The sequence below is a fragment of the Gigantopelta aegis genome, chromosome 7 (assembly GCF_016097555.1).
Source record: "Gigantopelta aegis isolate Gae_Host chromosome 7, Gae_host_genome, whole genome shotgun sequence".
NCBI classification, from domain to species: Eukaryota; Metazoa; Mollusca; class Gastropoda; order Neomphalida; family Peltospiridae; genus Gigantopelta; species Gigantopelta aegis.
Window position 1 is genome coordinate 39,758,539 of NC_054705.1, and position 56,416 is coordinate 39,814,954.

The 56,416-nt window shown below is 36.3% G+C and overlaps 2 protein-coding genes across 3 annotated transcripts in view; one reads left to right on the forward strand and one right to left on the reverse strand.

Annotated features, from left to right (window-relative positions):
- The first annotated feature begins 1,312 nt into the window (after positions 1-1,312).
- LOC121377489 (methenyltetrahydrofolate synthase domain-containing protein-like) lies at positions 1,313-26,624 on the forward strand. Its single transcript, XM_041505499.1, has 9 exons — positions 1,313-1,463; positions 6,193-6,447; positions 9,650-9,753; positions 10,867-10,980; positions 12,138-12,251; positions 12,978-13,068; positions 16,330-16,655; positions 18,670-18,829; positions 23,072-26,624. The coding sequence occupies exons 2-9, from the start codon at positions 6,225-6,227 to the stop codon at positions 23,521-23,523; spliced, it is 1,584 nt and encodes a 527-aa protein (XP_041361433.1). The 5' UTR covers positions 1,313-1,463; positions 6,193-6,224; the 3' UTR covers positions 23,524-26,624.
- A 12,425-nt stretch (positions 26,625-39,049) lies between these two features.
- Positions 39,050-56,416, reverse strand: part of LOC121377787 (rho GTPase-activating protein 18-like) — a 67,702-nt gene continuing 50,335 nt past the window's right edge. The window contains exons 12-18 of one of the 2 annotated variants that reach the window (XM_041505877.1): positions 55,162-55,374; positions 53,828-53,902; positions 53,419-53,478; positions 51,745-51,893; positions 48,962-48,982; positions 43,246-43,388; positions 39,050-40,892 (exon numbers count right to left, since the gene is read on the reverse strand). In XM_041505877.1, coding sequence (XP_041361811.1) covers positions 40,801-40,892; positions 43,246-43,388; positions 48,962-48,982; positions 51,745-51,893; positions 53,419-53,478; positions 53,828-53,902; positions 55,162-55,374 — 753 coding nt within the window. In that variant the 3' untranslated portion in view covers positions 39,050-40,800. The remainder of the gene's footprint in view (positions 40,893-43,245; positions 43,389-48,961; positions 48,983-51,744; positions 51,894-53,418; positions 53,479-53,827; positions 53,903-55,161; positions 55,375-56,416) is intronic. The other variant, XM_041505878.1, reaches the window with a different exon arrangement.

Below are 56,416 nucleotides of genomic sequence, written 5' to 3' on the forward strand. Positions count from 1 at the left end.
GATGCTGCTGATGATGCTGATGCTGATGATGATGATTAAGAAGACGAAGGAGGAAAAAGAAGAAGAAAGAGCATACAACTTGTATAGACCTCTGTTAGCTTATTCTACTGACACTCGAAAGCCAGGACCATATGCTACGAAGATTTATAAAGCATAAAGCAAATTTTATGATAAAATACTTAGCCTAATGCCAGTCACGGACTACTAGTAATATACAGCGTATATAGCGTAGGCGGGCGTAGCGCGTACTTTGACAGCATGTGTGTATTTAGATTGAATATGCTTCTATCGTAGTTATATAGGCTTACGGTTAACAATATGCATAGGCCTACCGTGAGCGTCAATATAATACAAGAGAGACAGAGAGAGAGAGAGAGAGAGAGAGAGAGAGAGAGAGAGAGAGAGAGAGAGAGAGAGAGAGAGAGAGAGAGAGAGAGAGAGAATATATATGCTAAGTTGGCTAATGTCCATATACAGTCTCCGGCATAACAATTAATTTTCTTGAAGTGGCCTTGTCCCCTGACTAATTCCAAAATAAAACTTATGATCATTTGTAAGCAGGCGCGGATGCAGGATTTCTGAAGGGGGGGGGGCAAATGTGATGACTGATCTCTCCTTTTACACAGAACAGTTAATATAATCACGTTTCCCCTTAAAGGTTATGGTCGGTTTTTAAAAAGGGGGGGGGGCGTCCGGACCCCTGGACATCCCCCCGGATCCGCTACTGAGTAAGTGACCTAGATCTAAAACGTTTTACGAACAAACCACCAACTTTAAGATTCCAGTTAGTAAAACGTAATGTCTATGTTTGTCAGGGTAGTAACCAGGGCCGTAGCTAGCGGGGGAGGGGGGGGGGGATTATAGAAACTTAAAAAGCAAATTATCTTCTTAACCGTTTAAGGAGTTTTAGACTAGGCCCCTACTAACTACTCAGTCCCCCCCCCCCCCCCACCACCAACAAAAAATCCTTGCTACGGCCCTGACAACTGCGTGCATTATATTTGGTTCTTTTGTAAAACTTCTTTAAAAGTGTTATATTTTATTTACTTTTGAAAATTATGTAACTTTTTGTTGTACCGCCTGTTAAAACAGAAGTTATTTCTATAAACGCATATCCCGTTTATCGTGTCGTGCACTACATAACGTGATGGAGCAGAAGTACATTTTCATCCACACTGAGAACACAAGTTAGAACCAATTTCGTCTACACCATTTATAAAAAAGATAGTTTTGAATAAAAGATTTATGACGTACTTATGATAACTTGGTGCTAGATTTTGTTTCTTGTTCAAAAATAAATTAATTTAGACGCGCTGTGACTTGGTACTAATCTTTTCGAGTCCGCAGAACGGGTCAGTCCGCGAACTTGCAGAGCAGACGATATTCCGTTACGAGTCAATTCTACTTTTCAATTATTTCTTGACGAGTGCGGGATTAGCGCATGGCTGCCTCCGTGAAAAAGGGTTAGTTTCACATCTGCTTACGTGTTATGTGTACCACGTGTAAAATAATGCAGTAGTGTTTTCTTACAATTGCAGTTTTGTTAATTTAGATGTAGAAGTGTTTTTAAAAGTTGTAAATGGGATAGACCGAGTTACATTGGTGCCCGTTTCCGAAAGTTTTATTTTGCTGAAAAAACCCACGCCGGTTGAAGGTTCGGTAATGTATCAGTTTCACCGGTGGTGTCGCTGTGTTGTTTTGTTTGCTTTGAAGAAAGTCGTTTTTATAAGTTTCTGTAATTCTTATTTTACTGTTACCAAATGTTTAGAATATATCTACTAAATAATGGCTGTCTTTATATGCATTTTACAATTGTTCATTTGATTAGAGTTATCATGATTTAAATCACGCCACTTAAAAAAAATTACATGTTTTTGGTTTGCATTTATTTATTTAGACACATGCATTTTGCAAGTTCAGGTGATTTCTAACATGTTTAGTGGGACATGGAATTGTGTAGCCTACTCATGACCAATCTACTCAGCCACATGTCCAAGCATAGGCTATAAGGCTAATGAAATTAATAATTATAACCTTGTTTCTTGTCAGTCATTTTCTGAAATTTGTTGACTTTTCAAGTTTTTGTTATTTAAATATGCTATTTTTTCAATTATTTATTTTTACCATGGAAAAATGTAACCCTTACAACCTATCACAGGCCTGATTGGAATCCTATACAGTAACAAAGTTGGGGCAAAATCTTTAGTAAGCAGGGGTAGAAACTAAGGAAAGAGTTCGACCCGTACCCCTCTATATCAAGTTTCTAAAGACTAATCCTAAAACTAACCTTAATCATTGAAAGGGGGTACGGGTCGAACTCATACCAGAACTAATGCTCGCCGAGGCGAGTAGAATTTAAAACATGCTAGTCCCCCCGGCGAGTAGTTTTGAGTAGATCTGACCCACAAGTACGAAAATTGCCATAACATCCCGATTATTGCAATAGCCAGAGGCATGTTCAGAAGATTCAACGCTCAAATTAACCCAGTCTGCTTTTTTCACAAAGCCTGCTTTCCATTAAAGCGATTCAATTTAGTGCTTGTATACAGAACCATATCCATTTATATGAGTGCATCTGTGCAATAATTATGACTAACTTCTATTACAAGATATACTCAACCATCTTCATGTATTAAAAACAATAAAGAACAATAAAAACAAAACAAAAAACTATAATCCGTGTCACAGGGACGCTTTTTTTTAATGCTATGGAATTTACTACAAGTTATATATTTCTTAGCAGATTGTTTTTTATATTGGACACAAAAATAGTATTTTTTAAATTTTCAAAACACCTTTATTTGTCATCTTCTTAAGTCAAACAAAACTCAAATTATGTGCAAACTGTACCAGTTGTTGGTTTCCTACAACACAATTCCAAGCCTTGTAAAGTTTCTTTTTAGATGTCAGTCTAAGTCGATCTACAGAAACTATATAAAAGTGACATTCAGTGAAAAGGCACATTTTCACTGTATTTTGGTTACAGTGAAAATATAGAAATCATATTTATATTTTTGTTAACATTCATGGTTCAGTTGTCTCCATTGTAAATTATTACATTTTAATTATCGAGGTCTGTGTTGCTTCGTAATTTTTTAGTTTGATTATTATTACCAATGCATACATGTATGTTAAAATTAAATTCTTATTTGAAAAATAATAAAATGTAATTTAGACTATAAAAATGGATGTGAAGTGCAATTACATGTATATAAAGTGAAATATCTGAAACTGATTGACTATGAAGCTAAATAATGGTGACGCAATGTCCTGTCTTTGAGTGTAAATTAAAGTTTAACTTCCAGTTCGATTCATGTTTTCTTCTTTCTTTCTTTTTTAAATGATGGCTCTTGTCGGGTATCCCAGTCGGTGGGCCCACTGAGCTTTTTCTCGTTCTAACCAGGACACCACAACTGGTATACCAAAGACTAGGATGGTGCATATAAAAGATCCCTTGATACTAATGAAAAAATGAATTGGGTTTCTCTCTAAACTATATATATCAAAATTACCAAATGTTTGACATCCAATAGCCGATGATTAATAAATCATTGTGTCGTTAAACACAACAAACGTTTTCTATCAGGTATGTTTGCACAGCAGTATTATTAAATAATTATTAATTTAATAATTAAAGAAAGATAAGTTTTATTCATATCTCTTAAAAAATCCATGATTTAAGTAAATTATCTGGAAAAATTCCATCGGAACAAATATATTTTACAGAAAATGTATCCATTAATTTCCAAGATTTTATGGTACATAATTTGACCTTCATTCATAGTGTTTCTGTCAGCAAGACAATTTTTGGGTATGGTGCTTTGGAATTGAATGCAACCAGTCAACAGGGGATATGGGGAGGCCTCCCCCCCCCCCCCCCCCAAAAAAAATAAAAATAAAAATAAAATGGGTTAAGTTTAGGGTTAGGGTTTTAACAAAAAATCATACAGTAATGATAAGGTTATTAATTTATCAAAATGTTAACATAAAAAAATAAAATCTACAAACAAATTAGCCTCTGGCATAAAACTTTCAAGTTGTAAAAAGTAAGGCAGGCTCAATATTGCCAAGTGGGCTGTTTCACCAACAGCAATTAAATTGTTTAGTATCCTAGCTGTAGTTGGTCGGTTTACTCTGTCGCAAAATTGAATTTGATGGAACACATGTTGCACTGCAGTCGCCAGTCTAGCATTGTTCCCAGCCAGATTTGTGTCAGAGGGTGTGAAAGGTAAAACTGTGCGCTAAAATCTTGGAAACTAATGTATACATACAGATGACAGACAGACAGGCAGACAGGCAGACAGACAGACAGACAGACAGACACACACACACTACATAGATACATACAGGCACACACACTACATAGATACATACACACACACACACATACACACACATTTATAATTTTTTGAAAGATTATACCAGTAGTAAGAGGTCTGGGGCCTAATTCACTAAACTCTCGCAACTTTGCGATCTCGCAGTGCAAACTGCAATGCTAAAAGACTTGCAAAGAGGATGCTCTGTTGTCTAGCAGAGCCTAAGAGACCTTTGTGAATTAGGCCTATGGCGTTTAAAATTTGTTAAAAGCACATTAAATACAGTGTCCAGTTTCAAATGATTTTAACCTCATAACCTGTTCTGTTTTTGTTACATGTATACAGATTATTTTCTGGCAGAAAGCCTGAGAAAACACATGTACTAATTATTACTTTCATTTTAACATAATATTCAAATGTTTTATCTTAAATTTTATTGCCAGTTGTAGTTTTTGATAATGAAATATTACGCAGTGTTTAATTCAGAATCTTTACAAGTGAATGCAGTTCATCATGAAACATTAGGAAATGTACTCCTATTTTTGTTAAATTTCTACTCCTTTCTCCTTTTTCATTTGTAGATTAAGATTTGATTTGTTAAATGTTATATGATACTTTGTATAAAACATAGAAGTTGGCTAATATAGCTAAATATTGGCACGGTATTTCCAGTAGTGACTTTTTAAGAAATATCCTCAAGTTCGTACCAAAACCGGGATCCTAACCAACACCAAAATGCTATGGTTCGCCGTTCGCGATGTTATTGTTAGCAAACGACAAACAAAATTACGTTTTGCGCATTTGTTATTATCCGGTAGCCATCGTTTCTAATGTTTTTAAAATTATTTCCCGGTGAGAGTGTTAAATTGTAGATTTATGTCCAACTAAGTTACGTTTACATTTACAACCCTTTTTGAGAATAAGGTGCTTTTTGCATGTAAACGTAAATCTACGGCAGACGTAAGTGCTAATCGTGGACATAAATTTACACCTTTTTGTGAATATGGGTCCAGGGGCCTGGTTTGGGATTTTCAGGTGGTACGCATACTTTTTCGACGATGGAATAAAACGCTATTGGCGTACACGTATTTACATAATATAATTAGAATTGAATCATACCCGTAACATATTCATTAATATCTATGGTTTTCCATCAAACTCCTGAGGTGCGTATCATGTACTCTTGTTCAAGAAAGTTGGTAGTGAGAGAACTTGTAGTGTCTTAATTTCAAAACTTTTAAAACCCATAACAGAACATTTTGTGTTCAAAATCTTGATTAGCGATATTTGTAATCCATTGATAATAGATTAGCAACTATTGTTCAATGTTATAAAATTGTGTAGCAATCTCAGAAAATTGCGCATTGAATCGTGCCACGATACTGAACAGAATGTTACCCGTATAGCAGTGTAACCACCTAGTTGGGGCTCTTATGGTCTGCTTTATTTTTATTATGTACCCTCAAATTATTTTCTTGTAGAATGCCTGCGCTACAGAAAAAGATTGGGGTTTTTTAAACTGAGAGCCGGTGACAGCAAACTGGACAGATTTGGGAGGTGGGGGATTTAGCCCAGTGATACAGCGCTCGCATGATGCGCTATCGATCTAAGATCAATTCCCCTTGGTGGGTCTATTAGGCTATTTCTCGTTCCAGCCAGTTTTCCACAACTGGTTTGACAAAGGCCATGGTATGTACTATCCTGTCTAGGGTGATGCATATAAAAGATCCCTTGCTGCTAATCGAAAAGAATAGTCCATGAAGTGGCTACAGCGAGTTTGCTCTCAATATCTGTGGTCCTTAACCATATGTCATATAACCATAAGTAAAATGTGTTGAGTGCATCATTAAACAAAAAATGTTCTTCCTTCTTTCAGATTGAGTTTAACTGTTCGTTGTGACATTCATTATGGCTGACACAAACGCCAAGGTCGCCAACAGCTTTGAAGATCAAGAAGAGAGTTACCGTGACGATGAGATGGCAGGGGGAGATACTGAGGAGGGGAAGGATTCCCAGTCGGACCGGAAGGACGGTAGGCGAGGTGGGCGGAGGTTCAACTATCGCCGTCGGCGACGAAGGGCCAGTAATGATGAACCCACAGGACCAGTGGAACCCATTGTTCTGGGTGTTGGTAAGCAGGTTTTCTGTAGTTCAGTTGTTTTGGGGGTTGGTAAGCCAATTTCCAGTGGTGCAAGTGTTTTGGGGGTTGGTAAGCCAGTTTTGGGGGTTGGTAAGCCAATTTCCAGTGGTGCAAGTGTTTTGGGGGTTGGTAAGCCAATTTCCAGTGGTGCAAGTGTTTTGGGAATTGATAGGCCAATTCCAGTGGTGCAAGTGTTTTGGGAATTGATAGGCCAAGTTCCAGTACAAGAATTTTGGGTGTTAGTAATCCAATTTCCAGTGTTAAAATTGTTTTAGACATTGGTAATCCAATTTCCAGTGGTATAAGTGTTTTGGGTGTTATTAGTACTAAGCAAATTTCTAGTGGTAAAATGTTTTTAAGCCAACTTTTCAATGGTACAATTATTTTGGGGTTTGGTAAACAAATTTTTAATGTACAATTGTTTTAGAAGTCAGTAAAAATATCCATATTAAGACAATTGTTTTGAGAGCTGGTAAGGAAATTTCCAATGTTCATTGACAAGTTCACAGACATAACAGCGATAGAAATAACAGAATTTTTCACTTGTCCACCGAAAAAATACATTTACTAATCTACTTGTCTGCCAATATTTTCACTTGTCCAAATAAATGGTTTGTATTATTCAAGTATAAGGACAATGTTTTTGATTGCTCAAAATGAAACTGCATTGGACATTTTTATTTGTCCCTGGGCAACCATTGGGGGTACATTTTGCTTGTGGTAACAGATTTTCACTTGTTAAAATGGATAAGTACCTATCTGAAACACTACATAATTATTTCAGTTTAGTTTGTCAGAAGAAAAAATAATTTGTGACGTTTGAAAATATTGTGTTCAAACCAATAATTTCTTTGAACCGAGGATAGTTTATTCATCGTTTCATGGTGATGTTTTGACAATTAACTTAGAATATATGAAAATTAGTTTACCTGACTTCAAGAACCCAGTATCCCGCTGGGATACCATATGTTGTTTTATAATTTTTATCAGGGCTTCTAGAATTTTTATAAAATCCACTAGCCATAGGATCAGTGATTTTAAAAATTTACAATTTTACTAGCCACAATAAAAATTCACTAGCCCTAGTTTACTTTAAGTTGATACATTTTACTAAATAATAGTAATAATCAGATATATCACCTAAAGAGGGAGATAGAGCTTAAAACACTAACATTGGGGGGTTGGGATAGGGGCAGGATATTCATATTTACAAAATAACACTTAACTGTAACATTTGACAAATGTTTTTCACTAGCCGTCGGGCATGGCAATATTAGTTATTTACTAGCCCAACAATGAATATCACTAGCCATGGGAGTGGGGCTACCATCAATCTGATTAAAATTATCTCTACTGGTCTACCAGTAGATCTAACAGCATTGTGTGGACATTTCATCTATAAATAACAATTTAAATATCGACCAATTACACTTCGCCTTTTACAGCGTTATTCGGGAGCATACAAATTCTAAAAATATCGGGTGAGACTATTTATGCAATAGGCAAACTTGTTGGTCTATTTCAACATTGAAAAAACGGGGGGGAAAGTGCAGTAATAAACTCTGTATTGTATACTAGTATAAACATATTTTATGGCTATACCATTAGTTTTTTTTTTTTTTTTTTTGTCTTGAGAAACTAATTTTATATCAAATTCACCCGAACCATTTCGTAAACTCGAATCTTTTCAAATTCTTTTAAATCACTGGCATCATTTTGCAAGTAAGGTTTTGATTGGTCGAATGAAAGGTCAACTGGACATGAGCTCCAACGGGCTGCTGTTAGAACCACGTGTAATAGTGGAGGTAATTTCAATTAGACCTGTTTTAATTTTTCGCTAAAACAATAAAGTCGTCATTTACAGGCAAAGTTAAGAAACAGTATTTTCAAGCTTGTACCTAATGCTACGCCATAACAATATTTTCTCACTGAAATACAATGAAATGGCAAGTAGCCATTATAAAATGTTTTCAACCAATACAGCCTTTTTCTATTTACTCAAATTAAAATTGGCTTGCTTGATATTTGAATATTAGGTAACCGTATCCTGAAGTGGGATACTAAGTTCTCAGGTGGGATACCAGATTTTAAAATGTTACAGGGCGCAAAGCAGCACTTTATATTTACTCGCCAACTGGCTAGTGAATGAAAAAAAATACTAGCCAACAAGAGATTGTTACTCGCCAGGCAACATATGAAGTACATTTTGTTTTACTTTCCTTTGTAAACCGTTTTTTAATTGGGTTACGCGATTCCGACAAGTATACCGACGGCTACAGTTACCGAAACTAGGACGTATTTTATTTATTTATTTATTTTTGTTCACGATATGCTATCGTTACCAACAACTTTCTCGACCGTTTTTTTAAAAAATTTATTTAGCATATTCCCCGCCATGTAACATTTAGCTTAACTTTAGGTGCAAACAAATTGGCTGCGAAGCAATTGGTCCAATGCTTTGTGAAAACTCATTTACAATCGGAAAACCCTGATGTGTCACGAGGCTTTCCGAACACCACAATCGTCAAGTCGGCCGGAGAGCTCCGAGTGTGATATCCGCAAACAGGGCAAAATGCGGAAGTGCATGTTTACAGTTTCGATCATTAGTATATGTGTCATCTGACTGATTAGTGAAATAAATGTTCCAGTGACAGCTTCATTCTGAAAAAAATAATCTACTTGCCAAAAGGCTAGTGTTTTGCAAATTTAAATCGCCATAACAGAATTTCACTCATATAGGCAAGTGTTTCAGTCGCAGTATTGCACCCTGATGTTTATATCTAAATATGATACTGCACAACATTTTTAATCTCAAACACTGTACTGTTGCAGATCAAGTTTAACTTTCATGGCGATTTACCCATTTTTTACAGTTATGTCCCTTGAATTTAGGGAAAGAAATATTTTAGGAGAGTAAAAAAATATGTTGAGCCTGGTAGTGGACATGAATTGCTTTAGCAGGGCTCACCTGCTTTATTGCCAAAGTAGCCAGTTGCTAATTTTTATACAAAGTGGCTATAACATTTAGTCTTTGGCTAATAAAATATTCCTTAAATTAACCACATATTAATAATTTTAAAGGAAATACACTACATATCTGACAATTGGCTAAATCAAAATCCATTCCAGTGTGAGCCCTGTTTTAGCACTACTCTCAGAATGCTTGTTTTTTAAATGATGTTTCTCGTTTCAGAGGTGACCAAGTGGAGCATTAGGAAAAAAGTCTGGGACTCCATGGAGGATCACAATCTGGTCAACTTCCCACGGCCCTGTCACCACAGAATCCCAAACTTCAAGGTAAATACACTCAAACCGACTTCCCCCAGCCATGTCACAGAATGCAAAACTTTATGGTAAATCAGTCATTGGTTTTTGAAAATTATAGGCGAGTGGAAAATCGCACACCTCAATACGCTAAGGCGAGTGAAAAATCACTCTCCAAAATAAATAAAATAGGAATTCTAGCTCCGATTGGATTTTGACTGGTACGTCTACAAAATTGTCTATTAAACCAGTATTTCCTGATTTATTCAACAAAGAGAAATACCAGTTTAACGACTGCATGGAAGCCACTGCCATGTTTTTAATTTTTATTGTTTTAATAAAAGGACCTTCCTATCAGCTAAATGAGCTATGAAAATAGTGAAAATAAATATACCCATCTATTTTACGTGCGCCACTTATTAAATGTAACGTGCGCTGTTTTTCACGCTCGTCAGATTGAAATTACGAGTGCGATCGCACCCGCGCACCTTAAAAAGCAAGGTCTGTGGTAAATACATACAAAACTTAAGATAAATACACACAAAACTTAAGATAAATACACACAAAAATTACTTCCCCTGGTCCTGTCACCACAGAATCCCAACTTTAAGGTAAATACACGCACAGCTGATCTCTCACGGTCCTGTCACCACGTAGTCCCCAACTTTACGGTATCTACACACAATTCTACTTCCCCCAGCCCTTTTGCAATAGAATCGCAAACTTTATTGCAAATGCACACAAGACCAACTGCCACTGGCCTTGTCATCACAGAATCCCAAACTTTAATAGGTAAATACACACAAAACGTACGGGAAATACACACAAAACCAACTTCCCCCAATCCTGTCTTCACAGAATCCCAACTTTAAGGTAAATCGACACAAATCTGACTTCCCCTGGCCCTGTCACCATATAATCCCCAATTTTAAGGTAAATACACACACAACTGATTTCTCACGGCCCTGTCACCTCATAATCCTCAACTTTAAGAGAACTACACATTAAACTGACTCCCCCTGGCCCTGTCATCACAGAATCCCCAACTTTAAGGTAACTGCACACAAAACAAACTTTCCCGGCCATGTTTCCTGATTACACAATGTCCTGAGATGTTGTTAAACATTCCTTTCTTTTGTGTTCCAGGGTGCTGCTGTAGCTGCTGATAAACTGCCGACGCTGGACGAGTTTAAGGCGGCCAACGTCATCAAAGTGAATCCTGATAAACCACAGGAGCAGGCTAGGTTTCTAACACTTGAGGTAACTATAGTCCGTCCCATCCTCCGACAAATTTTTTTATTATTAATAATTTCAGTTTTGTTTGACATAAGAAGAAAAGTAAAAGTGTTTTGTAAATAACACAAAAATGCTACTTTTGTGTCCAATTTAGGAGAACAAGAATCAACTCAGAAATAAATAACTTATAGTAAATTCCATAGCATGAAAAAAGGTGTTCCCGGTGGGATGAACTATAGATCAAATACTTTTATCACTGTACAAACCACAAGTTTCTAACATTTGAGGTTAGTAAACTGAACATTTAACTAGATAGAATACTTCTGTTGTTGAATATATTTTTATGATAATTAATGGTTAACAAATCAGTTGCTCTAGTGGTGTCGTAAAACATATCATATTTTAACTTTTCACTATGATTGTATAGATAGTAAAAATTATATAATAAGCCTGGAAAGTTATGGAATTTTAAGTTGGGTCATGGAAAATGGAAATTGGCTTCTAAATCTTTTTTTCCAATTTAAAATAACTCAAGATTAAATTTGACACAGATATTCGGTAGTTAAAGTAGTACTAAACCAAAAAATTTACGGCTGGGTCAAAGTTCGAGGTGCACCCAACTTTTGATAGAGAAGTTAACACCACAAGTCCTGTGAATGGTGATAAATGTGAGTGTTGGTTGTACAAAAAAAATAGTTTCATCTGGGCAAAAAATGGATGGAATTTTATTTCAGCTAGTACCACTGTGTCATGGAGCCATGTGCTTGAAATATGTATGGGGTACCTGTGAAACGAAGTACTAAAATTTTGTACAGGACTAGGGTAGTCATAGATGCTACCCGTTATCATAGAAATGAGCAACTTGACCCCCAATTTTTTCTGATTCACTTTAAGGGTGAGGGGTTGTAGTATTTATATCCATTGTGTTTATGTCTATTGATACACTGCAGGTAGAAGTTATAGCTACATAAGTTACTATTGTCTATGGGATTTGATTTGGTAGTATACACTCTATAATTTTACTGTTTTAATACATAATTTTATATTTTTAAGGTAAATAATCATATTCATATACTTACCTTTGTTTGACACCCAATAGCCGAATATTGGGGTGTCGTTAAACATTCATTCATTCATTCCTTCATTCTGTTTTGAAAACATTTATTTGACCATGTTTCTAGGGACAGAAAACCCTGCTGGTTCCGACCCCTCGTCTGAGAACGGGCCTGTTCAACCGGATCACTCCGCCTGAGGACTCCAACAAAGAGATCCTTAGAATCTGTTCTACTTCACAGGTAAACAACTGTTACTGTGACAGTGTTCTAAATAAACACATGTCTGTTTGTCCTGACAAGTGAAAATCTGCACTGACCAGCAATCTGTGTCAAAGTGATTGTCCAGTGGACATTTAGCAAAAACTCAAAGAGCTACGAGGCAATACTGTTTAACTTGAATGGATGTTGTCCTTCCCAAATCCTTTGGTGAGCAATCGGAATGGAGTAGATCGTATAACAGGACAACGTTTGTTTTAGTGATGTGGGATTACGAGCATTGTTTTTTAATTTGGGACAGAAGAGTAGAGTTTTGGTTTCAGTTTGTATCAACATTTTGATAAAATTTGGTCTGGAAATAAGTAATGTTGACACAGTTTTAGTCTTTTTGTATTTATTATTAATAGTAATAAAGTATCTTGTTGACTATTACACTGCTAAAATAATTCTTGCTTTCAAAAACTTAATTAACTGCTAAAATAATTATTTGTTTCAAAAATTTAATTAACTGCTAAATTTTTTATTTCGTTCCAAAACTTACTTGGGCATTGTCACAATAAACAAATTCCTATGAGACCTTTGGACTTATGTTATGTCCTTTGGGAAAACATTTTTCACTGTCACTTGCTAAAGCTCGTGATAACTAAAAATTATTTCACTTGGGACATAAATATGATACGAAATGGAAGCTTGGTTAATATTCTATAAATACGTACATACATGAACCAGAAGATCTTTTGTTTTTTGCAGGGAGTGAGAGAATATAGCACGCCTATTGGACTGGACGACAAGATGAAGATAGACTTAGTCATCACTGGATCTGTGGCCGTGTCCACAAAAGGTAAAACTATCAATATTTGTACAGACAGTGTAATCAGGGCTCTCGCTGTCATTCGCTAATTGCGAAAAAATGTTTGCGAATTTTTGGTTTGGTGAAAATATTTGCGAAATAATTTTTTTTCCCCTTCTCAATTTTTAGAACCAAACATTTTCAAGCAGTTTTGTTCAGTTGATTCGCCTCAAGGTGTGAATAAGAGCTATTTGCATGTCCACGTGGCCAGTCTACTATTCAGTAGTGTACTGCCAGCTGCTTGTCGTAAAGCTAGAAAACACGATTAAACAAAATGAAATACTGTTTAAGACATGTTGCATTTTTTATATTAAATGTTTGATTACTGGCGACAACAAGTTTTACTTTTTATTAGTCATGTTTTGTCGTACCGGTTAATGTTGTAAATCTGGGTCACGTGGTTGAGTTCATTTCCACGAAGTGGATGCATTGATGAGGAATACATATTGTTTCTCACTTATATACAATCATTATTAGTTAAAAGTTTCTACGTTTACAGATTATATTTCAAACATATTAAATGGCGAAATTATAATTCATTTGTGCTACATCTACTAATATAATACTAGCGCCGACATGATACATCCCTCCGCCCCTTCCACAGATATTTTGCTTTATAATAGTGTGAAAGTGTAAATATAAAAGTGTGGCGCTGCCCCCTCCCCCCCAAAACAAAAAATTACTTTTTGGCACCTTCCTACGCTCGTGTATTATTACAGGTAAGTTAGGAGGGTAGTTACAAAACAAGTTACGCACTTAAAAAAAAAAATCTTCATAAAATAAAACGGCCATTCTGGACATATTGTTTCTTAAAAATATGATTTTTCTATTATATATACAATAATACATCTATTTATTACCAAAGAGATTTAAGATACATGCCTATGGGCCTGTGGCATTGGAACAATATCTGGAGGGCTAGCACAGTCTCCAGAGTATGACAAATATTTTGAAAAGTCACTAGCCACAGGGCTAGTGGGTTTGTGAAAACCACTAGCCCACCAAGATAAAGCACTAGCCCAAATTCCTGATCAATTATAACTGGATTTTTATATAATTTTTGTAACATTACACATTTACGAGTATAACAGTAAAATAATTAAATTTAAATGAGGGTACGACAGTGTGACACACAGTAATAGATGGTTCAGTGTATTTGGTAGTTGGTTATATATTTAGGGCCTACTATTTATGTCGCCAGGAATGGTGATGCCAAATACAGGGCATTATTCCGTGTCAGACCGATATCAAAAGAATATAACGGCGACATCTAATCCGTTGTTAATTAATGAACAAAAAAGGTATTATCTTGTATCGGCAGCTGTGACGTATTATCCAAACTGCTACACGTAATAGGCCAAGCCGAGTCATTGCACATGCGGTTACCATTAAAGTAAATTGTTTTCCTGATTGCCGATAACCACATGTTAGCAAAGTGTTAAATTAGAAAACAATAGGTAAATAGAACAAACACTGAAATTCAAAGCATGGCTGGGGTTTACTTGATTGAGATTAACCTGTCGTCGCGATTGGTGATTTCCAAGTTCTTAGCCTAAAACATATGTGCGAGATTAACTACCACGTGACGTGTCTAACCAATCAAAACACGCATGTCATTAGACTTTATTTCCTGTGCCAGAAACTTGAAAGGGAAAGGTAAACAATGCATGCTGTAACTGTGACGATGTAGAGACAGCATGTTACTGCAGTTTGCAGACCTAGCTCAAGTGGATTATTATTATATACTGATTGCGTTGTTGATATTATTCGATGACAAACGTCACAATCAAATTTATTAAACAAAATTTCTGCCGAGAGAAAAAGAAAGAAAGAACAAAAAATCCCACGATCGAGCGATGACGAGAGGAGGGGGGAAACCACTAGCCCGCAGGGGCTAGTGGTTTTGCGTTTCTCACTAGCCCGAACTTAAAAACCACTAGCCACGGGCGTCGGGCTAGCGGATTTGTCGAACTCTGAGTCTCTGGTGGGACTAGAATTTTATCTTTTATATATAAAGCACAAAAGATAATAATAACCAAAATAAGAACAGAAAATCTAATGTTTATACATTTATAATGGTAAAATTAATCATAATGCCAGTGACAGGAAAAGAAGGAAGTGGTTAGGAGACAATTGATCAATAATAATATATAGGGGTGAGTCTTGTCATCATTACTAAACATAATAGAGGCAGGGTTACAAAAAATAAGAGTCGGATCTTATGTTATGTAATTGTTGAACGTCTCCATAATTGGACATCTATAAACTCCTTTTGTCATTTAAAATTTGTTTGATGTCTCATCATATTCTTAAAAAATTGTAATAAAAACAAAAGGGCATTGGGTCCTTATATTTAACACTTTTGGTGCAAAAATATATGTATAGTGTATATCTTAGACCGGTGAATCTTTTGGGGAACATATATATCAAATCAAATTCACTTGCTGCTTTCAAGTTACAGAGAAACATACAATTCATTATCTGATGCATACAATAAGTAAAATTGCCTCTTTTGTGATATATACCACTCGTGGTGCACTGACGTCAATGAACCCATCGACGGGGATCGACCCTAGACCGACTGCACATCATATGAGCGCTTTACCACTGGGCTACAGCCAGCCCTAGACATCAGTACCATTTCATTATTAGATTACAAGACGTAAACCGAATAATAAGTACATTTTAGCATACTATACTATCAAAGAATGAGATTTAAAAAAAATATATATTTTGACTGAAATGCCAATATGTTACTGGCGAATATATATTTAGATTGCGAAAGAAATTGAAGATTGGCAAAATTTTTGGCAAACAAAAATAGCAACTCAGGGCTAGCCCTGGTAATATAACAATTAAAGCTTGGTTTAGCATCCATTTCTGTGTGTATCTCTCTCCCTCTCCCTCTCCCTCTCCATTTCCCTCCCTCTCTCTCTTTCTCTCTCTATTTCTCTCTCTCTCTCTCTCTCTCTCTCTCTCTCTCTCTCTCTCTCTCTCTCTCTCTCTCTCTCTCTCTCTCTCTCTCTATATATATATATATATATATATATATATATATATATATATATATATATCCTGTTCTCTTTCTCTCCCTTACCTCCCCATCTTCCCTCTCTCTTGTCCATGTTCCTCTGTTCACCTTGTAAACAAATGTCAAATTAACCCTTTGTTAGAGTTGCTTCTCAGTGGTAGTTTTGTATACCTTCCACCAGTAAAACACCAATAAAACCAAGTGAGTGTTTGTGTCTCAAGGTTACCGCCTGGGGAAGGGTGAAGGTTTCGCAGACCTTGAGTGGGCGATGATGTACACGATGGGGGCGGTGAACGAGGACACGATCGTTGTGACGACCGTCCACGATCACCAGATCATCAACATCCCCGACCAGCTGATCGAGGACCACGACCTGACCGTCGACTACATTGTCACGCCAACCGAGGTCATCAAGACCAACTGTACCAGATCAAAGATCAAGGGCATCATCTGGTCGAAGCTCGACAAGGAAAGATTGAAGAGGATTCCCGTGCTGAAGAAACTGAGGAAGATGCAGCGGGCCGCTGGGATTGACGTTCTCCTGAGGGTAATGTACCTTTAATTTCTGATCACCTGAGGGTAACGTGCCTTTAATTTTTGATCGACATTCGCTTGAGGGTAGTGTGCCTTTAATTTCTGATCGACTTTCACCTGAGGGTAATGTGCCTTTAATTTCTGATTGACGTTCGCCTGAGGGTAATGTGTCTTTAATTTGTGATCGACGTTCACCTGAGAGTAATGTGCCTTTAATTTCTGATCGACGTGCGCCTGAGGGTAATGTGCCTTTAATTTCTGATCGACGTTCGCCTAAGGGTAATGTGCCTTTAATTTTTGATCGATGTTAGCCTGAGGGTAATGTACCTTTAATTTGTGATTGATATTCATTTGCGGGTAATGTACATTTAATTTCCGATTTATGTTCGCCTGAGGGTAATGTACCTTTAATTTCTGGTTGATGTTCATCTGATGATAATTTGTCTTTACTTTTTTGTTAAATTTCATCAGATGATACTGTTGATACCTTAAATTTCTGATTGATGTTCATCCAATAATAATGTGCCTTTAGTTTCTGTTTAATGTTTGCCTGAGGGTAATGCACCTTTAATTTGTGGTTGAGGTTCACCTGAGGGTAATATACCTGTATTTTGTGGTTGATGTTCACCTGAGGGTAATGTACCTGTAATTTGTGGTTGATGTACGCCTGAGGGTAATGTACCTGTAATTTCTGGTTGTAATGTACCTGTAATTTCTGGTTGATGTTCGCCTGAGGGTACTGTACCTGTAATTTCTGGTTGATGTTCACCTGAGGGTAATGTACCTGTAATTTCTGGTTGATGTACGCCTGAGGGTAATGTACCTGTAATTTGTGGTTGATGTTCACCTGAGGGTAATGTACCTGTAATTTGTGGTTGATGTACGCCTGAGGGTAATGTACCTGTAATTTCTGGTTGTAATGTACCTGTAATTTCTGGTTGATGTTCGCCTGAGGGTACTGTACCTGTAATTTCTGGTTGATGTTCACCTGAGGGTAATGTACCTGTAATTTCTGGTTGTAATGTACCTGTAATTTCTGGTTGATGTTCGCCTGAAGGTAATGTACCTGTAATTTCTGGTTGATGTTCACCTGAGGGTAATGTACCTGTAATTTGTGGTTGATGTTCACCTGAGGGTAATGTACCTGTAATTTCTGGTTGTAATGTACCTGTAATTTGTGGTTGATGTTCACCTGAGGGTAATGTACCTGTAATTTCTGGTTTATGTACGCCTGATGGTAATGTACCTGTAATATCTGGTTGATGTTATACTAAGGGTACTGTACATGTTGAGAATTGCTTCCATTATTTAATTTTTATTTGAGGTGTGTAACAGAGGTAATGAAAGATGTTTAATTTGAATAAGTTATTAAATAAATAAAAAATAGGGCCAGTATGAGGACTTTCTGTAAACCAGTGTAATATTTTCTGTCTGTGTGTTCCCCAGGGCCAGGTTAGGACTTTCTGTAAACCAGTGTAATATTTTCTGCCTGTGTGTTCCCCAGGGCCAGGTTAGGACTTTCTGTAAACCAGTGTAATATTTTCTGTCTGTGTATTCCCCTGGGCCAGGTTAGGACTTTCTTTAAACCAGTGTAATATTTTCTGTCTGTGTGTTCCTCAGGGCCAGGTTAGGACTTTCTTTAAACCAGTGTAGTATTTTCTGTCTGTGTGTTCCTCAGGGCCAGGTTAGGACTTTCTTTAAACCAGTGTAGTATTATCTGTCTGTGTGTTCCTCAGGGCCAGGTTAGGACTTTCTTTAAACCAGTGTAATATTTTGTGTGTGTGTGTGTGTTCCTCAGGGCCAGGTTAGGACTTTCTTTAAACCAGTGTAATATTTTCTGTCTGTGTGTTCCTCAGGGCCAGGTTAGGACTTTCTTTAAACCAGTGTAAAATTTTCTGTCTGTGTGTTCCCCAGGGTCAGGTTAGGACTGTGTAAACCAGTGTACTATTTTATGTCTGTGTGTTCGCCAGGGCCAGGTTAGGACTTTCTGTAAACCATTGTAATATTTTCTTTCTGTGTGTTCCCAGGGCCAGGACGAGGATAACGAGGACGACGATAAGACTGACGAAGAGGAGGAAGTGACGACTGTGAACGGCTACGACCAGCGACAGAGACGACGACGACCCCGGTTCCAGAACTACAACCGACGTGGTCGCGGGCCTCGCAGGAGATCGGGTGATGAGGAAGGTCAGTGGTGTGACAAAACAGTGCGTGTGCGTGCCAGCCAGCCAGTGTGTGTGTGTGTGTGTGTGCGTATGCGAGCCAATGTATTCGCACACTGTGCAGGAGATCAGGCGATGATAAAGGTTGGTGTTGTGACAAAACAGTACATGTATGCGAGCCAGTGCATTCACAGACTGCACAGGAGATCATGTGACAAGGAAGCAGGGCTCGCGCTGTCGTTCACCAAAGTCGCCAATTGCGAAAAAAATATTCTTAGAACCAAACATTTTCAACCAGTTTTCTTCAGTTGATCCACCGGCCTCGGTGGTGTCGTGGCAGGCCATCGGTCTACAGGCTGGTAGGTACTGGGTTCGGATCCCAGTCGAGGCATGGGATTTTTAATCCAGATACCGACTCCAAACCCTGAGTGAGTGCTCCGCAAGGCTCAATGGGTAGGTGTAAACCACTTGCACTGACCAGTGATCCATAACTGGTTCAACAAAGGCCATGGTTTGTGCTATCCTGCCTGTGGGAAGCGCAAATAAAAGATCCCTTGCTGCCTGTCGTAAAAAGAGTAGCCTATGTGGCGACAGCGGGTTTCCTCTAAAAACAGTGTCAAAATGACCATATGTTTGAAGTCCAATAGCCGATGATAAGATAAAAAATCAATGTGCTCTAGTGGCGTCGTTAAATAAAACAAACTTTACTTTTCAGTTGATCCGCCTCACGGTGTGAATAAGCGCTATTTGCATGTCCACGTGGCCAGTCTACTATTCATTAGTGTACTGCCAGCTGCTTGTCGTAAAGCGAGAAAACACAATTAAATAAAATGAAATACTGTTTAAGACATGTAGCATTTTTTATATTAAATGTTTGATTACTGGCGACAACAAGTTTTACTTTGTATTAGTCATGTTTTGTCGTACCGGTTAATATTGTAAATCTGGGTCACGTGGTTGAGTTCATTTCCACGAAGTGGATGCATTGATGAGGAATACATATTGTTTCTCAGTTATATACAATCATTATTAGTTAAAAGTTTCTACATTTACAGATTATATTTCAAACATATTAAATGGCGAAATTATAATTCATTTGTGCTACATCTACTGATATAATACTAGCGCAGACTTGATACATCCCTCCGCCCTTGCACAGAAAAAACAACAACTCGAAATTGGCGTGAAAATGAAAGAGCTTTTTTTACCACTTGTGAAAGACTGTCACCCGCCAGTGTTTTGATAGCAATAACATAAACTTTTCCTTTGTCTTTATTTTGGGTGACTGGCTATAATCTTGAGTTGGACACCATACTAATTATGAACAGTATTCACTTATAAATCATACGCACTGGCGTAGGAAACAGGGGACACTTTTAAGATATTTTGCTTTATAATAGTGTAAATATAAAAGTGTGCCACTGGTGCACACTGCACGTGCTTTCGTGTGCTCGACTTGTTGATCCTTCATTTCGTTGTTTTTGTCAGCGAAATGAAGTTTTCTACTGGGATGTATGCGGTCATTGGAACTGATTGAACGCTGGAACGCTTCTCGTTTCGACAGTCTGCACCACCAGGTTGAATTCTTTTTTAGCGAGATTCCTCGCCTCCACGTCATTTCTCCATCTGACGATGTTGACTTGTTTTTTCGTGACTCGTATGACGGCCATTCTGCAGAACGCTACAGTTGTTCGTGTTTAGTCTCTACATGTCCGAGCCTGTCCTAGCAGCACTGGAAGATTGACCGCCTCACTCTAAGAAGAAATAGGAAGCGGGATCAGCCCCATCTACTCTTTTCTAGACTTTACTTTGCTTTATAGTGATACCATCTTGTATCCTCCAGAGTCGGCCCGTCCGCACCACTATACCAACCCATGACGACTGGACTATACCCTAGTCTGATACTCTCTCTCGTTCAGACGGATCCGGCTTCTCAAGATCTGTATTTCAGCACAGCACTACACCTTCAACGTCTTATCAACTGTCAATCTAGGGGTTTTCTTGACAGGATACAACCCATCTCGTCCCTATAAGCTGTGCACCCAAACAGCCTTAACGAGGCCACTCATGTGGATGTATCGATCAGACTTTAAACTTTATGTCGAAATTACTCTCTTTTTTTTATTATTAAATAGTCCGATCCTCTCTTCTTTCTCTTATTTAATTTTGGACTCCTTCTAAAATGCTCCAAATTATATAAATATTCGGCCGAGCAGTCAATTCTTTTTATTTTTTACTAATTGCTATTTTCAAAATTCTGCCCATTTTCAACTCTACCCCCCTCCATCCCGAGTCTTATTGGAGGTCGGACTCGGGATGGGCGTGTTCGAAACCCTAGTGGTATATGGGCACGTTAAACAAGTTATCATTATCATCATCATCATCTGATCTTACATTATGTAATTGTTGAACGTCTCCATAATTGGACATTTATAAACTCCTTTTGTCATTTAAAAAAAATTTGATGCACTTTTGGTGCAAAAATATATGTATAGTGTATATCTTAGTCCAGTGAATCTTTTACGGTAACATATATATCAAATCAAAATTCACTTGCGTCTTTCAAATTACAGAGAAACATACAATTCATTATCTGATGCATACAATAAGTAAAGTTGCCTCTTTTGTGATATATTTCACTCGTGATGCACTGACGTCAATGAGCCCATCGACAGGAATCGACCTTAAACCGACTGCACATCATATGAGTGCTTTACCACTGGGCTACAGCCAGCCCTAGACATCAGTAGCATTTCATTACAAGACGTAAACTGAATAATAAGTACATTTTAGCATATACTATATTATCATAAAGAACGAGATTAAAAAATAAATTCTTTTGACTGAAATGCCAATATGTTACTGGCGAATATATATTTAGATTGGCGAAATAAATTGGCGATTGGCGAAATAAATTGGCGATTGGCGAACAAAAATAGCAACCCAGGGCTAGCCATGCAAGGAAGGTTAAGTGTTTTGAGAAAAAAGTGTGTGTCGGTGTATTTGCAGAGCGCACAGGAGATCGGGCAATAAGGAAGGTCAATTTTGTGTGAAAACGGTGTCTGTTTGCAGTGTGTGTGTGTGTGTGTGTGTGTGTGTGTGTGTGTGTGTGTGTGTGTGTGTGTGTGTGTGTGTGTGTGTGTGTGTGTGTGTGTGTGTGTCAGTGTCTGTTTGCCAGTGTGTGTGTGTCAGTGTCTGTTTGCCAGTGTGTGTGTGTGTGTCAGTGTCTGTTTGCCAGTGTGTGTGTGTGTGTGTCAGTGTCTGTTTGCCAGTGTGTGTGTGTGTGTGTGTCAGTGTCTGTTTGCCAGTGTGTGTGTGTGTGTGTGTGTGTCAGTGTCTGTTTGCCAGTGAGTGTGTGTGTGTGTGTGTCAATGTCTGTTTGCTTGTGTGTTTGTGTGTGTGTCAGTTCACAAGTGTGTGTGTGTATGTATATCAGTGCCTGTTTGCCAGTTTGTATTTGTGTGCCATTGTGTGTGTATGTGTCTGGATGTGTATTAGCCGACTGCGTGGAAAATTGGGTGATGGATGAAGATCGGTGTTGTGAGAAATTGAGAGGGTACAGTAGCAGTTTGTCAAAAATTATATATATTTCAAAATTTAGCTCAGTGTTACGTTTTTGCTTTTACATGTCCATTTTTCACAGACTATGTCCTAGATCAGTCAAACTTGGTTCCATCTATGAATGTTCATCTCAATGTATACCTTTTTAAAATTTGAAATTTATCAAATTAAAATTTAAACTTAATTGTTTAAAGAGATATCATGTCTTTTATATCAAAGGCTGTGGTATGTGCTATCCTGTCTGTGGGATGGTGCATTTAAAAGATCCATTGCTACTAACAAAAAAATCCCCTGGCTGCTACCAACCCCACCTTGCACCTGCCAAAGCTGATGGTACCCCCACCACAACCACCACAAACCCTTTTCCTGTCCTGGACTGAAGAGCTGGCATGAGCTGACAGCTTGCTTTGAAAGTACACGTTAAGCCCTATGACCTGATCTGACAGAAAATGTAGCAGGTTTCCTCTCTGACACTGCATATTAAAATTACCAAATGTTTCACATCCGATAGCTGATAGTTATTAGATCAATGTGCTCTTGTGGTGTCGTTAAAGAAAACAAATTTTAACTGAAAAGTGTTTATTATATAAATACTTTTTTAACATTAAGATGAACATCTGTGGATTCAAATTAATAAAAAATATCAAGGTTTGTAAATGCACATCATCTTGCTTTGATGTTAAAATGAAATTTCCTGTCGATTCAGGGGCAGGTAACTCTGACTCCGCGGGTGAGCACCAGGAAGACGGTGAAGGTGACGAAGACGGGGACGGCGGTGGGAACAGGAAGCGGAGAGAAAGGAGGCCGCGTGGGGGGCGACGTCCACGCGGGGGACGGTCCCACGACCCGTCCATCTACGTGGGGGGGCTCCCTCGGTCGCTGCGTGTCAGCGAATTCAAGGAGAAGATCCATGACCGTAGCGTCCAGCCATTACGGGTTGTGTGGCATGGGGGCAGCGGCCACGCCTTCCTGCAGTTCCAGAACGCCGATACGGCCGAAGATGCAATCGAAGCCTTAAAGGATTTGGATATCAATGGCCGCCAGCTTAAAGTGGAGCTGGCACGCAGCAACAGGGGAGATAAATCTGGCCAGGAAGACGAGGAAGGAGGGGGAGGGGGAGGAGGAGGTCAGGACGGGGCTAGCGATGGCGGCAATTAAAACAAGTAAACGCAATGATTTTGTTTTGGCTTGTTCTTCAGTTGTGTAACTGTTCATGTTAAAATGATTTCAGTTTTTTCGTTGTTTAATATAGTTGGAATTGTCTTCCAGAAAGTCGGTTGGAAGGTTATTCGTTATTTTTTATTTTAAATATTTTTTTTTTTTTTTTTTTTTTTTTAATTTGGACAAAAGTTGCACCTTGTAGTTTTTGGGTGTGTTGTCTGGTAATTGGCTAGCACAATTATAGTGGACATGTTTTTCTGAGAGATTATGGCCAGATTTTTTCATATTATTTTTCTTATGTGATGCCAGCACTAGTTATTAGATCCATCCTATTGTTAACGGTTTTCTTGTCTTTTATTTATACAAACAGACAACAGATACCTGATTATTGAAATATGCATGTTTTTTTGTTGGGGTGGGAGTGCATGTTTTGAAAAAAGAATATTAAAATAATGAAAGAGGCATGTTTTGTTTTTTTAAAGAAAAATAAACGCTGAATTAATGTTTACTTAATGCATGCTGATTAAAAAAATGCAATGGTCTTTGGTTGAATATAGTATTGCATAACATAGCTATAAAATTGTTATACATTTTTGCAAATGGGTGTACACAAACATAATTTTGTTAACATTTGATTCTGGCATCAATGTGTTTTAAACTGTTTTCTAGTTATTCCCTGATCTTTCAGGTTATTTACAGGGCTTCATGTTTTTTTGTTTTTTGATCAACCAATATATCCATGTATGTTGCCAGAAAATACTGTTTTCACCATCCTAAAATTAGCACCGTTACTTGTCGCTAAGATAAACAGCAGATTAATACAAACCCCAAAACTCGAGCACTTTTCACGTGCTACGTATGAATCGGAAATGGCTGCCTTTTGAATGTGTATGCTTTAAAAATGGTGGTGGCAAATTTGTTCAATAAAAGTTAATCCCCTCTTTACAGTGCTTTGGGCCCGTTTTTCATCAACGTGATTTTGCCCGCGCACATTCAGCCCAGTAAAAAACAGATCGATGACCGATTTTTCTATACGAAAACGCCGATATGGAATAGCATATTTCTGTGCGTGGCAACGCACACGTTAAAATGTGTGTGGAATTGCGTTAATGGTAAGTGGGCTTTAAATGTGTGGGTTTTTTGTGGGTTTTTTTATTTTTTATCAGTGTAGTTGCATGTTCGGTATTAATATGTAGCACAAGTTAGAAAATTTGGCCATTGGTTTGATCCCCACTATAATTGTCAAGCCAGTATGAACATGTTTGATTGTTTTGTTAGCTTTGTTAATATGAATAAATTGGCAAACATGTTTTGCCCATGTCGTGATTACTTTGACAGTTACACAATGAAAGTTACGTCCATTTATGCACAAACGTAGAAACGTTTTGCAGAAAATTTGGAATTTTCTTCCCAATAAAGCTATATTAAGTAGAAAACAAAATATATGCATTTGCATGGTGTTTGGATTTCATTTGTGGCATATCATTTAATCATCCATAATAACTGTCATTTTTCATTCTATTTGCGTTGGAAATATTACACACAAGAAAGGGTGCAATCTTGAATGTTTTGATTTTTCTCTTTAATGATATAATTTTGTAGATGCTTCTGTTCACAGTTTTTTCTTAAATGTTTTGGGGTTTTTTGTTTTTTTTCAATTAAATGTTATATATATTTTTTGCTCATTAAAGTAGTTAAAAACATATTTTTGTATTAACAGAGCATCAACGAATTGTTTGGTAAATATTCTATAAAAAGTACATAACACTAAATGAATGACTATTTTATCTGTACATAGTCGGTGATCTAGAAATACATGTGGACTCAGGAAATTAACTTAGTTATAATGCACCATGTCTCCGCCGATCTATCACCTTGACCGATATACGTTTCCTGTTTCGAACTGTCGTTAAAACGAACCTTCCAGTGGTCAGGATATTGGAAAATGTATAGCCAATTTGGAATATTTTTTTCAGCCAAATTAATTTAATATTTTGAAGGACAGATGGGTAGAAAAAGAAACAAAGAAAGAAAGAAAAAAAGAAGACTTCCTGGGCCCTTCCATGAAGTAATCTTGGCGCTACGATCACCTTGAAAGTGCATACATAAAATGGTTATGTATTTATGGTGATCTTAGTGCTAAGATTGCTTGGTGGAATGTGGCCGTGAAAAGTTTCTAATTGTAGGAACACGACTATTCTTCTCAGTGTAGTGTCAACAATTTGACACCTCGGTGAACATTGCCTTAAATAGATTTAATCGCCTTGAGTTTTGTGAATGACCTAGACTTTGCGACAGTTTGACTCAGAATCGTACAACTTGTGTAAAGGTGTAGATCCATTTAGTGTTTGTGAACAAACTCACAAACATATAATTTAGTTCTTTTGTCTCCTGATTAATTTTACATTTTGATATTGTGTTATTTTTGTTTTCATTTGCACAGAATATTTTGTATCATCATTCATTTATAACAGATATTTGGTTTGCTTTGTTTTTAGTGACAGTACTAAATACAGCAAACTTCATGGTAGCTATTTGATTACTTAGTTGTTGTTTTTATGAACTGTAGTGCTACATTGCAGAAAACTTGAATGGAGCCTAAATGACCATTTGTTTTGGTTCTTTTGAGTTGTTATTCTTTTGAATTGACTACATTATCTACTTATGTTAGAAACCTTTTACATGCATAAGAAGCAGCAAACATATTTGTTGAAACTTTTTACATTGAAAATGAAGGTCATTTGGAGAATTGCTTTATATTTTGGGACGGGTGACCACTCTAACTGATTTAACATGAAATACAATACCAGATCATAATCAATTTAGTCCGATACCAGTGCCCTTTACAAACCAGTCAAAAGTTTGTTCAGCAGCCTTAAACAGGGATTAAATTGAGTTTTCAATCTCAATTTTTTAACCCGTCATAAATATTTAATCTTTTTTCAATGGTGTTCTGGGGAACACAATCAGGGGACACAACTCTGGTGTTGTTTGTTCCTGCTCCAAATGACCCTTTTCGATTATATTATAATTGTATTCTTGATCTGTTTGACACTATTAATATATGATTGAAATACGTAATAAAAATTGTAATATTTTACAGACTTATTTTTTGTTGTTGTGACCTAATTAATTAATTTATATAATTTTATTACACACCAGTGCAAGATATTGCTCATGTCATAACAATCACTCAGTATCTAACTAGTGTAATATTGGCCAGCATGACGTAGATCACTTGCTGACCTAATTCGTAGAAAAAGTAAGTATAGCAGGTCTTGACATATGCTGAAAACTGATTACTTCTGCGTCGTGGCTTGTTTGCAGTTGGTTTGTAGTAAATAAAATATTAAACTAGCATGCCTGTCATACCATTTTTATGCAACTCGTGAAAAGTGTTTGTATCTGACTTGCTTTCCCTCGTCAGATACCAAAACTGTTAATTCAATTCATAAAAATTGTATAACAGGCCAGCTAGTTTAGTATTTTATATATGTGCCACATCTTCATGGGCCGTTTTAACATGGGTTTAATTTTAACCCAGGTCAAATCTGTCGAGTCTTCTCGACATTAAAATAATGTGGCCTATGACGTAACATAATTTTTAGATTGCTTTATGACGTATTATTGTCTAAAATCTAGGCAGTTAATATGTGTGTGTAGATAGGATAGCACATACCACAGCAGTGTTCTCACTGCTCCATTTAAGCGGGGCGGCCCGCCCCGCTATTGCATTTTGCCGCCCTCCTTTCACGTTCTCCGCCCTCCTTTATTTTTCTGCGCCCCTCTTTATTTTCCAGCACCCTACTATATTTTACAGCACCTATATTCCAAATGCACACTTTTTTCCACACAAAAACCCCCACAACAATCAGTCTGCACACTGGACATCAACGGAAGCAAGCCCTGTTGTGTATGAAAAAGCAATTGATGAAACTTTTAAAACAGTTACCGTAATGTACCAGGTAATTTAACAGTATTTTTATCAGCCTCGATTTTGTCCCATGCCTGTATCCATTTGTATGTTTAATACACACATTGACACAATAAAAATTATATTTTATTTAAGCAATGAAAACATTTTAATTTTTTACGGATTCGGCAATCTCCGATTGAAAAAAGCCCCACTTATTTCATGCCAAATGTCAGTTCTGTCATTCTGTTTATTCAGCAGTTCTTTATAAAATATTGTAAACTTTTCTTCTTTTTTTTTTGGGGGGGGGGGGGGGGTATCACCGCTTATAAAAACAACCGAAGTGGTAGTGTTTATCATTACAAACATTTATCGTGGGTGCCAAATAACATATACACCGCCTTTACAAAAACGAAACTACTTGTTTTATGAGCTGGCGATTTTATCACACTGATCGATTCATTCGATGAAATGGAAATAACAAAAATTGTATCCGACATTAGGGGATCACTTTACAAACATCTTTATTGTTTTTCGTATATCTTGAAATCTTTATTAAAATAATATTAAAACTTTGATCGGTTCAGCAAAACCGGAACTGCCCGTGAATGTCAGACTGATAACATCTTCGGTTCAATTAAAAGGCGAGTCTGCTTGTATTTCGTATAAATGTTTTTGCACTTTTTTGTTGGCAAACTAAGGAGTATGTCTTTCCACAAAATCTACCAACACATAACAATATGGTAACCAAGGTCCTCCTTCCCCCCCCTTTTTTTGTGTGTGTGTCTGTTTTAATTTTTTTGAAGTGTGTGATGCCGCATGGCCGCCCTCCTTTAATTTTCACCCAGCGAGAACACTGCACAGCCTTTGATGCACCAGTCGGTGGTGCAATGGCTGGAATGAGAAATAGCCCAACGACCCCACCGACTTGGATCAATCCTAGACCAACCTCACATCAAGCGAGTGATTTACCACTGGGCTACATTCTGCTATTTCATTATTAAGCATGTTTATTAAAATTAACAAAAATACAAAGTGATAGAAAATAGTGTTTATTACATCGATGTGCTTTACAGTCTGTATACAAGTGATGACAACATTTGCGACAGAATGATAAAATAAATGAAATGGAACGAATGACACAGCACATAGTGAAAGAAACAAAAACAGACCGGCCTACATGTTAATTCATAAACCTTTCATAATATTAACAATTTCACAAACAAATCATTTGTACCAATGTACCTCTAAAAGCATACATAAAAAAAAAAGTTCTGTTGATTTTATTTTTTAAGCAATATTGTTTTCCTCATTTTTGTTGTTTGTTTTAAAAGCATATGCTGTCATTCATTCACGCACACGCACGCGCACACTGCTATTCATGCTATGAATTTACATGTACATGAAAAGGATAATATCTGAACAGACTTATAAATAATAATTTTAAAAAATCATTTTTATAGTGAGTTGAATATACATGTAAGTAAATATAAACTTGTACAACAGAGTCTGAAATAAATATTTTATTTATAAGTAGCTGAAAAGTAAAAAAACCTGATTAAATTTTGGTTTATTCTCAATACACATATCTAATTGTAATATATTTGTATATCATTATTATATACTAGTATATATATATTCATATAATCCCAAATTATTAACAAAAGAATTTCATATACATGTATATTGAAGATGTAAATATAACAACTGAATAATTATTAATTATTCTATATTACTTTTTATAAAACTAAACAAAAAACACAGTTTCACATTTTTAATATTCAAAAATATATTTCTCAATAACATTGACAAAGAGTAACTAAGAGATAAATTAAAGCTATGTAACTACCTATAACATAAGATAAAAACTAAAATTACGTAACAAGAAACAATGCACTAATCTATAGATGCATGAAGAAAGAAAGGAAATGTTTAGTTTTATGACGCACTCAGCGCATTGTATTTAGTTATATGGCGTCAAACATATGGTTGAGGACCACACAGATGTATAGAGAGGAAAGCTGCTATCACCACTTCATGGGCTACTCTTTTTTTTCAATTAGCAGCAAGGGATCTTTTTTATATGCACCATCCCACAGACAGGATAGTACATACCACGGCTTTTGTTACATCAGTTGTGGTGTTATAGCTGCATGAGATCAGCTGTTATTAAGGGTTCTTCTAGAACTGATCACGGGCTGGGGCTGGGGCTGGGGGTGGGGGGTGGGGGGGGGGGGGAAGAGATGGAAGGTACCATAATTATTGTTTTATGCCTGTTATTATTTCTCTGTGCATACAAGTATGTGGTAAATAAAACGAATTAAATTGCCAACCATACCATAAATATTTGGTGAATAAATGATGATAATTTGTGATGTAAGATTCAGGTTTAATGTTAAAAAGTTTGTGTTTTGTTTGATGACACCGCTGGAGCATACTGATTTATTTATCATCAGCATATTTTGACAGAGAAAACCCCAATAAATTTTTCCATTAGTAGAAAGGGATCTTTTACATGCATCATCACCCAGACAGAATACATGTAGCTCATAACATGGCCTTTGATATACCTACCGTGCATTTGTTGGAATGAGTAATAGCCCAATGGGTCCACTGACAGGGATCGATCCCAAGCAGACCGTGCATCAAGCGAGCGCTTTACAAGTTAAAGTTTGTTTTGTTTAACGATAACACTAAAGCACATTAATCATTGGCTATCGTATGTCAAACACTTGGTAATTCTGACACGCCAGCAGAGGAAACCCGCCACGTTTTTCCTAATGCAGCAAGGGATCTTTTATATGCAGTTTCCCCACAGACAGGAAAGCACATACCACAGCCTTTGACCAGTTGTGGTGCACTGGTTGGACTTTTCAGTAGAGTGTAATGATGTATATATACAAAATCCAATACAGACAGCAGGCCTGTGAGGATGAAAATGTATGTTTTTGTTTTCTTTACCTACTTCATGTAAATAAAGATAAAACTTTGGCTAATGCTACCCCCCCTCCAAATACATACATAAGAGACTGTGCCTTCTTCACTGGAATTTGTTCCCCCTCCCCTTCTGTAACAAAACAACTAATTATGGGTTGCTGACATCACTATTACGACACAATAAAATGGGAATTTCTCACTTAGATATCCATGCACTTCCCTTAACCCCACATTCGACCGGCCATGGTGGCGTCGTGGCAGGCCATCGGTCTACAGGCTCGTAGGTACTTGGTTCGGATCCCAGTCGAGGCATGGGATTTTTATTCCAGATACCGACTCCAAACCCTGAGTGAGTGCTCCGCAAGGCTCAATGGGTAGGTGTAAACCACTTGCACCGACCAGTGATCCATAACTGGTTCAACAAAGGCCATGGTTTGTGCTATCCTGCCTGTGGGAAGCGCAAATAAAAGATCCCTTGCTGCTAATCGGAAGAGTAGCCCATGTAGTGGCGACAGCGGGTTTCCTCTCAAAATCTGTGTGGTTCTTAACCATATGTCTTGACGCCATATAACCGTAAATAAAATGTGTTGAGTGCATCGTTAAATAAAATATTTCTTTCTTCTTTAACCCCACTTTCCTTAATTTGGTATTTTGGACACAAGTAAAATTACAGAGCACATAGGGCACATTAGGTTTATTAATCATGGATGTCAAACATTTGGTAATTCTGACTGGCAGTGATCAGGGGAAACACACTATGATTTTTTTATGTGCACTTTCCCACAGACGGAGCAGTACATACCACAACCTTTGATATATTAGTCATGGGACACTGGTGGGAACAGAAAAAAACACCAAAAACAAATGGGGAATATCATTAAATATTACAGAAAATAACCTCTATAAACTAAATACCCCTTAAAATAGGATTTTTTTCTTGGTACTATGGATGTCCGTTTTAGAAAGGTTTCACTGTAATTATAGGAGATTAAACGAGCTTTCGTATGATGATTATGTCCCGAGTGGAATAATTTTTAATTGTCACGAGCTTTAGCGAGTTAAAATGAAAATTATTTTACGAGGGACATAAACATGATACAAAATGATAGCGAGTTTAATATCCTATTTATTACCCATAATCAATCTTAATTTACATCACTTGACTTGTTTCATTGACTTTCCTGTACGGTTGTAGTGTACAAATCGATGACATCATCGTGTGACGTCGAATTGTTACGTCCCACTTGTCATTCCAGTGGGACGTATCACTTTTGATGTGTACCAAGATATTTTTAACCATATTATGGGTAATAATTATAGCTTCTAAGTATTAAAATGAGCAACAATACATATTTATATGAGCAGGATTAGTGAGGTTACCTCGTTGATCATCTAGTTTATATCTCTGTTCAAAATCGGTCTGAACTTGCCAATTTTGCATGTGACATTGTTTTTGAAATCATCAGCCTGTACACACTTTTCATGCATAACTAAAACTCTGTAACATCATATACTGATGGAAAGAAATAAGGGAACGCATGGTATTTGAGACCAAATGTAATTCACTACTGGAGTAGTTAAGTCTGTATAAAATACAGAGATATATTGTGAAAAAATGCATGTCAGTGCTGTGGGGTTGACGTCCAGTAACACGGTTAATTTCCTGATACTTGTGGACGAGGAGTTTGGTTGTAGTCAACATTTGATGTTACTACTCGTGTGTTCCTTTATTTCTTTCCATCAGTATATTTTCATATCACGAGAATTTGGCCTGTATAGATGCTTCCCGAGTATAAATAAAATGCTGCAACATTCTACAATGTACATCCATCTGCCTTTAGTTTGTCCTTAATAAGCAATTTAGTTTGTCCTTAATAAGCAATTTAGTTTGTCCTTAATAAGCAATTTAGTTTGTCCTTAATAAGCAATTTAGTTTGTCCTTAATAAGCAATTTAACAGCTAAATATCCTCTAGATATATATATACATTTTAATACATGTACATACACATAATTAAAATTTTACATCACATTTACACACTGACATTTGGCAACGTTCAAAACAGGGATTTATGTTATATGTTATATTATGTTATGTTATAACAAAAACAACACAATGACTTATGCACACCAGTAGTACATGTACATACGTAAATTAATGAATTGTGCCATGCTTCAAAGAAAATAACAAGAAATGAAATGCAATGTAATACAGTAAAATCCTATCAACTCACTGTATTACATATGGGGCTTTTGTCACTCATGATACAAATTATTTTAATTGATTTAATTAAAAAAAAAAATATATATATATATATAACGTGAAAATTCTAAAGATGCCTACAAAAAAGAACATCATCAGAACCAATCACAATGCCACAAACCAAGCTGATATACGTTTTCCCACACCCAAGCTCTAACACAAAGATAATGTTTTCTGAATGTCAGGTGCAAATACAGAGAGACTAATTAGTTAGTGATGTAGGATATCGGCTTTATATCCAGTGACGATAAGAATGGGTAATGTCCCATTCAGCCTAACAGGATAAAGCCGATATCTTACATAATTAACTAGTTATTTTTATCCTGCAGACCATATAAATTAAGGGGGAAGCTGTTATTTCTGTTATTTCACCTACATTGTACGATAACCTAAAGGCCAAATGAGCGATTTTGTAATGTTTTATTTTGAGATATTTTATTGATCAGAAAAAAGTCAAAAGGATTGCACAACAGGCAGATTTTGTAATGTAGTTATGCATGTAATGTCAAAAGTCACAAATCGGCTAGTATACGTTTTTTGGCTTTGTTTCAATTGGTCATCATACCATTAAGCATACTATTACCAATGTAGACTGATTGAAACATGCCATGAAATGTAGAAATGGGTCACAGTTTGTTTGATATATTGCATAGTAATACTACAACACACTTGGCTTATGATCTCATTTCTCCTTCACAAGACCTCACTTCTCCCTAAAGTTCCTCACTTCTTCTCCCTAATGTGTCTACAGGGAGAAGTCACGTCTCCCTATTTTTCTAGCCTACCTTGAACCCTGAGTATAGTATTTTCGGAAACGTATGCCGACATTGGGATTTTGTTTGGTATAGTCCAATCCACAGTGAGATTGATTAACAGGGACTTTCAATCCACAGTGAGATTGATTAACAGGGACTTTCAATCCAAAACACACCAGCATAAAAGTTAAAGTTAAAGTTTGGTTTGTTTAACGACACCACTAGAGCACATTGATTAATTAATCATCGGCTATTGGATGTCAAACATTGTGGTAATTCTAACATAGTCATCAGAGGAAACACGCTACATTTTTCCATTAGCAGCAACAGATCGTTTATATGCATTTTCCCCACAGACAGGACAGCACATACCACAGCCTTTGACCAGCTGTGGTGCACTGATTGGGCCAGGAAAACCCCAGTCAGAGAATGGGTCCACCGAGGTGATTCGATCCTATGATGTCAGCACCTCAGGCGAGCATTCTACAGACTGAGCTAGATTCTGCCACTCTAGCCGTAAAGTTTGTTTTGTTTAACAACACTACTAGAGCACATTGATTGATTAATCATCAGGTATTGGATGTCAAACATTTGGTAGTTCTGACATAGTCCGAGGAAATCCACTACATTTTATCTAATGCAGCAAGGGATCTTTTATATGCACTTTCCCGCAGACAGGACAGCACATACCACAGCCTTTGATATACCAGTCAAGGTGCACTGGCTGGAACGAGAAATAGCTCAATGGGCCCAAGGACGATGGTGGCTGTAAAGAGACGGACTCAAAGTTGCATAATGACCAAAAATATTTATTAATTGTTCTTTTATAATGTTTAGATTATCACATCTCCAAACTGATAAAGAATGAGTGACTGTTTAATAATGGATACACGAAGATTTCTAAAATATATTTTGTATTTTTAGTCAATGAAGATTTTGTACATATTTTATACTACATTTTTTATTTTAGTCTATGAAGATTTTCTATATATTTTATATTATATTAGTCTATGAAGATTTTCTATATATTTTATATTATATTAGTCTATGAAGATTTTCTACATATTTAATATTTTTCATCAATGAAGATTTTTTTTACATATTTTATACTAATTTTTTTAGTCAATGACGATTTTCTATATATTTTATATTATTAGTCTATAAAGATTTTGTACATATTTTATATTGTTAGTTGATGACGATTTTCTATATATTTTATATTATTAGTCTATGAAGATTTTGTACATATTTTATATTGTTAGTTGATGAAGAGTTTCTATATATTTTATATTTTCAGTCCATGAAGATTTTCTATGTATTTAATATTTTTAGTCAAAGATTTATGGGGAAACCAGTTTATGCCGAGTAGCAACACATTACAAAACAAACTACCGTACCACCACAATGGAATGAACTACACAGACTGAGTAATGAAAAAAGACTTTAAAGACTGAGTCATGAGAAAAATACTTCATATTTTCAACAATACAAAAATACATTTGATTAAAATATAAATTGAATAAATTTGCAACAACAGACAATCTGAATCAAATATAAAATATAAATTTTATCAAATTATTGACACTATAGTAAATATCTTTGGCATACATGTATGTTATAATAAAATGAATTTAAATTTGTTTTTGGTTCATATATGGGGTGAGGGGGGAAGAGTAGGGTCCTACCAATAAACCCAGGGATGTGATATTTTCACTTTTTATCTAGTTTGAAAACTGGCTCAGAAGCTTGGTGAGGGTTAAATTTCTTTTAAAACTACTAGCTTGGTACATGTACATGTATTACTTCATAAAGATAAACCTCATACATACGCCACTGTTTACCTTGATGAACTAGCGTGGTATACGAAGTATGTCACACGTATGTGTTAGTGTGTATGTTACAGGTACGTATTCTTACACTAAATAGCAAACAGGTTTCTTCTCATTTGTGTGTATCATGCCATCTGGGTTTGTTCTTGATATAAATTACTCGGGTCGGTCAGTCTGCTGGTCATGTCATTAATATACATAAAATTTGGTTTGTCTGTCTGTCTGTGTGTCTGTATTCAGTCATATACGTTTGGCATATTAAAGTATATTTGGTTTGTCTGTGTGTGCCTGTGCGTGTAGTGTGTGGATGTGTGTGTGTGTTTGTTTGTGTGTGTGTGTGTCTGTGTGCATGTATTTGTGTCTGTGTTTGTCTGTGTGTGTGTGTGTCTGTGTGCGTGTCTGCATGCATGTTGGTCAAATACTTACTATGAAGAATATTAATCTGTCTGTCTGTATTCTGTCATATATCTTTAATATATCATTTTGTGTGTCTGTAATATTGTCACTTTATATCATAATTTTGCTTTATGCTCTTAACAAGCTTGGTAATGAATATTCCTGAGAAATGATCAAAATAATATTGTTAAAATACACATGATCATGCTAGCCAAAGTCCCACATATATATTCTTAATTGACAAAAACCTTTTTTCTTTCTTTTTAAATACCAATCTTTTGAACAGGTACGACCACGTAAACAACATCGGTAATCACTTGCTCTGTATTCTTTGCTAATTTAGCAAAACTAATTTCTATAAAACTAAAACACACACACACACATATATATATATATATATATATATATATATATATATATATATATACACATGTAAACTGGAAAATGAATGAGCATTTCAGTTAATATACAATGTATATACAAACATGAATTACATCAGATACATATAACATAAACACATACGCTGATGGAAAGAAATAAGGGAACAATAGTAAAAACAAATATATGTACTGCAACCAAAAGTCTCACCCAGGGCAAGGCAAGTATTGCGCCCCCTAACCAGTGGTCCGTCAGCACTCCCCCCGAGTCCCTTCCATCAGTCCATGCTATGCCACTGTCTACAGTATCAGGAAGTTGATTGTTTTGCTGGTCATCGATCCCACAATACTGACCTGTCGCGTAGGAAGAGGGGGGTGGGTGGGGTGGTGTGGGGGCCATGCGCCACCCACTTCTTTTTATCCAGTAGCAACAGCGATGGTTTATATATATTTATTTATATATATACATGTACTATGGGTGTGCCCCCCCCCCCCCCCCCCCCCCCACACACACTTTTTGGCACCTTCCTACACCACTGCTGACATTCAATCCCATATTACTAGTACAACTCTTTATCTTATACAGGCTTAACTAATCTAGGGTGTATACTACCAAATCAAATCCCATAGATGACAATAGCAACACATGTGGCTAAAACTCCTACCTGCAGCGTATCAATCGACATAAACGCCACAGATATAAATACTACCACCCCTCACCCTTAAAGTGAATCAGAAAAAATTGGGGGTCAAGTTGCTCATTTCTGAGATAACAGGTAGCATCTATGACTACCCTAGTTCCGCACAAAATCTGAGTACTTTGTTTTACAGGTACCCCATACATGTTTCAAGCACAAGGCTACTTGACACAGTGATACTTGATGAAATAAAATTGCATACATTATTTGCCCAGATAAAACTTTTTTTTTGGACAATCAACACACTCACATTTATCACCAATCACAGGACTTGTGGTGTTCACCTTGAACTTTGACCCAGCAGGAAGTTATTTGGTTTAGTACTACCTACATGTATAGCAGTGCATTAAATCTGGTCTTACATATCATGTTCCCTTATTTTTTTTTCTCAGTATATCAACCATAAAGGTATGTGTACAGAGTGTATACAAACATGATCTACACATTGTAATATAAAAACATATCATTAAAGGCACGTGGTCCTGTGTAAAAACTCTGTATGGTACATCAAACCTGGTGCTCATAAAACTTTTGAGTCTAGACCCGAGACTCTAATAGAGTAACTGAGCTCTGAGATGCTAATGTCATGACAACGCCATACAAAGTGTATGAGAGTAACGTCATTAAAGATTGAGTCTGGACTCTAAAAGTTTTATAAGCACGGGCTCTCGTTGAAAATTCAGTCCTGTATGTCTGGTGTTTTTTCGACCGTCCTAATGTCTTTAAGAGCTAAAATCAATGGAATGATGTGACCGTTTGGCTCACACCATAATTTTCATGAAAGTGGATTTTTATTAGCACCTTCTATCCTGTACCAGCTGCATGTGGGTGGGTGGGTGGGTGGGTGGGTGATGTTTCAGGGCTCAACAGACACATGTACAGGAATTTATTCGGGGTGGGGTCTAGTCTAGTGAACTACGATTATGGGGGGTGTCATTCATACTACCCCAGCCTCGGTGGCGTAGTGGTTAGGTCATCGGTCTACAGGCTGGTAGGTACTGGGTTCAGATCCCAGTCGAGGCATGGGATTTTTAATCCAGATACCGACCCCAAACCCTGAGTGAGTGCTCCGCAAGGCTCAGTGGGTAGGTGTAAACCACTTGCACTGACCAGTGATCCATAACTGATTTAACAAAGGCTATCCTGCCTGTGGGAAGCGCAAATAAAAGATCCCTTGCTGCTAATTGGAAAGAGTAGCCCATGTAGTGGCGACAGCGGGTTTCCTCTCAAAATCTGTGTGGTCCTTAACCATATGTCTGACGCCATATTACCGTAAATAAAATGTGTTGAGTGTGTCGTTAAATACAACATTTTGCTGTTATTTTCATTCATACTACCCAAGAAAATATATTTAAAAAAAGAAGAAAATTTGCTTCAGCTTGGGGATGGGGTGGAGGTTGAGGATACCCCACCTGCACATGCACTAGGTCAAACCCTACTCTGTTCAAAGAATTTTTTTTTTCCCCCCAACATATATTTTCTGGAGTAGCATGACTGAACACCCTCCTAAAAAGTTTGTTAGCCACAGTACAGACCCCTGCATAATTTCCTCCACATGTGACAGTGTATTTAAAATCACCATAATGTGTGATGACTGAAAATACTTCCACTGAACACAGATATAAACTTTTACTCATCTCCACCTCAACTCTCAATACTTTTTAGGGTTGCGAAGAGTTGGGAAAAAGTGAAGGTCGTTACACATATACACTCAGAAATAAATTCCATGTAACTAGATGTGAACAAATTATTATTTCAAACAAGGAACGAAGTTTTCAATAGAAATACCATTACAGTGTTGTGAAAGGACCAAAGTACCTTTAATATCTGTCACACAATTAAAGAGACAGACCCTAGTTTTTAAACACTAAGGCATATTTTTCACCTATACTCTAGTTTCAACCCATAAAGATGGACACTGAGTTTGGTTAATTTACAGACCTGTAACAAATTTGGATACAACAGAGTGAAACAAAAGTCTGTGATGTTGAAATACTACCCTTAAAAATATACCAAAAATGAGACTCCATAATCGTTACTTCTCAGACGCATGTGCGTTTTTAAAAATATGAAAAATGCATTTAGTGGTATTAGAAACACCATGGCCCGTGCTTATAAAACTTTAATAAAGTCCAGACTTTAACGTAACGCTGTTTGAATGGCGTTGCCATGATGTTAAAGTCTGGACTTTATTAAAGTCTAGACTTTAAGGTTTATAAGCACGGGGCCTGGATGACCAGAAAGACTTCAGTTGTACAGAAATGGATAATCAAAAGTATAAAATATAAGTAATGTTTGATTTCAGTGATCATAAACAGCTCTAATAGTGAAAAATATACATTAGTGTTTAAAAACTAGGATCTGTCCCTTTAATATATACATGTATATGTACATGTGTATGTATACATATTTAACATATGCATATACATGTATATACATGTATACACATAGCTTAATTGACATCAATAATTTTGACATACATTGCACGTTTTTGATATTCCAATCTCCTTATGACTGTGACATTAAGTACTATTCTCTCACGATATTCACAGGTAAGGTTTCTGTCTTCACTAGGAGAGGTAAGTGATCACCCCCTACCCTACCCCACCCCACCCTCCACTCTCATCCACTTCACCTGGAGACTTTTAGGAATCAGTCACCTTGCAATAACACTGTAAATAAACCTCTATTTCAAACGTACATACACACAACAATCACACCATATATTCTGTTGCATTGAAATATTACTTTTTTTTTTTTTTTTTACAACACTAAATAGGTGAATATTTTAATATAAGAAATCAATGAAAAACTTTTAATATAACAGTATTTTGCAACAATATAAAACACTGTACACGAAGGACTGCATTGCTGTTAATTATACCCCTTACAACCACATTTTGTATATCCATTGTAACTGTTTCAGTGCTGGTACGACAGTTAACTTCTGGATACTCTTAAGAGTAGTTACTACAAATAAACCGATCCACTGGAACCCATCTGACCATATTGCCAGTGGTTGGTTTGCAGGCATTTCATTATCTTTCACATATTTACATCATCTATCACAACAAAAAGGAAAGGAATGTTATATTAACAATTAACTGCAAACTGTGTAAATTGACGAAGATAATCGGCGAAGATATTCTTACATAAGTTTGTGGATTATATTTTTGGGTTCATACCCAGATGAACGTAGAAGAAATAACAGACAAAACTTATGATTAAATTGGAATCATACTTGCTAGTAATAACACTAAAACATCATACTTTATTTTGAATTATTTTTGGTCCATAAACAATAACGCTCAATAAGACAACTTGCCCATATAAAATGACATCATCAGATATGACGTTCCCTGACGACGTAATTTTTATATTCATGGAGAAATGAACAAACTCCCGTTGCTATGTCTGGACCAAAGGGATGATGTTATGTTGTAATGAATGTAGCGGAAATTTAATGATGACATCTTAAAATGACAGAATGTCTGTAAAGGGAATGTTTGGGATGGGAATGTTTGGGATGGGTGGCAGTTAACATTATATAATTTGATGACAAGTTGTCGGGCGTTCTCTCTCACCCGTAACTGGAAGCCTCATTAGACTTCCTCCTGTTGCTTTTTCCCTTGAGCTATGGTTGTATTTGATGGCCAGATTCCACCACGATCATAAAACCAGACCCAAGATCAACCAGCTAACATTTTGCTAACGTTTGCAACTTATTTGATTGGTTCCCGACATGATCATTTGGTTTACCGTGAAGCGTTTAAACCAGTTTAACAGATGTTTTTTCTGCTTGGTCTGGCTGAACACTGCCCAGGCATACAGTGTCTCAATATAAATGGTGTCCATCTCTTGTTAACCCTCTCCATGTTGTGACTATAAAACCAGGTACATAGTATCTGAATATAAACAGTCTATTTCTTGTTAACCCACTCTGTCTCTCGTTTAACCCATTCTGTGTTTCTGATCATAAAACAGGTACATGGACATTGTCTAATCTAGATAACCCACTCGGTGTTTGTGTATCTGAATGCGAATCTTATCTCTCTCTCTCTCGTTGTGATAACAAAACTTGTACTTGGTATCGGAGTATGAACGTTGTCTATCTCTTGTGAACTTTGATAACCCACTCGGCGTTCGGGTTCACGTGATGAAGATCTAACATCCTGGTCTGCGGATCAAGACACCGTTCACCTGAAAACATCAACAGAAGTCATCCATTATCTGTGAGAAAATTATTAAAAAAAGAAGAAGTTTGTTTTGTTTAATGACACCACTAGAGCACATTGACTTATAATCATCAGCTATTGGATGTCAAACATTTGGTAATTCTGACATATAGTCTTAGAGAGGAAACCCGCTATATTTTTCCATTAGTAGCAAGGAATCTTTTATATGCACCACCCCACTGATAGGATAGCACATACCACAGCCTTGATATACCAGTCGTGGTGCACTGGTTGGAATGAGAAATAACCCATGGGCCCACCAATGGGAATTGATCCCAAACCGACCATGCATCAAGTGAGAGCTTTACCACTAGGCTACATCCCACCCCAAACTATCAAGAAATGTCATCGATTATCTGTGAGTGAATTATCAACAAATGTCATGTATTATATGTGAGTGAACTATCAACAAATGTCATCCATTATCTGTGAGTGAACTATCAACAAATGTCATGTATTATATGTGAGTGAACTATCAACAAATGTCATGTATTATATGTGAGTGAACTATCAACAAATGTCATGTATTATATGTGAGTGAATTATCAACAAATGTCATGTATTATATGTGAGTGAATTATCAACAAATGTTGTCCATTATCTGTGAGTGAATTATCAACAAATGTCATGTATTATCTGTGAGTGAATTATCAACAAATGTCATGTATTATATGTGAGTGAACTATCAACAAATGTCATCCATTATCTGTGAGTGAACTATCAACAAATGTCATGTATTATATGTGAGTGAACTATCAACAAATGTCATGTATTATATGTGAGTGAACTATCAACAAATGTCATGTATTATATGTGAGTGAATTATCAACAAATGTCATGTATTATATGTGAGTGAATTATCAACAAATGTTGTCCATTATCTGTGAGTGAATTATCAACAAATGTCATGTATTATCTGTGAGTAAACTATCAACAAATGTCATGTATTATATGTGAGTGAATTATCAACAAATGTTGTCCATTATCTGTGAGTGAATTATCAACAAATGTCATGTATTATCTTAATGTAAAATGTATGAATCTTTGAGTGAACTATCAACAAATGTCATGTATTATATGTGAGTGAATTATCAACAAATGTTGTCCATTAACTGTGAGTGAATTATCAACAAATGTCATGTATTATCTGTGAGTGAATTATCAACAAATATCATGTATTATCTGTGAGTGAATTATCAACAAATATCATGTATTATCTGTGAGTGAACTATCAACAAATGTCATGTATTATCTGTGAGTGAATTATCAACAAATGTCATCCATTATCTGTGAGTGAATTATCAACAAATGTCATGTATTATCTGTGAGTGAATTATCAACAAATGTCATGTATTATATGTGAGTGAATTATCAACAAATGTCATCCATTATCTGTGAGTGAACTATCAACAAATTTCATCCATTATCTGTGAGTGAACTATCAACAAATATCATCCATTATCTGTTAGTGAATTATCAGCAAATGTCATGTATTATCTGTTAGTGAATTATCAGCAAATGTCATGTATTATCTGTTAGTGAATTATCAACAAATGTCATGTATTATCTGTGAGTAAACTATCAACAAATATCATGTATTATCTGTGAGTGAACTATCAACAAATGTCATGTATTATATGTGAGTGAACTATCAACAAATGTCATCCATTATCTGTGAGTGAATTATCAACAAATGTCATGTATTATATGTGAGTGAATTATCAACAAATGTCATCCATTATCTGTGAGTGAACTATCAACAAATGTCATCCATTATCTGTGAGTGAACTATCAACAAATGTCATGTATTATCTGTGAGTGAATTATCAACAAATGTCACCCATTATCTATTACTGAATTATCAACAAATGTTACCCATTATCTATTACTGAATTATCAACAAATGTTACCCATTATCTATTACTGAATTATCAACAAATGTCATCTAGTATCGATTGGTCAATTATCAACAAATGTCAACTATTAGAATTATCTGTTAGTGAAATATCAACAAATGGGGTTTCCCCCCATCCCAACCTGTGTCCCACAACTCGTACATCATAAGCAGTGGTATGTACTGTCCTGTCAATGGGACAGTGCACATATACGTATACTTCCTGCGTTTTTTTGGTACAAGTAACCTGTTTGGCAGAGTAGGACTTTATCTATGAACCAAGTATCAAAATACCTATATGACAGACACCAAACAACCGTAAATTATATTAAACTATTAAACAATGTCCCATTCCCTAAAAAGCATCAACAATCATAAACTATGTAGTACTTAGTCTCATTAAACTTTAAACAAAAAATCTCACCTATGTTTCCCCCAACTTCAAAGAGATAAGCATTATCATCTGCAAACTGGCCGTTGTCAGGGTTACGGAATGACTGTACGTGGTTGACAGGTTGACCTTGATCTTGACCTTGGTGGTGTTGGGGATAACTTGGGAGTGAAGCACTGCAAGGTCAGATGTGTATAATAACATAATTATATATCTCAATGTATTGCCAAATAAGTTTACCCCCCGATTTATTCATCCCTAGTAAGGTGAGATATGGATAATATATTATACATTGTATTCACAAATATATTTCTCTGTATAGTAATAAATATATTTCTCTGTATAATAACAAATATATTTCTCTGTATCATAAAAAATATGTTTCTCTGTATAATAACAAATATATTTCTCTGTATAATAACAAATATATATATATCTGTATATTAACAAATATGTTTCTTAGTATAATAACAAATATATTTCTCTGTATAATAAATATATTTCTCTGTATAGTAATAAATATATTTCTCTGTATAATAACAAATATATTTCTCTGTATAGTAATAAATATATTTCTCTGTATAATAACAAATATATTTCTCTGTATAGTAACAAATATACTTCCCCGTATAATAACAAATATATTTCTCTGTATAATAACAAACATATTTTTGTGTATAGTAACAAATATATTTCTCTGTATAATAATATATTTCTCTGTGTAATAACAAATATATTTTTCTGTACTGGCAAATACATTTTACCCTCTATATACTAAAACCCCATTTCCAACCCCATCCCAATGTAATTTCTATTATGCAAGGTCAGAGAAATGGATAATAACAAAATTTAATATATTCCACTGTATATATTTCTCTGTATCATAACAAATATATTTCTCTGTATAATAACAAATATATTTCTCTGTATAATAACAAATATATATATCTGTATATTAACAAATATGTTTCTTAGTATAATAACAAATATATTTCTCTGTATAATAAATATATTTCTCTGTATAGTAATAAATATATTTCTCTGTATAATAACAAATATATTTCTTTGTATAGTAATAAATATATTTCTCTGTATAGTAACAAATATATTTCTCTGTATAGTAACAAATATATTTCTCTGTATAGTAATAAATATATTTCTCTGTATAATAACAAATATATTTCTCTGTATAGTAACAAATATACTTCCCCGTATAATAACAAATATATTTCTTTATATAATAACAAACATATTTTTGTATATAGTAACAAATATATTTCTCTGTATAATACTATATTTCTCTGTGTAATAACAAATATATTTCTCTGTACTGGCAAATACATTTTACCCTCTATATACTAAAACCCCCTTTCCAACCCCATCCCAATGTAATTTCTATTATGCAAGGTCAGATAAATGGATAATAACAAAATTTAATATATTCCACTGCAATGTCAATACCCTCACTTTAGATCTCAAATTAATGCATGTTATTTTGTTCATATTTAACAACTTGATCATAAAAGATGTTAAGATTCTACTGTAACTGCAACATTAACTAAAACATGATCTCAAACCTACTCTCCTACAATGGTGGGCATTACACTGAGGTTGTACTGGGCATCTAAACAGCACACATTTTACCATCTATATATTGTCAAATTACTTGTTAAAGGGACATTCCGGAGTTTGCTGCAGTGTAATATGTTTCCGACTAATAAAATATTTCTTCGATTAAACTTACATATTAAATATATGTTCTTGTGAAGAATATTAGTGTCTGTATATTCAATGTGTTTCTGGTCATCTTAATATTTGTAAGAATCCCAAACTGGATTTTGTCTTCAAATAATTTAGTACATACGAAAAAACAAATTTTAAGAAATAAAATGAAATTTAAACTAGTAGAAATATTAGAACGATAAAAAACACGTTTAATATACAGCCACTAATATTTTATGCAGAAAAATATATTTGATATGTAATTACAATCGTTAAAAAGTCTCTGTTGGTCGATAACATAAAATTGCAGCAAACTCAGGAAGTTCCCTTTAAACCATTAGTCTCAGAGACTGGGTATGTTTGTTCATATCACATATTCGTAGATAATAAAAAATGTTTAATATTTTTAATATCACACTTGTAGACAATAGCTTGATGACACAGTACCCCTCCAACAGAGACTTCTAGATATGCCCTGATGACGTGCATGGCACAAGTTAATTCATTGTTTGTTCATCCAGCTGTGCATTAGTTACATAGAAAACAACAAAGATAAACTAAAACTAAAACTGTGATATTTTATTATACACAGAGTTCACACAGGTCTTAGAAATGCACAAGATATTACACAGTGAGACAAGCAAACTGTTAACAAAACAATTGAAAGCTGTTAATATGTTAGCAGACATAAATATAAATGTCAGTGTTCACATAAATATAACAAATAATATGGATGTAAAGGTGGATGGATGGATGAATGGGTTGTTGGAAAAAAAGGATGGATGGATGGATGGATGAATGGATGGATGAGTGATTGGAAGAAAAGGATGGATGGATGGATGGATGGACGGACGGATGAATGGAAGAAAAAAAGGATGAATGGATGGAGGGAAGGCTTGATGGATGGATGAACAGATGGATCAATGGATGGATGGATGGACGGATGGATGGGTTGAAGAAAAAAAAGGATGAATGGATGGAAGATGGATGGACAGATGGATGCATACATGAAAGGATGGATGAGTGGATGGATGATGGTGTCATAGGTTTATTCGGTTTCTGCCTTTTTTCTAATTAAGTTTGTTAAGACAATACTGGACAATAGAGAACCAAAAACAAAATAAAATTTTGAGTGATGTTACTGTGGTGAATAAAACACAAACTAAGATGTAATCAAACCCTATTATTTTCTGTATGTTCGGCATAGTCATGGCAAGGAGAGGGGAGGTAATACAATCCATGGGGGATAACTCTAGCAGCCGAGATGTGCTTAAAAGAAATAGAAGCACATCCAGTATAAATACATGACAAGTACGTTTTGTTTTTCAGATTACATTTATACAAAAAAAAAGAGGAAAAAAGTGTGCTTTGTTTAACGACACCACTAGAGCATATTGATTTATTAATCATCGGCTACTGGATGTCAAACATTTGGTAATTTTGACAGTCTTAGAAAGGAAACCCGCTATATTTTTCCCATTAGTAGCAAGGGATCTTTTATATGCACCATTTCACAGACAGGATAGCACATACCACAGCATTTGATATACCAGTTGTGGTGCACTGGCTATAGCGAGAAATAGCCTAATGAGCCCACTGACGGGGATCGATCTTAGACCGACTGCGCATCAAGCGAGTGCTTTACCACTGGGTTACACCCCACCCTACTGTTACACATACAGATTTATCACCAAACAAAGCTGACCAGTCACTGAAAGGACATCGGGGCACATTTAAACTACAGCTGCCACCAGACAGGACAGTACATACCACAGCCTTTGGTGCACCATTAGTGATGTCCTGGTTGGGATGGGAAAATGCCCAAGATGGCTGACTGCAATTTCCTGAGACCCATCACACTTTAGACAAGCACATTATCACTGAGCTACATCCAACCCAAACATGAACTTGAAAACGTGTGTTTTGTTTAACGACACCACTAGAGCACATTGATTTGTTAATCATCACCTATTGGATGTCAAACATGTGGTAATGTTGACATACAGACTTAGAGAGGACATCCGCTACATTTTTTCAGTTAAGGTAAGGTCAGGTCAGGTCATAGGTTTAAATGTGCACATTCAGATCAAGCTGTCGTAGCACACACCTGTCATGGGCGCAGTTGTCGACGTTTGCTGGCTCCTCTTTCCTGGACATAAATTTTTCAATTAATGGGAAGGGATGTTTTATAAGCACCATCCTACAGACAGGATAGCACATACCATGACCTTTGATATACCAGTCATGGTGCACTGGCTGGAACGAGAAATAGTCCAATGGGCTCACCAAGGGGGATCGATCCTAGACCGACCACGTATCAGGCAAGTGCTTTACCACTGGGCTACATTCTTCCACCAATATGCACCATATTTGTAGTTGAATATTGTGACAGATTTAAAAAAACCCAAATCTTTTGCTACCACATACTTAGAATATGCTTATTGTAGACTAACAGCAAATGATGTTACCACAAGATCTGATATACTAAATCATAGGTTGGAACAGGAAAAACCCAATACCACCTCCCACCCACCCCCATTCTACCTTGCTACTGAGTAGATGCTAGCAAAATATTTGGAGGTTTTTTTTTATAGACAGGTGATTGTTAATCAAGGTGACTGATATAGTGGTTTAATGAGAAATTACCTAATATATTATTTATTGTAACATGAATTAGCACATTATCATTTTATATACACGTATATACTCTTCAAAAAAAGTAGAGGAACCTGAAATATTAATGTTAATATCAACTATTAGACCAAACATACGTTTTGACCACAGACATCCTAGTAAAGAACGCTCATGTCTGTTTATCAACACACCAAAACACATTCCATAGTTTGCATGTGCATCACACAGTTGCCCCGTACACGTGCTTAGGGTGTCATTCTCGATTTTGAAAATTTCCAGAAAGGTCCATTAATCACTGTGGAACATCATTTCTGTCAATCGTTTTCATTCTGTTGATCATACAGTTGTTATTGTTTTGTTTTTAGTCATTTTTATTGTTTGAATTTGCGATTTATTGACAAAAAAACGCCAACTTTCAAATTTCACTTCTGACCCCGATCATCCTTCAACATCTTTGGTGGTCATAAAACCTACTGTAATACTGAACTACCGGTTGTAATATTTACCCAATTAATTCACTATTATCATATAACCATTCCCCACATAATATACCTTACAATTTTGGCAATTGTAAATTCTTATTAGAGTTACACTACTTTTTTTTGAAGAGTATCTATATATATATATATATGTGTGTGTGTGTGTGTGTGTGTTATTCAGTTTGGTGGACTAGGTAACACAAATACAAGTTTCAAATAACAAACCAGACGAAATGACAGGCAGTTTTCAAATTAGCTTTGTGGCAATATGTTTTAATATTAAAATATACTTTAGCCAAATTCTAACTTAGTAATTTGATGAATGGCAGCTTATGCTCTGGTTACTAGCTTAGCTGGCACAAATATGCAGCATAAATTAGCATGAATTAGTAAGTATTAATAGCTGCTGTAAGCGACACTGAAGATCAGATAAAACTATTAATTTAAAATTTACAGCAATTGACACACAGTCGTTAACTAGCTGTCAGTTGAAGTTTTGTTTTGTTTAACTACACAACTAGAGTATTTTGATTTATTTATCATCGGCTATTGGATATTTAATAATTTTGAGGAAATACGCTACATTTTTCCATTACTGGTAAAGAGATCGTTTATATGCACCATCCCACAGACATGATAGCACATACCACGGTCTTTGATATACCAGTCATGGTGCACTGGCTGGAATGAGAAATAGCCCAATGGGCCCACTGACAGGGATCGATCCCAGATCAACTGCACATCAAGCGAGTGCTTTACCACTGGGCTACGTCCCTCCCAACTAGCTGTCAGTTACTGCAGATTATATATTCCCAGATGAGTTACAAAATAAGTAGCAATAATTAGCATAATTTAGCATAAATCAGCATATATTATCGAAGCTGTAAAGATATTGGTTCTGGCAGAAAACCTACCTGTGGTAGAGTTTCCTCTTTCTGAAATATGTTACATTTGAGTTGTTTTTTAAAATTATTTTGGGGGTTTTAATGGAATGGAATATTTGAAGAGTTTAGGCGCAAAACGCGATATATCCATTTTTAATTTTCAGTAAAAGTGATTTTTTTAATTGGCGTATATCGCGTTTTGATTGAAAAAATCACGATTTACCCAATACAATTTCATAAGGATCAATCATGTTTTGCAGCAAATCAGCGGGCCTACGATTAGCCCTTACTGACATACAATAATGGCTTTAACTAAAAGCTAGAAAGAAAATGGATTATATCGTGTTTTGATTGAAAAAATCGGGATTTACCCAATACAATTTCATAAGGATCAATTATGTTTTGTGGCAAATCAGCGGGCCTACGATTAGCCCTTACTGACATACAATAATGGCTTTAACTAAAAGCTAGAAAGAAAATGGTTTATATCGCATTTTGCGCCTGAAGTCTTCATTTGTTTAATGATACATGATATTTACTGTATTTTTTGTATTCCTAATATTAAGTACAACGTGATATTCCTACTTTAACATTCATGTAAGTGCCACAAAGTGTCCTGCAAAATACCTAAGCTAAATTTTCTCAATCAGTTTTCATACACAGCTACAGTTGGGTGGAAATCACACATATTAAGTCACTATTCAAGGGAGGTAACTCATGGTCGTATTTCCTCACAGCCAAAAAAAAAAGGGAGCAATTTTAATGCAAGATTATCAATATCATCTCCTGGTATTTCACTACAACTTAAAAAGAAATTCTGCTTTTTCTGATTTTTCTTTATTATAAAGTTAACATTTAACCTAGGACTATTTGAAGGAAGAAAATGTTTTATTTAATGACACACTCAACACATTTTATTGACGGTTATATGGCGTCAGACATATGGTTAAGGACCACACAGATCTAGAGAGAGGAAACCCGCTGTCGCCACTTTATGGGCTACTCTTTTTGATTGGCAGCAAGGGATCTTTTATATGCACCATCCCATAGACAGGATAGCACCTACCATGGCCTTTGATATACCAATCTTGGTGCACTGGCTGGAGCTATTTGATATTTAACATAAATCTTCTGTCACCAATTAAGACTACTCCTATAATTAAAGCAGCATAAACAGGACACAGGGTAGTATATATCACAGCCTTTGATGTACCTGCTTTCTGGCATTGGTTGGGGAAAACAACGAGTCTACTGAGGGTGACTGACACTGCGACCCATCTTGTTCAAAAGTTACTGGTTCAAACACTGCTATAAGGCAGGTCGAAGGTGAACATTTTTCTTACGGTGAAAAGATTTCAAAATTGCCATAGATAATAAATTCCGAAGTTTGAGCAGCCTTTTATATACCAATCATGAGCATTGGTTGGAATGGGAAAAAAAGTGGAGTGGGTTCACTGAAGGGTCTCAATCCTGTGTCCTAAGTACCTGACACTCTACCAACCGATCTAAATGCTGCCGTGGATTGCCTAGTTGTAAAGTTAAGAGTACATGTAGCTATAGAAAACAAAAATCTACGGTCGTAGAATAATTGCAGGTTGTCCTACTAGGGGTAATTTTTGACTTTGTCAAACCAGCTATGAGTTACTAAGGTTAAATTAAATTTTTTTAATAAAACAAATATAAGATACAGGCTATCTAACAATTAATTGAAAGTTTTAAGAAACCCTCAAGGTACATGTAAGTCTAATAATAAATTCTAAACTGCCGTAACTCTGCACTAGACATTACTGTACTACTAAATTGCAGTTCCAGGTGGGTTTTTTTTTAATTGTATCCTATACTAATTTTAACTTCTAGTGTACTGTACATTTCTTAACAATATAATTTAAAAAGGTAACCATATTTGCATAAATAATCAATGTCACATATTACTACCAATCACAGCCACAGCTGTTTTTACTCCGTACATATTTCATGGTGCACCACAAATTTTAACACAAAACTCTCTCATCTGGTACACTGCCCTCATAATTAAACTTCAACAAGGGAGATAATAAATAGGGGAGATAATCACACCCTTAAGATTCCTTCTGACAGCTTTTTTAAAACAGGGTTAAAAAGCCCTTAAGGTTAATAAACACTTCCATAAGGGAGACAATAAATAAGGGGAGAAGGAGAGAAAAACCACACCAAGATCTTTTTAAAAGACACATGGTTTAAAAGCCCTCAGAATTAACTGACCTCTCCACAAGGGAGACAATAAATAAAGGGAGATAAAACACAAGGTTTTTCTCAACTGGTTTTACACACTCATATACCACGAAGGTTTCAAACACGCTCATCACGGGCTTAGCCTCAAGCATTGCCAGTAACCAAGTCCGGGAACCTTGGGATTAGATGACCTTTCTACAAGGGAGAAAATAAATAAGGGGAGATAACCACACCCAGAACTTTAAAAACACATGGTTTAAAAGCCCTTACGGTTAATCAACATATCCACAAGGGACACAATAAATAAGGGGAGATAACCACACTCAGAACTTTTTTAAAAACATGGTTTAAAAGCCCTTACGGTTAATTAACATATCCACAAGGTAGACAATAAATAAGGGGAGATAACCACACTCAAAACTTTAAAAACACATGGTTTAAAAGCTCTTACGGTTCATTAACATATCCACAAGGCAGACAATAAATAAGGGGAGATAACCACATCCAGATATTAAAAAAACAAATTCCCACATGGTTTAAAAGCTCTCAAGATTAATTAACCTCTCCACAAGTGAGACGGTGAGAAGGGGAGATAAGCACACCTGTCGAAGCCTTCGTGCTGCGATCCTGTGTTTCTGCGGAACTTGGCGACCACGTCTCCGGCCGTCATCCATTCGTCGAGCTGAATCAGCGTGGAACTCTTCGTCAGGTTCGGAGCCTGGACGCGGATCATACCATCTTGAGTCTCCAGCTGCACAACAAATCAAATAAAAAAATAAAAAAATGTTTTATTTAACAACGCACTCACATTTTATTTACGGTTATATGGTGTCAGACATATGGCTAAGGACCACACAGATATTGAGCTACTCTTTTCGATTAGCAGCAAGGAATCTTTTATATGCACCATCTCATAGACAGGGTAGTACATACAACAGCCTTTGATATACCAGTCGTGGGGCACTGGCTGGAACGAGAAATAGCCCATTGGGCCCACCGACAGGGACTGATCCCACACCGACCACGCATCGAGCGAGTGCTGTACCACTGGGCTACGTCTCGCCCCCACAACAAATCAAATCATCTTCATTACAAACAATGTGGGGGGTTGGACGTAGCCCAGTGGTAAACCATTCACTTGATGCAGTCGGCTTGGGATAGATTCCCATCAGTTGGCCCATCAGGCTATTTCTTGTTCCAGCCTGTGCACCATGACTGGTGTATCAAAGGCCGTGGTATATGCTATCCTGTCTGTGAGATGGAGCATATGAAAGATCCCAGCTACTAATGAAAACAAATGTAGCAGGATTCCTCTCAAGACTGAATGTCAAAATTACCAAATGTTTGACATACATTTGTACAATAGCCGATGATTAATACATCAATGTGCTCCAGTGGTGTCTTTACATTCCAGTTTACAAGTAACAGCATTTAATATGAATATTAATTACTAATTGTTGCAAGCAAAACACCTAGACATAGACATCTTAATTAACAGATTATATTTGTTTAAAGTTAGTTTCTTTTGTTTAACAACACCACTAGAGCACACTGATTTATTAATCACCGGCTACTGGATGTCAAACATTTGGTAAATCTGACATTTGTTTAACAACACCTTAGAGCACAATGATTTATTGATCATCGGCTATTCAATGTTAAATATTTGGTAATTTTGAGATATAGTCTTATAGAGGAAACCTGCTACATTTTTTTAATTAGTAGCAAGGGATCTTTTATATGTACTATCCCACAGACAGGATAGCACATACCACGGTCTTTGATATACCATCGTGATGCACTGGCTGAAATGAGAAATATCCCAATGGGCCCACCGATGGGGATCGATCCCAAACCATGTACTTAGGTATACCAGTCATGATGCAGTGCCTGGACTGAATAATAGCCCAATGGGCCCATTGATGGAGATCGATCCTAGACTGACCGCGAATAAAGTGAGCACTTTATCACTGGGGTATATCCCATCCCATGATCTTGAAATGATAATATTAAAACTTATTTTTGTATTCTAAAAGTACTGTCACTAATCACTGTGTATAAAATACATAAAACGTATGATTATACAATGTATAAACAAATTATATTAATATCTGCAGACGTAATTTCAATTTATATGCAACAGCATTTATAATTATTATTAATTACTAAAACACCTATGATATACATCGTAAGTAACAGAGTATATTTGGTTAATACCTGCAGACTTAAATTTAATTTACAGACGTCTGATTCCATAGACAGCTGATTCTACTTACGTCTGTAGTTGATTTCCTGTACACTTCAGACTTGTCCTTTCGACCGAGAAAGCGTAACCTCTGAAACAAAGAAAGAAATGTTGAACAACACCCCAGCACATTGTTTACTTAGTTGTTTGTTGAATGACACTTCAGCACATCGTTTAATGAGATACCATAATACATTATGTAGGACAGAACCACGACTGATTGTGGGGGGGGGTAAAGAAGCCAATTTCTGTATACCACTACCCACTAAACAGAATCTTATTTAACATGTAGCAAACAAACAGGCAAAAAATAATTACACTACCCTTGCCCTTCCCCCCATATCAGTTGTGGAATATCCCTCATCAGTTTTTCTGTATACATTGTCGGAAATTACTTTTACTTTTACGATGCACTTAATTAAAATCATTATCATACTGACTGTTTTCTCTCTCGTCTTTCTGTGCATTTCCATTGTTATCTGATGTCGAATTTGCTTCACGAAAGTTGGAGGAATCTACAAAGAATAAAAATATAAAATATATACTAAACAACAACAAAAAATGCCAAGATGCAAAATGATAATAAAATACACAATGTAGGTTGTGTTAGGTAGTTTGTGAAATAGAAGAACATTGTATTCCAAAAAACCATATGTGGGACAGACGGACGGACGGACGGACGGACGGACGGAGATGAAACCTATAGTTCCCTATGGGTGGACCGGTAGGAGAGTAATACATTTTAAAAAATAAAGACACGGTATCTTTAAAAACTGGTCATGTGACGTACCGTCCAGAGTTCATTCTGGTAGTGGATGAGCACCTTGTTGAATGATGATGACCGGCCTTGGTGGCGTCGTGGTTAGGCCATCGGTCTACAGGCTGGTAGGTACTGGGTTCGGATCCCCAGTCAAGGCATGGGATTTTTAATCCAGATACCGACTCCAAACCCTGAGTGAGTGCTCTGCAAGGCTCATTGGGTAGGTGTAAACCACTTGCACCGACCAGTGATCTATAACTGGTTCAACAAAGGCCATGGTTTGTGCTATCCTGCCTGTGGGAAGCGCAAATAAAAGATTCCTTGCTGCCTGTCGTAAAAGAGTAGCCTATGTGGTGACAGCGGGTTTCCTCTAAAAAAAACAGTGTCAGAATGACCATATTATGTTTGACGTCTAAAAGCCTTACTTGTTGAATGATCCCTTAATAAGGGCCTTATAAAATAAATTTTTTAAATACAGACACGATATCTTTAAAAGCAGGTCACGTGACGTACCGTCCAGAGTTTGTTCTGGTAGTGGACAAGCATCTTCTTGAATGGTTTGGCACCTAATAGCCCATGTATTTTTTTTGTACCGTCCAGAGTTCATTCTGGTAGTGGACAAGCATCTTGTTAAATGACCTCTTATAAAACAAAAATTTAAAATACAGACACGGTATCTTTAAAAGCAGGTCACGTGACGTACCGTCCAGAGTTCGTTCTGGTAGTGGACAAGCATTTTGTTGAATGACCCCTTATATAAAAAAAAAAATATAAAAAAAATACAGACACGGTATCTTTAAAAACTGTCCTCTAGACATACCCCTTATAAAATAAAAAAATAAAAAACCCCAGGTCATGTGATGTACCGTCCAGAGTTCATTCTGGTAGTGGATGAGCATATTGTTAAATGGTTTGCCACCTAATAGCCCATGTATTTTTTGTGTTTGTTGCTTATAAAAAAAACCCAAAAAAACCCCAGATGCGGTATCTTTAAAAGCAGGTCACATGACTAACCGTCCAGAGTTCGTTCTGGTAGTGGACGAGCATCTTGACGATGTTGGAAGTGCCGGCGGCCTTGCTCAGCTCAAGTTCCTTGATGCTCATCGTCTTGCTCAGACTGGCCGGGCCGAGGAACAGGTTGGGCGCCATGATCATCGCCACGTTGTTCAGACCCATCTTGTTCTCATTGCTGTGAGACACGATGTTCCGCAGAAAGCTAAGCAACACCTGAAAAACATTCAAACAAACTGAGCATATGTAATTATGTAAATGAAGATATCGTTGCTGTGAGACACGATGTTCCGCAGAAAACGTAGCAACACCTGCAAAATATCCAAACAAACTGAGCGTATGTAATTATGTAAATAAGAAAGCATAGCAACACCTGCAAAACATCCAAACAAACTGAGCGTATGTAATTATGTGAATATGAAAGCATAGCAACACCTGCAAAACATCCAAACATACTGAGCGTATGTAATTATGTAAATGAAGATACAATCTGGCTGCTCTGTAACTTCAAAAAAAAGAAAGAAAGAAAGAAATGTTTTATTTTAATGATGCATTCAACACATTTTATTTACGGTTATATAGTGTCAGACATATGGTTAAGGACCACACAGATATTGAGAGAAGAAACCCACTGTTGCCACTTCATGGGCTACTCTTTTCGATTAGCAGCAAGGGATCTTTTATATGCACCATCCCACAGACAGGGTACTACATACCATGACCTTTGATAATATGCCAGTCATGGTGCACTGGCTGGAACGAGAAATAGCCCAATGGGCCCACCGATGGGGATCGAACCCAGACCGACCATGCATCGATATGTGATATGTGCTTTCCTGTCTGTGGAAAAATGCATATATAAAAGATTGTGTCAGATATCCAATAGGTAATGATTAATTAATCAATGTGCTCTAGTGATGTCGTTAAATAAAAAAAAATTCAAATAAAAAAAATCATTGCAGCAGAAATGCTGGGTCTTGATAATTTGTAGGGTTAGCGTTAAAGGGACAGTCCTGAGTTTGCTGCAATTTTTTTGATGTTATCGACTCACAGAGACTTTTTAACGATTGTAATTACATATTATAAAATAATTTTTTTTGCATAAAATATTAGTGGCTGTATATTAAACATGTTTCTGATCGTTCTAATATTTGTACTAGGTTAATTTATTTTATTTCCTAAAATAAAAGTTTTTCATACATACAAAATTATTTGAAGACAAAATCCAGTTTGGGCTTCTTACAAATATTAAGACGAA

Excerpts from the sequence above, each read along its gene's own strand:
- LOC121377489 (XM_041505499.1), top strand. The coding sequence starts at position 6,225 with ATGGCTGACACAAACGCCAAGGTCGCCAACAGCTTTGAAGATCAAGAA. Across the intron at positions 13,069-16,329 it reads TGTGGCCGTGTCCACAAAAG|GTTACCGCCTGGGGAAGGGT; the intron begins GTAAAACTATCA and ends TTGTGTCTCAAG. Across the intron at positions 16,656-18,669 it reads GGATTGACGTTCTCCTGAGG|GGCCAGGACGAGGATAACGA; the intron begins GTAATGTACCTT and ends GTGTGTTCCCAG.